General features: G+C 44.2%; 3 protein-coding genes and 1 long non-coding RNA gene across 4 annotated transcripts; 1 reads left to right on the top strand and 3 right to left on the bottom strand.

The window, feature by feature from the left end:
- Positions 1 to 17,256: 17,256 nt before the first annotated feature.
- Positions 17,257 to 19,082, top strand: LOC306816795 (olfactory receptor 14I1-like; the record flags this gene model as incomplete). The annotated part of the gene is made up of 2 exons (XM_079333255.1): positions 17,257 to 17,317; positions 18,127 to 19,082. Exon 2 carries the CDS (start codon positions 18,150 to 18,152, stop codon positions 19,080 to 19,082), a length of 933 nt encoding a protein of 310 aa, XP_079189381.1. The 5' UTR covers positions 17,257 to 17,317; positions 18,127 to 18,149.
- Positions 19,083 to 45,754: 26,672 nt separating this feature from the next.
- LOC306816796 (synaptonemal complex protein 1-like) lies at positions 45,755 to 49,271 on the bottom strand (the record flags this gene model as incomplete). Its single annotated transcript, XM_079333256.1, has 6 exons — positions 49,206 to 49,271; positions 48,358 to 48,420; positions 47,591 to 47,653; positions 46,698 to 46,814; positions 46,028 to 46,138; positions 45,755 to 45,778 (listed from the first exon to the last, which is right to left on the bottom strand). The coding sequence occupies exons 1-6, from the start codon at positions 49,257 to 49,259 to the stop codon at positions 45,755 to 45,757; spliced, it is 432 nt and encodes a 143-aa protein (XP_079189382.1). The 5' UTR covers positions 49,260 to 49,271.
- A 1,192-nt stretch (positions 49,272 to 50,463) lies between these two features.
- Positions 50,464 to 56,349, bottom strand: LOC306816797 (synaptonemal complex protein 1-like; the record flags this gene model as incomplete). Its single annotated transcript, XM_079333257.1, has 12 exons — positions 56,181 to 56,349; positions 55,925 to 55,998; positions 54,979 to 55,037; positions 54,587 to 54,656; positions 53,897 to 53,970; positions 53,424 to 53,532; positions 52,867 to 52,961; positions 52,545 to 52,729; positions 52,063 to 52,130; positions 51,496 to 51,557; positions 50,549 to 50,652; positions 50,464 to 50,497 (listed from the first exon to the last, which is right to left on the bottom strand). The coding sequence occupies exons 4-12, from the start codon at positions 54,651 to 54,653 to the stop codon at positions 50,464 to 50,466; spliced, it is 798 nt and encodes a 265-aa protein (XP_079189383.1). The 5' UTR covers positions 54,654 to 54,656; positions 54,979 to 55,037; positions 55,925 to 55,998; positions 56,181 to 56,349.
- Positions 56,350 to 56,437: 88 nt separating this feature from the next.
- LOC306816775 lies at positions 56,438 to 58,767 on the bottom strand. The gene is made up of 4 exons (XR_013777780.1): positions 58,726 to 58,767; positions 57,968 to 58,043; positions 57,759 to 57,805; positions 56,438 to 56,842 (listed from the first exon to the last, which is right to left on the bottom strand). It is a non-coding gene; the product is annotated as an uncharacterized lncRNA (long non-coding RNA).
- Positions 58,768 to 60,948: the final 2,181 nt, after the last annotated feature.

Raw genomic sequence — 60,948 nt, forward strand, 5'->3', positions numbered from 1 at the left:
ACCAAAATTGAGATTCCACTTCCAAAAATTCCTATGTCAAAGGATAGTCCCAGATGAAAGTTGCCAGGAATAACAGGTCTAGCTGGGTTGGCCCAAGGGTGGCCACCTCTCATCTTCTTCCAAAACACTTGGACTTTGTACTTTTCTTTCCTATGGAACAAAACATCAATCTGACCAGGTCCCCATGGCCGAAATTGGGATTCCACCTCCAAAACTCCATACATCCAAGGATTGCTCCCAAGTGAAATCTTTCCCTTGTTTGTCCCCTCCTGTCGTCACTGTGTTCTGCTCTAACTGGAACCTGGGGACACTTTCAAAGTCATGTCCCTCAGTGGAATCCATTAAACTTCAAGAAATTTTTGAGTTTGAACCTGACTTTGAGTTTTGAGAAGTTTTTTTGAAAACACTCTCTTGTAGACTGATGTCTAGGGACTCAGCACTGTTGGAAAGTCCCAGCTCTCCAGAGACAGGGCAACTGAGAGGTGTTTTAAAAGATTGTATTCCATTATCAATCTTGATGAATGGCGAAACCTAAGAGATGGAAAACTCAATGCCATTTTATCAAAAGCCAAGTTTTTTTCCTGATTGCAATACCTTAGAAATGTTTTTCAGCCTATTAGCTATATTCCACACAATGGTGCTGATACCTCTAACACCAATCACCCCACATGGTCTTGTCACAATGCATCTTTCACAGTTCTAATTCTCAACAAAAACATCTGATCTTTTTGCAAAGCCATCATCTGAAACTTGTTTCTAATTCAATCTCTGTTTCAACAATGTCTTCTCTTTCCATTCTTTCTAAGGCAGCACACCTTATCTCAGAGTTTGCATACAGGTGTACAAGACTGTGTGAGCTTTCAGCCAGGCTTTGAGAATCCTTTACAAATCAATTTGTCATAACAATCAATCACAGAATGCTGCAGTCGCCTCTGTTCTAAAGAGAATAGGAATAAAATGCACACTTTAAAATAGGAATGGAAATTTCTAAGAATCCTTTTGACATAATTCTCCATAACTGGAGTTGAAAACCTTCTGAATGAACTGCACCACACCAGAGGGAAATCAAGGCAGAGCAATGGTTTGTTAGGAAACCTCTCAAGAATTCATTCATAATTGAACTCCAAAGTTTCTGATGATGTTCATGGGTCCCACTGAGGGACACAACTGAGAAAGTGTCCCCAGGTTCCAGTCAGAGTAGAAAATTGAAGTCAGAAATGACAGGTGGTGTGGGGGTTGCAGGCATGGAGAGCTTTCAGGACCTGGTGCATACAGGCTCAGAGATAGAGATGGATACAAAGTTTGACCTAAGACCTTTCAAAAAGCTTCGAGAATAACAGCATTAAAAGTAAAATAAACATAAAACAAGAATATAATTTTATAGTTTAAGTAACAATATGTTTTAAGCAAACAGAAATATGTATTATATAAGCAAAGCAATATGTTAAGTAAGATAGCAAAAGATTTTAAAGTTTAGCAATAGAGCCTATTACAAAGCTAGTTAGAACCTTAAGATATATCAATGTAGGTTTGTGAAGTGTTATATGATTGGCTGAAAAACTACGTATTGCCAGAAAGCCAAGAAAAGCAAAGCAATTAATGATTGGCGTAAAAAGACAGTAGCGACCTTTGTAGAAGTATGTGATTGGCTAAAAAACTAACATCAGGCATTGTAGCTGAGAATTAGACAGCTTCTGATGTTATGGTGTTGGATATAACACCTTTAATGTCTCACCCTTCCATAAGACTGATGCCATGTGGTAGTAAACCATCTTTTGCAGCATCTCTTAGTTGCCCCATCTCTTGTAATATAAATCTCCTGATAGGGATTTTTCAGACATCAGATATTTCTAATGAAATCAATGGCAATGTAGGAATACCAGGTCTACCTCATTAGAAATCTGTGGGGATGGAGGGACACCAGGTCTGCCCTATTAAAGTCAATAGGGATTTAGGGAAACCAGGTTTACCCATTAAAATAAATCAGGATTTAGTGGAAATTTGGGGCTAAAATGGGGAAATTTGGTAATTTTGGGGGAAGTGTTAGGCTGAATTTTGGGAATTTCCACTCCACGATTGTGCTGCTGAGACTTTGGAAGTCCTGGATGAATTCCTGGAAGCCAATCCCAAATCCCTGATCCCATACTTGTGGTTCATGCTGGAGCTGTGCCTCCACATAAGGCAAAAACTCCCCATTTTCAGCCCAAAATCTGGAAATTCTCAGCCCAACATCGAGATTCTTAAAATCAAAAATGTTGGGACATCAAGTCTATCTATTGAGGTGAATGGAGATCTAGGGAAACCAGGTCTATCCCACTGAAGTAATTTGGGAATTTTGAGGCACCAGATCTATCCATTTTTTGGGCTTGAGTGGGAAGGGTTACCAGTTAAACTGGGAGCACTGGGGGAGGATAAGAAAGGGCACTGCAGTTACTGCGAACACTGGGGCAAAAGTGGGATTACTGGAAGGGATTAGTAGAGATAAATGGGGACAATCAGGACCCCATTGAAGTCAAAGGGTATTTAGGCACCCTAGGTCTACCCTGCAAAAGCAATGAAGATTTTGGGACACCAGTGTTGGGGCGCCTCAGGGGTTTTGGGTGATCCAGATGTCCAGGGGGTACAGAGGTGTATCCAAGTGATTTTGGGTGTGATCAAGGATATTTTTGGGGGATCCAGGTGTATCCAGGTCATTTTTGGGGATGTCCAAGTCATGCTTGGGGCACTCATGTGTCCTGACTCACCTTGACAGGATGGGAGAAGACTATGGCCACCATTGCATCCTGCTGGTCGACATGAACACAGATGAGCTGCAGTGGCGGGGGGCTGTCAAGATGCATCCCAACATTCAGGGGGTGCACCAAAACTCAAGGTTAGGTCCCCAGGGGTGGGAGGATGCAGCACAGGTACACCCCAGCGCTTTGGTCTGTGGGGTCGGTGAAGACTGCACCAGCTCCAGCTCTGGGCAGGGCAAAGGGTGCACCCCAAAATCTCAGGGGGCAGTGGGGTCACCCAAACTGATGTGAGGAAAAACTTTGTAACCCACAAAGTAAGTTATAGTATGTATTTTATTCAGCACTGAGGTGCAGGGGGGATAGCTCCTCCAAAAACATGCACACCTTTGGCAACATGGACCTCTCTTTTTATTCTCTATAAACTAGAATTGCACAATGCACCTAATACATATTCATTTCCTAACCCTGCCTGTCCCTGCTTCATATTAAAATTAGCTCCAGGCCTCTTTGCTACTGCACACTGCTGCTTGTTGGTCACACTGGTGGCCGTCTGGAGGTCCCTGGGATGAAGTAAACACTCTTCTTCTCTGTTGAACTTTTTACCTTGCCTTCTTTGTGCACGCATATTAGTCTTTGGTCACTTTCCAGACCTTGATACAGATTTTCGCTGGCTCACGGGTCTAAAGAATCCCCCTTATCTGGAAGGGGCCTCGCTCTTCCATCCTGTTTGTGTATTCTTGGCTCTCTGTCTTATTTTCCTGTTCTTGTAAAGACAGCGAATGTTAAGCACTCACAGAATCTTGTCAGCCCCCTTCCAGCTAAAGCATCTTCCTGTATTTTTAACCTTAAGTCTTTAATTTTTATTTTAATTCCTCCTCCTTCAGTGTCACAATGGCTCATTGGTTCTATGGGCCCCACAGCCTCATTCTTGACCCTTGGTTCCATAGGGGTCCTGAGTTTCATAATGATCCTCCTGTTTCCATGAGGCACCAGTGTCAAAATGGTCTCTTTGGTACCATGAGGTTCCGTAGTGTCTCGATGGTGTCTTTGGGTCTGCTGCTGTCCTTGTCGCAACTGATCCATGGTTCCATGAGATTCCACAGTGTCACCATAGTCGCTGTCAGAGGCTGGATGAGATCGATGTCCCAGACACCTCAGGATGAGCTGTCAGTCAGTCACACAGTGGGCTGGTGCTGACCTAGACTCTGATTGCCCAAGCAATCACAAGTCCCACCTGGAGGGAGTCCCAAGGAATTAGACACGGAGCAGGAGCTCAGGCCATGGTCTGTACCCTGCCTTCTGCTGGAGTCTGTGTCTCACCCACCATGGTGCCCTAGGAGTTGGTAGCCATTTGTGTGTCTTTCTATAGAGCTTCTGTCTCTCTCTCTTTCCTCTCCCTTTAACACTCTTTATATCGGAGATTTTTGTGTACCTCAGGTATTTAAGGTTTCTAAGGTTAAATGGGCTAAGTTATTCCAGTTGCTATGACAAGTGTTTAATGTTAAATTGGATTCTGTATTAAATCAGTTTCCAGAGTTCCTTGATTTTTTTAATCTTTGTCAGTAAAATTTTTTGTCATTTTGACCTCTTGAGAATATCTGGCAGGGATTTCTCCTGTGTACCAAGCTCGAGTAAAGGAGCCTTTGTTCACCCCCAGCCTTTCAGTTTTCTGGGGTGTTACAGCCCTGCAGGCTCACAACGGCCTCTTGTTTCCATGACGCCCTGCTGTGTCACACTGGCCCTTGGTTCTATGAGCATCTGGTTGGTGACATTTGTCCTTACTGCCCCTCCCATCCCAGTGCCCCAGGAACAGCCCTGATCCACCTGTGAGGGACAGGCCCTACTGGGCCAGGCCTGGGCTCAGCCCTTGGCCTTTCTGCTGCCTCCAACCAGCCCAGGCCTTGCTCAGCATTGCAGTCCCTGCTCACAGCCTTGGGCTCCTGCAATCCTGCCCTTAAGGATCTGCTCTCACCAGTCCCTGGGGAGCCTTTGGCAGTCCCTAACCTCAGTGGGGCCAGTGATACTCCAAGGGACATGGAGTTTTGTTTTTGACTCCTTGAGCGGCTTTTTCAACCTTCTCTCAGTGCCTGAGGGTCCTGGACTCAGCGGCAAATCTCCACAAAGTCGAGCTCATTAAAATACAGAAAGCTATCAGGAGCTCTTTTGTCTTCCTTCAATTGCCATTGAGTTTCCAGGGCCTGAGCGGATCATTCGAGTCAGTTTAAATTTCTTTTAAGAAGGCAGATTTCAAAGTGTAACTCATTATTATTGGTTTTAGTCACGAGAATAATTTTTTTACATTTTAACTTAGAGAAGCAGTGACTGAAGCATTCCCCAGATGATCTTAAAGCTGAATGACTCTCTAGGAGGTCTGGCTACACAGAAGAATGAGCCCCTTGAGGGCTTTCCTGTTTGAGCAACCTACTCCTCACCTCCAGCCTCACCATGTATGACATTGCCCACTTGGGACTGACATCCCTGTGCCCTGCATCAGAACCTTGCCCCCTGAAATCAGAAGTCTTTAGTAACCAGGAAGAAGGATATAAAAAAGGAATGAGGAAGTTCACAGCTGTCATAAGTGAGAGGTAGAGAGGAAGACGCAGACAGGGACCACCTAGACAAGGTCTCTCCTGGTTAGGCAAAGACCAGCGTGTGATTTGTAAGAAATACAGACACTGGGACAATTAATGCCCAGAACCACTCATTCTGTTTTCCCGTGTGAAGCAGGGAATTGCACTGGGAATACTGGCCCAGGACCTGGATCTGGACCAGGAGAGTAGCTGCTTACTTCTCCAAGCAACTGGATGCAACAACCAAGGGATGGCCAGAATGACTCAGAGCCCTTGCAGCAGTGGTGCTGAATATTCAAGATCTACACAAATCCACCTTGGGCCAGAAAATGACTGTAGTGGTGTCTCACACAGTGTCTGTTGTCCTGGAAGTAAAGGGCAGGCACTGGCTCTCCCCACAACGGTTCCTGAAATACCAAGTGCTCTGGGTTGGTGCTGTGACTAGCTCCTTTCCCTGCCCCCCCCTTCATGGTGCTGCCGGCACCTCCCTCAGGCTGCTTTACCTAGGCTGTTGTTTCTGCTGGCCTGCTGCTGCCTGCCGCTGCTGCTGCTGCCCCCCAATGCTTTTGCTGCCCCCCCCCCCCCACCACTGCATTTGTGCCCCCCACTGCTTTTGCTTGCACTGGGCTTGCTTTTGCTTGCTCCCGGCTGCCCCTCTCCCTCTCTTTCCTCTCTCCCTTCCCCTCATCCCCAAGATTTGCACTGGCTCCAGAGGAGACAGATCTGAACTTCAGAGACCACCTCTGGAAGTCTGCCCAAGAAGCTCTGCTGCCCTTCCCAGAGAAGATCAGCCGAGTTTGCCTCACTCTCTCAGTGAAATTTTTTGGTCATCTGGGTCTGTGCTGGGAAGTGTTTCTTTTGTATTTTTGTTAATAAATAAGTTTTTTCCACTTTCCCATGAAGAAAATTCTTTCCCAGCTCGGTGAAGGAAGGAATTGTAAGGTGGGGGGGGGGGGCACTCCTTTGGAGGTCTTTTCCCCAAATTTATCCTAAATTTGGACAAATTAATTTTGTTGGCCCGTACGAGGAAACCAGAAAAATGTGGAAAAAACTTTATTCTAGTAATATTTTGTTTTCAACAGTTGGTATTGGTATGTCCATTGAATCCATAATGTCTTTTGTTGTGGGAGCCTGCTTGTATGTGTGGTCATTAGGTTTTTTTTAAAGTGTTAATACCGTTGAGGTTCCTTGGGTTTGTTTACTTATCCAGAGATAGCTCCGGTGTTGTCTTTAATACCTAGTTTTTGTATTAAAGGGGTATTAACAAAAATACTCATTGGGCTAGGGTTGGTGGTAATGGCATACAGGAGATTTATAAGAATGTTGGAATCTGCTTCAGGAATGTATAAATCATGGTTTGTGTTATTTATTACAGGAGAAGCAGGCAAAGAGGATTTCCTGCCTTTATTTCCTTTCCTCTCCTCTGAATCAGTTACATCTTTATTAGAAAACACTCAGATCTCCCTGAATATTAAGGAAACCATCTTTCTGGCAATTAATTTAGTAAGTCTGTTACACCATCTGCTGTTTATATAGAATAAAGACCAAGATTTCTAAAGAGGCTGGGAAGACTCCTGATTTAGGAGTCAAGCTAAGCAGGAGGAATCTTGAGTGGGATGGCAAATGGGAAAAAATGGGCCAGATTTTAAAGGAATTTTCTGGCCCCATAATCTGGGAATTCCCACCTGAACAGATTCAGGATCCAACTGAGGTTGCAAGATACTTAAAGGGGAAGTACCAGGATGGTTCTAAAGAGAAAAGGATTATTGCAGTGAGCTGGGCCCTGGCACATGCATATTGCACCCTGCTAGGCACTATAGAGCAGAAGACAGAGGAAAGGGAACAGGGAGATAAATTATCTTCTATCCCAGTTACTCAGGTTGCTGCCAACCCCCTAGGCCGAAACCCAGCAGCTAAACTGGAGAATAAGTCCCAACCAATGGCTGTGGCTACCAGTACGAGAAGTGGGAAGTGCACCAAGAAGACTGATCGGCCGGTGGATGATGATGATGATGATGATGGAGAGGGACCCTCAACACCTCCTGATGTAAAATCAGGAGTCAAAACAACTAGTGGGAGAGCAGAGACCAATAATGAGCCCCTTTCCCTAAAGGATCTTCGTGGTTTAAGTAAAGATTACACCCGGCGACCTGATGAATCTATAATCAGCTGGCTAGGTCGTCTCTGGGATGTGGCAGGTGAGGTTTTGGATGGCACTGAAGCAAGGCATTTGGGGTCTCTGTCCCACGATCCTGTTATCGACCAAGGCATAATGAGTGGGGCTAACCCTCAAAGCCTCTGGGCACAGGTCCTGGATAGCATGGCACAAAGATATCTGTGTGTGAATGACCTGTATATGCAGCAGACTCGATGGAAAACCATAGAGCAGGGGGTCCAATGCCTCAGGGAAATGGCAGTAGCAGAAATTATTTTTTCGGATGACATAACAACTAGAAATCCAGACCTGGCACCATGCACACCGGTGATGTGGAGCAAACTCGTGCAGCTTGGGCCACCTGAATATGCATCTGCCCTAGCGATAATGAAGAGAGATGAGGTGTATGAGACAGTACTCGATATGGCAAAGGAGCTTCATTCATATGCGGGTGCAGTACATGGCATGACTCATGCTAGAATTGCAGCTGTGGAAACACGCTTGCAAGACTTAGAAGATAAAATAGAGAAAAATCATCAGAGACTCAGAGAGGAGATTAAGGAGGACCTCCTCCAAATTTCAGCTGTACAGATTAGAAACTCTGGTACCCAAAACAGATGTTCCCCCAGCTGGGAGAGGAAGTACACTCCCTGAGCTGAGTTGTGGTTTTTCTTGCGAGATTCTGGAGAGAACATGAGAAGATGGGATGGGAAGCCTACAGCTGCTCTGGCACAACAAGTGCGGGATTTGAAGGAAGGAAAGATTGAAAGAGGAAGTTCCACCAAAAGGAGAGCTGCTCCTGTTTCTTGCAGCCAAAGTGCCGAACGTGATACTGATAATGACATGTCTGATCCTCTTGAGGGAACCTCTAAGATGTATGCCCCAGAGAAGAAGGAAAAACAGGCTTAGAGTGGCCCTGCCTCTAGCCATGGTGAATCATGTTTTTTGGACCGTGTGGATTCGATGGCCTAGCACTTCGAAACCACGGAAATATAAAGCTTTAGTGGACACAGGTGCACAGTGTACGATACTTCCATCAAGACACGTGGGAGCAGAATCTGTTTCAATTGCTGGTGTGACAGGTGGATCGCAGGACTTCACCCTGGTGGAAGCGGAAGTGACTTTAACTGGAAAGGATTGGAAGAAACATTTTATTGTGACTGGTCCAGAGGCCCCATGTATTTTGGGCATAGATTATGTTTGGAGCGGATATTTTAAGGACCCAAAAGGACTAAGATGGGCATTTGGAATTGCAACTGTGATGGCAGAGCGCATCCGGCAATTGAACACCTTGCCTGGACTATCTGAAAATCCAATTACAGTAGGAATTCTGCAAGGAGAAGAACAACGAGTACCAATTGCCACTTCAATAGTACACCGCCGGCAGTATAGAACAAATGCTATGATTCCTATTCATAAGATGATCCGAGAGCTGGAGAGTCAAGGGGTGGTCAGCAAAACCCACTCACCCTTTAACAGCCCCATTTGGCCTGTGCGTAAATCTGATGGAGAATGGAGACTGACTGTGGAGTATCAGGCATTGAATGAAGTGACTCCACCGCTGAACGCTGCCGTGCCGGACATGCTGGAACTCCAGTATGAGCTGGAGTCCAAGGCAGCAAGGTGGTATGCCACCACTGACATCGCAAATGCATTCTTCTCCATTCCTTTGGCACCAGAGTGCAGGCCTCAGTTTGCTTTCACCTGGAAGGGCGTGCAGTACACCTGGAACCTACTACCCCAGGGGTGGAAGCACAGTCCTACCATGTGTCACGGACTGATCCAGGCTGCACTGGAAAAGGGTGAGGCTCCAGAACATCTACAATATATTGATGATATCATTGTATGGGGAAGCACATTGTATGGGGAAAGCAGTGGGAGTGTTTTAGAAAGGAGAAAAAATTATCCAAATTCTCCTGGAAGCTGGCTTGGCCATCAAGAAGAGTAAAGTTAAGTGACCTGCTTGGGAGATTCAGTTCCTGGAAATGAAGTGGCAAGATGGACGGCGCCAGATTTCTACTGATGTTATTAACAAGATTACAGCTATGTCCCCACCTACTAACAAGAAGGAGACACAAGCTTTCCTAGGTGCTATCGGCTTTTGGAGAATTCACATCCCTGAGTACAGCCAGATTGTGAGCCCTCTCTATCAGGTCACTCACAAGAAGAACCATTTCCACTGGGGCCCTCAACAGTAGCAAGCCTTTGCTCAGATTAAACAGGAGATTGCCCATGCAGTAGCCCTTGGCCCAGTCAGGACAAGACCAGATGTGAAGAACGTACTTTACTCAGCAGCCGGGAGCCATGGTTTGTCTTGGAGCCTGTGGCAGAAGGTGCCTGGCAAGATCCAAGACCGACCCCTGGGATTTTGGAGCAGAAGTTACAGAGGGTCCGAAGATAATTACACTCCCCCAGAGAAGGAAATCCTGGCTGCCTATGAGGGAGTCCAAGCTGCTTCAGAAGTCATTGGTAGGGAAGCACAGCTTCTCCTGGCACCCTGACTGCCAGTGCTGGGGTGGATGTTCAGCGGAAAGGTTCCCTCCACCCACCATGCCACCAGTGCCACATGGAGCAAGTGAATTGCCCTTATCACTCAGCGCGCCCGGACTGGAAAACTAAATCGCCCTGGGATTTTGGAAATAATTACAAACTGGCCAGAAGGTGAAAGTTTTGGTGTCATAGATGAGGAACAAGAACCACTGATACAGGCTGAAGAAGCTCCACCCTACAACCAGTTGCCAGCGGAGGAAACATGCTATGCTTTATTCACTGATGGCTCCTGTAACGTCGTGGGGACAAATTGGAGATGGAAAGCAGCTGTATGGAGCCCTACACGATGGGTTGCAGAGGCTACTGAAGGAGAAGGAGGATCTAGTCAATTTGCTGAACTTAAAGCTGTCCAACTGGCCTTAAATATCGCCGAAAGAGAAAGGTGGCCAAAGCTCTATTTGTACACTGATTCCTGGATGGTAGCCAACGCTCTGTGGGGGTGGCTGAAGAGACAGAAAGAGGCAAACTGGCAGTGTAGAGGAAGACCAATTTGGGCTGCTGACAAATGGAAAGACATTGACACTTGGGTAGAAAGCTATTTGTCAAGGTTCGCCATGTAGATGCCCATGTCCCCAGAAGCAGAGCTAATGAGGAGCAGTCAAACAACCAGCATGTAGATCAGGCTGCAAAGATAGGGGGGTTGGAAATAGATTTGGATTGGGAACATAAGGGAGAGTTGTTCCTGGCTCGATGGGCCCATTATGCCTCAGGCCATCAGGGTAGGGATACCACCTATAAGTGGGCACGAGCCCGAGGGGTGGATCTTACCATGGACAGCATCTCTCAGGTTATTCATGACTGTGACACTTGCACTGCCATTAAGTAGGCCAAGCGGGTGAAGCCCCTCTGGTATGGTGGACGGTGGTCCAAGTACAAGTATGGGGAGGCCTGGCAGATTGACTATATCACACTGCCTCAGACCCGCCAGGGCAAGCGCTATGTGCTGACCATGGTGGAAGCCACCACCGGCTGGTTGGAGACCTACCCTGTGTCCCATGCTGCTGCGTGCAACACCATCGTGGGCCTGGAAAAGCAGGTCCTTTGGAGGCATGGTACCCCTGAGAGGATCGAGTCAGACAATGGGACTCATTTTAAGAATAACCTTGTCACACCTGGGCTAGGGAACATGGTATTGAGTGGGTGTACCATATCCCTTACCATACACCAGCTGCAGGTAAAGTGGAGAGGTACAATGGATTGTTGAAGACCACCCTAAAGGCATTGGGTGGGGGATCTCTCAAGAACTGGGAGCAGCACCTGGCAAAAGCCACTTGGTTAGTTAACACTTGAGGTTCCACCAACCGAGCAGATCCCACCCAGTCTGAGGGCCTTAATGTAGTAGACGGAGACAAAGTCCCAGTGGCCCATGTCAGAGGGTTGCTAGGGAAGACAGTATGGATTCATCCTGCCTCGAGTACAGGCAAACCCACTCATGGGATTGCCTTTGCTCAAGGTCCAGGATGTACTTGGTGGATAATGTAGAAGGATGGAACAACGTGCTGTGTACCTCAGGGAGATCTGATTATAGGATGAATTATACACAAATATTATTGTTGAGTCTTACCAACATTGTATGCCAGATTTTATGAATAGAAGGAAATGCGTAAGGGACAAAGGCCTGAGCAAGTGAGAAGGAGGAGATGTGTAAGTGTTGAAGGTTTGAGCAAGTCAGAGGAAGTTTTCATATTGTATTTAGTGAGTGTGTATCCCAATCGTGTGTCAATGATCATGATATGGGATAAGGGGTGGAATGCTCTGGGCTGGTGTTGTGACTAGCTCCTTTCCCTGCCCCCTCCTTCATGGTGCTGCCGGCACCTCCCTCGGGCTGCTTTACCTAGGCTGTTGTTTCTGCTGGCCTGCTGCTGCCTGCCGCTGCTGCTGCTGCCCCCTGCTGCTTTTGCTGCTGCCCTCTGCTTCTTTTGCTGCCCCTCCTCTCCCCCCCCCCACTGCTGCTGCTGCCCCCTGCTGCTTTTGCTTTCACTGGGCTTGCTTTTGCTTGACCTCGGCTTGCTTCTGCTTGCTCCCGGCTGCACCTCTCCCTCTCTTCCCTCTCTCCCTTCCCCTCATCCCCAAGATTTGCACCGGCTCCAGAGGAGACGGATCTGAACTTCAGAGACCACCTCTGGAAGTCTGCCCAAGAAGCTCTGCTGCCCTTCCCAGAGAAGATCAGCCGGGTTCGTCTCACTTTCTCAGTGAAATTTTTTGGTTATCTGGGTCTGTGCTGGGAAGTGTTTCTTTTGTATTTTTGTTAATAAATAAGTTTTTTCCACTTTCCCATGAAGAAAATTCTTTCCCAGCTCGGTGAAGGAAGGAATTGTAAGGTGGGGGGGGGGGGGGGAGGGGGCACTCCTTTGGAGGTCTTTTCCCCAAATTTGTCCTAAATTTGGACACCAAGCCATCATGGTGGAACAAGCCAATTTAGAGGTAGTTGTAACTAACACTATCAGCCCAGCTTCTTTCCTTAGTGAAAATCAAGAGGAGCCAGTATACCACGCCTGTCTGGAGACTATCAAAGCCTCCTGCTCCAGATGCCCAGATCTGAAGGGCACCCCTTTGGATGACACAGAATCTGGTTCACTGATGGAAGCAGCGATGTCGTCAGTGGAAAGTAACATGTTGGGTATGCAGTTAGCACCTGCAAAGAGGTAATGGAGTCTGGACCCTTGTCAATAGATACCTCTGAACAAAAAGCTGAGATAATCTCTCTAACCCACATCTAAGAAATCACAAAGGAAAGAAAATAAATATTTATACAGACTCAAGGTATGCATTTGAGTTGTACATGTGGATGGAGCCATCTGGATAGAAAGCAGACTGTTAAACTCACAAGGGAAAAAACCAAATGTGCAGGAAATATTGCATCTACTGGAAGCAGTTCAGCTACCTGAGCAGGTACCAATTATGCACATTAAGGCACATCAGAAGGTGAGCTTGCAATTGCAGGAAGGAAATGAGTGGGCAGGCAGAGAGGCAAAAGAAGCAGCAAAAGGTGAGATGACAATCGAGGGAGCTTTATTTCCAGATGGACAGAAGGTAAGTCAGTATGTTTGTTAAGCTTTAAAACAGTGCAACTGATAATGGTCTCATTGCTTTAAAAGGCCCGGTTTTGCAATCAAGTATTCACCTTTGCACCTGCCTGAGGACTTTGCATCACTATGGACCCTCATCCACATCAGCCCAAGGATCCACTTTGACCAAATGGGGCCTCATGGCACACAGGTGTCACTGGGACATTGCAAGGCCCAGTGGAAACAAGGCTGCATTATTGCACAGCAGGGCCTCATGGCACCCAGGAGAGCACTGTGACACAAGGCAGTCTTGGGAAACCAAGCGTCAGCTGCAAACACAGTGGGGCCTCATGGAAGCCAGGTGCCACTTGGACATTGCATGTGGAACTCAGTGTCCATTGTGACACAGCACAGCCGCATGAAACTCAGCAGACCATTGAGACAACCTAGAATCTCTCAGATCCAAGGCTCTGCTTTAACCAAGTGGGGCCTCATGGGACACAGGTGCCACTGGGACATTGCCAGGTTTTGTGAAATCCATTGTGACACAGCACAGCCTCATGGAAACATGAGGACCATTGTGACACAATGGAATCTCATGGAAGCAAGTGTCAATTGTGAACATGGCACAGACTCATGTAGCCCAGGGACAAGTGGGACTGTGCCATGGCTTGTGGAAGCAAGGGGCCATTGAGGCACAGCTTGGAACCCAGGAGAACATTGTGGGGAAATGGATTCTCACAGAAGGAAGGCTCCATTGTGACAGTGTGGAATCACCATGACCTCCTGGGCTCCATGACTCTCCTCTGTGTTTACAGCTGACTCTTGGTTCCCCAAGATTCCACGGCGTCACTGTGCTCTGCTGTGATTCACAAGGCTGTGCTGTGTCACACTGGACACTCGCTTCCTCCAAGGCTGGAGATGTCCCAGTGGCACCAGGTTTCCATCAGGCCACATTTTCTCACAATGGGGCTTCAGTTCCATGAGAATCCATTGTGTCACAATGTTCTCTTTAGTTTTATGAGAGCCTGATGTGTTGACAATTGACTCTTGATTCCTTGAGGTTTCATTGCATCACAATGGTCTCCTTGGTTGCATCAGACCCAGCTTTGTCACAATGCATCCCATGCATTTCTAGTGCATCACAATGGTCTCTTGGATTCCATGAGGACCTGCTGTAAAACAGTAGATACTTGGTTCCATGAGTTTCCATTCCATCAGATGACCTCTTGCATTCCATGAGGCCCTGCAGTGTCACTATGGAGCCTTTGTTCCATGTGTTCCCATTGTGACACAATGGTCTCCAGCGCTCTCTGAGGTTGCACCATGGAACTGTGGACATTTGGTTCCATGAGATTCCATGTTGCCACTGTCAAGAAAATCTAGAAATGCCAGAAGTTTATGTCCAAAAATGAGACAGAGGAGTCCTTCAACTTCTTTTGAATAAACAGAGAGAGTTCATTGGGGCACATGCCCACGGGTTTTTTCTCTCTTGAGGTTTCCTTTTATCCTAAACTCCTGGCTGCATGTTGCCCTCCTCCTTTCCCCATTGGCTGTGGTAATAGGAAGGTACAGCATCCCCAAACCTGCTGTTCCATATCCCCCCTTGAACCTGGCATTTCCCCCCAAAATTCAGAAGTTCAGCCTTGTGCAGACCCTTGTCTGTTTCAGGAGCCAAGCTGTCTGGGCCCAGTAACAAACCTGCTGACCAAAGTCAATAGAAACCTTATGATCTATTTCAACATCTTAACACCCATTCCTTCACCCATCAAATGATTTGTAAAGACATTAGCACACATCTTTCCTCTCAGACTGAGGTTTCCTGTGCTGCTGACAGTCTTTTAAACCCAGCCCTTAGCCTGATCTCTCTGCTGTTGTAGTTCCATGGACAGAGGTTGTTGTCTCTTCCCCCTTCCATGGGCAGGCTGGTGTTCAGCCATCTCCAGGACAGCAGAGCCCCACCCCTCTGCACTGCGCCCTGGGAAGCCAAAAACCACCACTCCAAACCTCCCCCTCCCCCCTTCCTCCTTCTTCCCAGGCACTTGGCCCTGGCAGTGGGGTTTGTTGCTGGTTGTCACAGGAAAAAGGTGACACTGTGGGGTCACATGGAACCAAGGGTTCATTGTGACACAGCAGGGCCTTGTGAAGCCAAAAACCATTGAGATACTGCAGATACAAGGAGAATATTGTGACACTAAAGAAACTCATGGAACCAAGGGTCCATTGTGACATTGTGGGGCCTCATGAAACCTACAGGGCATTGTGACACTGCACGGCCTTGTGGAACCAAGGAGACACTGTGGTGACACTGTGGGACCATATGGAACCAAGGATTCCTTTTTGATAATGAGGAACTTCATGGAACCAAGGGTCCATTGTGAGACTTTGAAACTACAGAGATTATTTTTAGAGTACTGAATGTCAAGGAACCAAAAGTACACCTGACAGATTAAAGTCTCATGGGACCAAAAGAGCATTGTGACACTGTAAGGCCCCAAAGAACCAAATATCCATTGCAAATGTATGGAACCTCATGGAACCAAGAGTCCGTGGTGACACAGCAATGCCTTGTGGAACCAAGGAGTGCAAAGGTCTCAAACATTCCTTGCAGGGTTCTGCCTTGGAGAAGGGGAACCTCCTTGGTGGCACCTTGGGCTTGGCACACACCTGAGAAGTGTGTCTCTTTTCAATGGGGAAACTTAAAAGTTTTGGATTACTTAAAAAACCCAAGAAAACATCTTTTGGCTTGACTGCACTTAGTTATCCAGCAAAGCAGGTCCCAGGGGAATGAGGACAGACAACATGGGGTTGGGGAATGTGAAGCAACACTGTCCCCAGTGGGTCAGACCTCAAGACACAGCTTCTCTGAGCAGGACAGACCTCCTGAGGAGAGACCATGGACTCAATACCAATCACAGAATGCTGCATCACCTCTGCTCTAAAGAGAACAGTAATAAAATATACTCCTTAAAACAGGAATGTGAATTTCTTAGAAGCTCTTTGAAATATTTCTTCATAACAGTATCAGGAAATCTCCCTAATGAAATGCACCAGATCAGAGGGAAATCAAGGCAGGATTTGCTTTGTCAGGACTTGATGGATCCCAGTGAGCCTCGTGGTGCCTTTGGTGCTGAGACATTGAACTTCACACCTGAGAGGAGATTGCACAAACCTTTCCAGGAATCAAAGTCAGAAGAAAAACCCAAAGCATCTCAGAGCATTAATGGGTCCCTCTGAGGTCTGTCCCTAACACAGGCTCCTCATGAAATCCTTTAAGAAGAGAATTAAAGGCCATAATTGCACAAAATTTTTTCAGAGACTCAAAGAAAGGAAAAAGGAAATTACCTTAAAAAGCTGAAGTACCTTGAAGCATTAATGAGCCCCACTGAGTGTTGTGCCTGACAATGGCTCTCAAGAGACTAATTAAAGCAGATAATTGGAGGCCATGATTGCACAAAGCTTTCAGAGAATCCAAGGCAAAAGCAAAACCCAAGTCTTTTGAAAAACCTGCAGTTCCTGGGAGCATGAAGGAGCCCCCCATGGCCATTCTTGGCCAAGTCTCCCCAGGGACTTGTCCCAACAGATCCCTGAGGCCACTGGGGTGTGGAGGGGATGCTGAGGGAAGGATAAGGGGTGACAGTGCCCAGTCTTGCTGGGGCTGTGCCAGTAGGCCCCACGGCTCAGGACAAGGTGTGTCCTCCCAGCCCTTGGTGGCACAGACCCTGCTGTGCCCCAGGGCACCAAGACTTGGCTTCTCTTTGTCCCCACCTGTCATCTCTGCCTTCAGTTCTCTGCTCTGATTGAGGCTTGAGGACATTTTCTCAGTTGTGTCCCTCTGTGGGACCCATTAAACTTGAAGAAACTTTGGAGTTTGATTCTGACTTGGAGTTCTTGAGAGGTTTATCCAGCTCCCTCTCAGGGACTGATGTTTTGGGCTTCAGCACAAACTCCAAGAGAGTCATTAAAAGTCCTCGTGCTGTGTCTGTGCTGCTCAGCTGGGCTGGGCTCCTGGCACAGAGGGCCAGCCTAGCTATTAAGAAAAGCTTCAAAAGCACATTTCTCTTGATGAGCAGCTCTTCTCAGAGCCCAGCAGGGCTGGGGCACTGCCGGCAGCCACCCCAGGCACAGCACAGAGGCACTGAGAGCTTCAATCCGTCAGGGCTGGGAAGATGCTCACAAGTGACTGGGACAGAATCACTCCCAGCCCTGGACACAGGAAGCCTCTGGCTGCAGGACAAGGCAGCTGCAGCTCCTGCAGTGATCTCCTAAAGCTGGAACATCCCAATGCCTACAGACTTTGTGAGTATATTCTCTGATCGTCTCTTGTGTAGGGCAGCCAGGGGTGCCCAGGGCTGTGCTGCAGAGCAGGGTCCTGCAGCCCAGGGTGCTGTTCTGTAGCAGAGACTCTGCTGCCTGCCAGGAACAGCTCTCAGCCAGCCCTGGGAACTGCTCACAGCACTGGGGGACAGGGTCTGGGTGGAAGGAGACAGCTGGTAAGGCTTGGAAGTGTTCTTGTGTGGTGAGAATGCTGCAATGTACAGGACTGCTGCTCCGTGCATGATATTTAATTACAGAACATTTCCAATTAGATTATACAGAAAGCAAAGGAAGTCAGAGGCTGCAAAAATGGAAAAGTCTGCTTTTTTAATCTAGTGTTCTCAGTTGCCTGGATGGGAAATTGCGCTTTGATACTCCTTGCTCACTTCAGGTTGAGAAAATTAAAAAAAACCCCAACAAATTATCTCAAGTCCAAATAGACATGGAAAAGAACAAAATCAGCACAGGGCCCCTTACAGGCAGCATCAGTGTCTCTTTTCCAGCCTCCTCAAAGTTACTGTGGCATTGACATCTAAGCCTGCAGTCGCAAGCCCTGAGCAGTGCCCTGTGCTGGGAGGGGTTTGCAGGGTAGATCTGAGCCCCCAGGGCTGGGCTGGGCTCTGGCAGCACCAGCAGGGCCCAGCCCTGGGCACAGGGAAGCAGCTGCTAGCAGGGACAGCTCCAGGCAGCAGAACCCTTGGCAGGCAGTGGGGGGAAAGGGCCACCAAGCTGGGCTGGGATATTTAAAGTCCTCTCCAAACTGAACAATTCCATGATTGCTTTTCTTACAGATCCCCATTCCAAGACACAGCAAATGTCCAACAGCAGCTCCATCAGCAACTTCCTCCTGCTGCCATTGGCAGACACGCGGCAGCTGCAGCTCCTGCACTTCTGCCTCTTCCTGGGCATCTCCCTGGCTGCCCTACTGGCCAACGGCCTCATCATCAGCGCCGTAGCCTGCGGCCACCACCTGCACACCCCCATGTTCTTCTTCCTGCTCAACCTGGCCCTCAGTGACCTGGGCTGCATCTGCACCACTGTGCCCAAAGCCATGCACAATTCCCTCTGGGACACCAGGAATATCTCCTACTCAGGATGTGTGGCACAGGTGTTTTTCTTTGCCTTTTTCATTGGAGCAGAGTTTTCCCTCCTGACCATCATGTGCTACGACCGCTACGTGTCCATCTGCAAACCCCTGCACTACGGGACCCTCCTGGGCAGCAGAGCTTGTGCCCACATGGCAGCAGCTGCCTGGGCCAGTGGCTTTCTCAATGCTCTGCTGCACACGGCCAATACATTTTCCCTGCCCCTGTGCAAGGGCAATGCATTGGGCCAGTTCTTCTGTGAAATCCCACACATCCTCAAGCTCTCCTGCGCACACTCCCACTTCAGGGAACTTGGGCTTCTTGCTGTTACTGCCTGTCTATCATTTGGTTGTTTTATGTTCATTGTTTTCTCCTATGTGCAGATCTTCAGGGCTGTGCTGAGGATCCCCTCTGAGCAGGGACGGCACAAAGCCTTTTCCACCTGCCTCCCTCACCTGGCTGTGGTCTCACTGTTCCTCAGCACTGGCACATTTTCCTGCCTTAAGCCCCTCTCCATCTCCTCCCCAACTCTAGATCTGGCACTGTCATTTCTGTACTCAGTGGTGCCTTCAGCCCTGAACCCCCTCATCTACAGCCTGAGGAACCAGGAACTAAAGGCTGCAGTGTGGGGACTGATAACTGGATGGGTTCCCCAACAGTAAATTACTTGAAATTTTCTGCAAATTACTTGTAATAAAAGTCATATTGTTCTTGGTATGGTTCTCTGTTTTTTCTTTGTTTTAGTTTCAGTGATGTTCATGAAGCAAGGCCATTGTTTCTGCTCTTTTTCTTTCTTTCCACTGTGTGAATGAGGGCCTGTGCTCTATGTGGCTTTAAATAAAATAAAGAACCTCTGTCAAAGCAAATTGTTTTCCTGACATACACATTTCTTCCCTTGCTGGAGCTGCAGCAGCAATGTCTGTGTGCAGAACTGGGGCAGATCAGTGCTGGCACAGCAGCTGTGCCCAGCAGCAGCAGCACTTTATGTTGCCAGTGCTGCTCCCGTGCCACTGCCCCACTGTCCTCCTGCTCCTCGTGTTGCTGCAGGGCCTGAGTGCTCTCAGAGCCGGGCACAGCCCTGGGGGTGGCAGTGCTGGGGCTGCAGCAGGGACAGGCCATGAGCACTGCTGGGGCAGCGCTGACACCTCAGGGCAGGGCCTGGGGCCTCCAGGCTCCTTGGCCAGGCTCTCTCCAGAACACTTGGCCAGGCCAATGCTGAGCAGAGAAAACCCCCTTGAGCAGCCCCAGGCTGGCGTGGGCAGGCTGGGGGCAAACATCATGGCTGCTGCTCTGCAAGGTCCCTGCAAGGGGGAGACCCTGGCAAGGAGCAGCAGAGCAGGGGCTGATCCATTCCCACTGCTCTGCACACCCAAGGGCAGCGTCCCAGAGTGTCCTCATGCACGTGCCAACAACATCCCCCCTCTGCAGCCCTGGCCTCTTTCCCAGCTCACAGAGGTGCTGCATCCTTGCAGGCACAGACACGGCAGCACTGGCTCAGAAGCCCCTGTTTGCACTGCACAGAGCAGGCGTCAGCACCCCCATGGTGTTGCTGTGGGGAGATGGAGCTGAATGAGCACAAATGCCATCAGCCCCTGTGGCCAGCAAGGGCTGGGGGACACAAGGGAAACCACTCAGGTTTGTCGTGGCCTCTGCAGTCAGCCAGAAAATTTGTTCCCAGGAGCTGTGCATTTCCTGTCCCATTGCAGACATTGCTCATAGCCAGGGCTGCCTGGCAGCCACCCTCAAACTGCCCTGAGTATTTCCTTTCCTTCTTCACCTTTGCTTTCTTTCCTCATTCCTGATCCATATTTCTCTTTCCCAATCCTGTCCCCTCCCCTGAAAACAGCCCATCCCTGTTGGTCCTTTCCTCTCTGGACTCACTCCCCATTTCAGTTCCTAAATTGGCACCATGGGAACATCCCTTGGAGAGCAGGATCATCCTACAAGTGCTTCAGGAATTGTCTGCAGGCTCCTGCAGTGACTCGTGATGCTTGCTGGCCAGAGGCACCATAGGCCAGGGGGGCACATCTGGGCTGGTGTGTCTGGGTGTGGGGCTCCCTGTTCTGGGCAGTGAGGAGGGGCTGGAGAGGCTCTGCAGGACTGACAGGATGGGTTTTGGGGTTGTGTGGAGAAGCTGAGGGACCTGGGCTGCTGGACCTTGTGAGAAGAAGTCTCAAGTCTCATCCTGCAACTGCTCCAGGGGTGCTTTCAAAGAATCACAGAACCATCCAGGCTGGAAAAGTCCTTATAGATCATCAAGTCCAACCTGTGTCCTGACAACACCTTGTCTCCCTGAGCCTCCTCTTCTCCAGGATAAACAACCCCAGCTCCCTCAGCGATTCCTCCAAGACTTGTTTTCCAGACCCCTCACCAGCCTTTCTGCCCTTCTCTGGACATGCTCCAGCCCCTCCATGTTATTCTGAAATTGGGGGGCCCAGAACTGTTCACAGCACTCGTGGTGCTGCCCAAACAGCACAGGGGAAGAATCACTGCCCTGCTCCTGCTGGCCACACCATTCCTGATCCAGGCCAGGAGCCGTTGGCTTTCTTGGCCACCTGGGCACATTGCTGGCTCATGTCCAGCCTGCTGTCCATCAGTGCCCCCAGGTCCCTTTCTGCCTGGCTGCTCTCCAGCCACTCTGTCCCCAGCTTGTAGCACTGCAGGATTTGTAATCGAAGTGCAGGACCTGGAACTTGTTCTTGTTAAACCTCACCTTGTTGGATTTGGGCCCTGGATCCAGCCTGTCCAGGTCCCTCTGCAGAGCCCTCCTACCATGTGCAGATGAAATATCCCAGCCAACCTGGTGTCTCCATGCTTCCATGAGGCCCTGCACTGTCACAATGGTCTCCATGACTCCATGAAGCCTTCCAGTGTCACAATGTCTCTTGGGTTACATGGGACCCCTTTGGTGTCACAAAGTCCCTTGGATTCTTAGGTCCCACAGTGTCCCAATGGCCTCTTGGTCCCAAGATGCACCACAGTGTCAAACATGTTTCCTTAATTCCAGGAGTCCCTGAGGAACAACCCTGGCCCCATGCTTCCATGGGGCCCTGCAGTGTCACAATGGTCCCATCATTACATGAGGTCCTGCTCTGTCACAATGCTCTGCATGGACCCACAAGGCCCTGCAGTGTCCCAGTGGCCTCTTGGTTCCAGGAGACCTCTGAGTGTCACCATGAATTCCTTGGTGCTGCAGTGTCACAATGGAGCCCTGGTTACACAAGATCCTGCAGTGTTACAGGGACCCTTGGTTCCATGGGGCACCACAGTGTCACAATTGTTCCCTCAGTTCCAAGAGTTCTTGCAGTGGAGCAATGGCCCCTTGATTCCATTGGGCCCCAGGCTCTCACAAGACTCTCCTTGGTTCTGCAGTGTCACAGTGGCCTCTGTGATTCCATGAGGACCCAGACTCCCACCATGGACTCCTTGCTTCCATGTAGCCCCACAGTGTCACTGTGGCCCCTTGGCTCTCTGTTGTGATGATGTACACAGTGTCACTCTGGTCCTCTCAGTTCCATGAGGCCCTGCAGTACCACAATGGCCCCTTGCTTCCCCAGGGCCCTGCAGTGTCACAATCATCCCAGAATCACCCAGGCTGGAAAAGACCTTGGAGAGCATCTAGTCCAACCTGTGACCCAACACCAGCTTGTCACCCAGACCATGGCACTCAGTGCTACATCCAGTCTTTCCTGAAACACTTCCAGGGACAGTGACTCATCCACATCCCTGGGCAGCCCATTCCAATGCCCAGTCACCCTTTTATTCATGAATATTTCCTAAAGTCCAGCCGAAAACTACCCTGGTTCATCTTATGACAGTGTTGTTTTGTCCTTTCATTGTTCCCTGACAGAAGAGACTCACCTTTACCTGTCTGCACCCTCCTGCCAGGGAGTTGTAGAGTGATGAGTGATGAGGTCTCACCTGAGCCTCGTCTTCTCCAGGATAAACATCCTCAGCTCCCTCAGCTACTTCTCACAGGACTTGTGTTCCACACACCTCACCAGCCTTGTTGCTCTTCTCTGGACATGTTTTAGCCCCTCCTAAATTGGGGGGCCCAGAACTGGACACAGCACTCGAACTGGAGCTTCACAAGTACTGAGCACAAGGGAAGAATGACTGTCCTGGTCCTGCTGGTCACACCATTCCTGATCCATAGCGGTTCCATGGATTGGATGAGGGAAATGGTGAGGAAGGAGTAGGGACAAAGTGTTATTTATGGTCATTCTTCAAGGATCTTGATTTTCATATCTATTCAGACTGCACTGGAAAGTGCTGGGGGTCAATATGAATTGGACTTTGTTGATATCAACATAGAAAGAGGAAAAGACAAGACAAAACAGTTCTCTCTCCATTATTTCAACATATTTTATTAACTTTGAATACACTTCTGAAATCTGACTAATTAACCACAAAATAATTGAAAACTAAAATTATTCCCAGGGGCTTTTCTTGTTTGCCTTCTTTGAAAAAATGTTTATCAGCGTTTGTTGCTGAATTCCTGAACTGAAGAGGTCAAGAAAGAAGAGGCCTCTGGAGTTGTAAAATTCATCATCATCCTCCAAGTGACTGAGGATCCATCCTCATCAGAGCAGCAATGAACAGAAATGGGCACAGCCTTTTGGCTGCAGGTCACGGTCCGCCCAACCTGAGCGGGAGTTGTGACTGGTTCCTCTAAGGATCTCAGAGAACAAAAGACACAGCAGGGGACAAAACCAGTTTACTTTTACAGAAATGCATTTTATTTAGTGCCAACCAAAATGTGATAGTGGGACAGAGAGAGAAAGAGAGAGAGAGAGAGAAAGGGGGGGTCAGGATTATAGCTACCAAGATGGGCAGACGAATCCTCGTGGAGCCAGCTAATAGATGTCTGTTGCCATCTGGGGAAATCTCGGGGGTCTCCTCTGAGAGTCACTTTTATAGTCCTTTCCCAAAGCAAGTGGCTTCTGGCCAAAAGGTGGAAGATTTATGGACTATTGTATGTGGAGATCGTTATGCTGGGGAACAGGTAGAAACAGGACTTTTCTAGGCACACCAAACCATCTTCTTTGTCATGAACACACGCAGGGCAGCCCATACTGGACCAGTCCATTGTTCTTCCATCTGTGGGAGCTTTGTTGAGTAAGCGCCCCGTGACTAGTTGTCATGAGAAACCAGTCCTGGTAGGCATCACCTGTGGAACAGTCACTTGGCGTTCCTCCCATCCTTGGCCAGCGCAGGCCTCAGGCGAGGGTCGTTGGGCAGAAACAGACGAGAGGCTCACATGGACTCTCACAGGGTGGAAAGTAAAATCCGCTGTCCCAAATGAATTCCTGATGTCAGTCTGCATCCCAATGGGTTTTTGGCCTGCTGAGTCCAGGTGCTTACAGAAAGCCAGGAAGATGTGGAGACCACCAGCCAGGTGAGTTCCCAACATGGATCACGAGGACCATGGATCACCAAGGCTCTGCCCAACGAGGGTCACTGGGGAGCATCCAACAGGGTCCAACAGAGGGGATGGAGCTGGAGCAGTGCAGGAACCTCTTCCCACGGGGCACTTACAGAGCTTCCCTTGCCAGTGCCCGCATTGGTGCTGGGTCATGGCAGAGTTCTGGGAGAAGCTCTTCCCACACTCAGGACACTGTTAGGGCCTTTCCCTGGTGTGGATCCACTGGTGGGTGACGAGGGTGGAGTTTTTCTTAAAGCCCTTCCTGCACTAGGGGAAGTGGAAGGGCCTCTCCTCTCCTCTACATGAATCTGCTGATGCTTTAGCAGACTGCATCTCCTCTGAAACCTCTTGCCACACTCAGGACATTCATAGGGCTTCTCCCTGGTGCGGATACTCTGGTGGACACTCAGGTGGGATCTGTGCCTGAAGCTCTCCCGACATTTCCCACAGTTGTAGGGCTGTTCCCTGGTGTGCACTGTCAGGTGTTGCCTAAGTTCAGAGGTGTCATGGCAGCCCTTCCCACATTCCCCACACTTGTAGGGCCGTTCCCCAGTGTGGATCCTCTGGTGGCGGATCAAACTGGACCTCACGCTGAAGCTCTTCCCACATTCCCCACACTCGTAGGGCCGTTCCCCAGTGTGGATCCTCTGGTGGCGGATCAAACTGGACCTCACGCTGAAGCTCTTCCCACATTCCCCACACTCGTAGGGCCGTTCCCCGGTGTGCACTGTCAGGTGTTTGATTAGATCAGAGGTGTCTCGGAATCCCTTCCCACATTCCCCACACACATAGGACTGTTCCCCAGTGTGGGTCCTCTGGGGGCGGATCAGGCTGGAGCTCTGGCTGAATCCCTTCCCACATTCCCCACACTTGTAGGGCCGTTCCCCGGTGTGCACCGTCTGGTGGCGGATCAGCTCAGAGGTGTTTCTGAATCCCTTCCCACATTCCCCACACTCGTTGGGCCATGCCCCAGTGTGCACTGTCTGGTGGCGGATCAGCTCAGTGGTGGTTCTGCAGCCCTTCCCACATTCCCCACACGCATATGGTCGTACCCTCGTGTGGATCATCTGGTGGACAATCAGTTTGTGATTCTGGCTGAAGCTCTTCCCACATTCCCCACACACATAGGGTCGTTCGCCAGTGTGGATCATCTGGTGGACAATCAGGTTGGAGTTCTGGCTAAAGCTCCTCCCACATTCCCCACACACATACGGTCGTACCCCACTGTGGATCCTCTGGTGGTGGGTGAGGTCGCTGCGCATCCTGAAACTCATGCCACATTCCCCACACTCGTAGGGCCATTCCCCAGTGTGGATCCTCTGGTGGCGGGTCAAACCGGACCTCACACTGAATCCCTTCCCACATTCCTCACACTCGTAGGGCTGTTGCCCAGTGTGGGTCCTCTGGTGGCGGATCAGGCTGGAGCTGCACTTGAATCCCTTCCCACATTCCCCACATACGTAGGGCCGTTCCCCAGTGTGCACTGTCTGGTGCCTGATCAGATCTGAGGTGTTTCTGAATCCCTTCCCACATTTCCCACACTCATAGGGCCGTTCCCCAGTGTGGATCTTCTGGTGGCGGACAAGGCCAGAGCTCGTGCGGAAACTCTTCCCACATTCCAAACACTGAAGGGGCTTTTTGCCATCATGAAGCTGCTCATGGACCCTCAGCTCAGAGCTCTGGCCACATCTCTGGCTGCCTGCCCGGCCCAGGCTGGGTCTTTCCTCCTCGGATCCCCATGATCTGCGTTTGCAGCCCCTCCTTGTGCGGGACCTCCGCGGCTTTTCCTCCCTGTTGGATTCCTGCACTGTGGAGCCACTGCAAACAGCCTCTTCCACGAGGTTCTGCTGTGGGGATTTGTCCTCCCTGGTCTCCGTCCTCAGCTCCTGGTCTGGGGGGGAAGGACAAGGAGAGGATGGGATTTGCCTCTGTGCCAGAGGAAAGGAGAAGGAGATGCCCCCAATCCTCCCTGGCAGGACAGAGGGGGAAAGGGGCAGTGACATCCTCCTCACCTGCCTGGCTGTCCGGGGGCATCTTCCTGTTCCTCACAGCCTTTTCCTCCATCTGGATAAGACTTGGCATTGGAAAATCTTGGTTTGGGGGAAAAAACAAAGTGATTGATACAGCTTTGAAGGTCCTGCTGTCTGAGTGCATCTCAAGAAATGCCCGGGCTGTCTGCTGTCCATAAAAACCTCCAAAAATCACAAAGGAGCCCAAAAACACTCTCCCAGATGATCCCTGTTCACACTGTGTTCACTTTGTGGTTTTAGGGGTTCCTGATCTCAGAGCTGATGGGGACCCGTGGCTCCTGGAGATTCCCCCTCTCCTGGCTCCTGCTCAGGCACGCTGAGGGAGTTTTCTGAGTCCCAGGGCTCATCCTGCCCTGATCCTGACTCAGGTCCCAGGGTCCCCCTCTCCAGCATCCCCCCACTCCAGGCACTCAGGGCTTCTCCCGTTCCCTGCCAAACCCTTCCAGGCTCGGGGGGCCCGCACCCCACTCATCTCCCGGCTCCACCTCCCCTCCAGGCTGCCGGGGGTCCCCCAGCTCTGCTGTCGCCCCTCTCCCCACGCCGGGGCTCCCGCCTTTCATCCCCCGCCTCTCCCGGGAATCCCCAAAACCGATGTCCCGCCCCGCCGGGACCGGGCCATCGCCACGTGGGCCCCTCCAAATCGCCCCAAGGAGCATTTACGGCTCAGCTTTGGATTCCTGCAAGAGCCAGAAACATCCCCTCCTCACATCAATAAAACAATACCTCTCCCAGGGACACCCAAATATATTTGGGACTCGATTCCCGAATCTGCGAGGCACAAACCCCACCCCCCATCCCCCAAGAATCCAAAACCCAACCAGCCGTGCCGGAGCTGCCGCGATAGCCCCGGGCCGAGCTTCCCCTCCGCGCTCACCCGCGGGATGCAGGAATGCGATGCTGCCGGGGCCAGCGGAGCTGCGGGCTCAGCGGGCTCGCCCTGCAGCACCGCGATTCTCCGCCTGCGCCTGCTGCACCTCTCCTGCTTCTCCTGCTCCTGCTCCTCCCATTCCTCTCTCCTCCCATTCCCCTCTCTCCTCTTCCTCCCGCTGCTCCCCCGCTCGCATCCCGGACCCCCCTTTGCCACCCCCTGTGCCCCACAGCCGCCGCAGCAGCGGCTGTTGGGGAGGGGGCAGCACCCCCTGAGCCTGCAGGGGAGACAGAGCAACTGAGAGTTAGGAATCGAGCATCGAGAAATGCTTGGACGAGAAAGGGGCTGACAAAACCCTATGTTTGCTGGAATTTACGGTGCTTACAAGAACAGGGGAGAGCAAGGCTGCAGGATAAGCTAAAGAGCTGGGGTGGGCGAACAGGATGCAAGGACAAAGGCACCACAGGATAAGGGGGATTCTCCAGATCCCTGAACCCAGGAAAACTGGTATCAAAGTCCAGAAGATGGGCAGAGGAGTAAAAAGAATATGTGCTAGGAGACAAGATGAAAAGTTCAACTGAGAGGAAGACTGTTTACTCTTTCCCAAGGAGCAGTGTGGAGCAGAAAGAGGCGTGTAGCTAATTTTAATATGAATCGGGGACAGGCAATGAATATGTATTAGGTGTATTGTACATCCTAGTTCGTAGAGAATAAGAAGAGAGGTGCATGTCGCCAAAGGAGTGCGTGGTTTTGGAGGAGCTATCCCCTTCAGCGCTGACTAAATACATTCCTACTCTTATACCTTATTTTGTGTGGTATAGAGAGTTTTTCCGCGCTTCACAGGGCTGGGCAGGGGGCTCGGGGCCCCCCAGTGCAGATCCGTCCGTGCCGTCCCCTCCCCCCGAGCCCCAGTTCCGCTCCCGGGGGTCGCTGGATGCGAGGGGGGGGCGCAGGTGGGTTGGGAGTGGGGAGCGCTGGGAGCTGCGGCTCTGCCGCTGCTACAAATACATGTTATGGCATTGGCTTCTCCTGAATATTCGGAGAAATACTGTATGTGTAGTGTTGAAGTAATTTTTTAAATATAGTTTTCTTTAAAAGTAACATAGGTTAATAAAGAGTATTTGTAATAAAGAAACTACTTACTTAATTAAATAACACTCAATAGAAACACCTATTGCTAATATACCAATTACCAACACCTACTGTCTCTAAAAACTAAAAGCCACAAATCAAAACTTATTAAAAAAAACTTAAATTAAAAAGCACAACAAAAACCCACAAATGCTCTTAAAAACCAAACTCATAAAATAATCTTTAAAACAAATCCTAAATTATAAAATGTAATTTATAAAACAGTTTGAAAATATAAGTAAGTCTATAAATATACAAGAAGCAAATAAATTCAAAAAATATACCTCAAAAAAAAAGTGTATTCTTAACCAAATACCAAACTCCCAACCATTATAACCTTTTACTTTACTATTTGTCTCTTATTTTCTTGTATTACGCCTTTTTAAATCAACACAAAGAGGAACACATTTTTCATGCCACTCTCTGGGGAGTCACCACTGAGCAAATTGTTCAGTTTGGGCTCTGGCCGTGCTGGTGAAAGGCTCTGTGCTCTGTGGCTCTTCTCAGCAGCTGCCCAGTCCCATCCTCAACTCTTCCCTCTTTCTTTTTCTCTCTTTCCTATTTCTGTACCTCACATTTCCAGTTCAATCAAATCCATGTTCAATCAAATTGGCAGGTTGAGCTCCTATGGTCTCATTTGCACCTTCATTGGGTTTGAGGTGTCTCACCCTGCTGGGCCCCTTCTCATCACCATCGTTCTGGGATTCTGTCAGGGCTGCTCTTTCCTTTTCTTCTTCCCTCTGCTTTGAGCTGGGAATGGGCTGGAAAATGTCCAGCATGATATAAATCCATATTAAAATATTGGTTTTTTGCAAATATTAAAATGCATGCTGTATGTATACTGTTATAGCAATTTTGCTATAAAAAATATAATTTTTATTTCTGCTATTAACTAAACTTAAACATAGTAGTGAAATAGCTGATATAGTCATGCTTGTGAGAATTGAACTGCCTGCTTGGTTGGGATTCCAATGGAGAGGTGATGAAGTCCCCTGCTACTATCAGCACCAAGTATGGACCGAAATCCAGGCTGGAGGTGACAATAAGAACAGACTAAAACCACAGCCAAGAAATGTGCAGGCCCTAAAAAGGCAAACCCGAGGAGGAGCCGTGCTAAACAGTTCTTGGATCATGTAAACTACTTTGGTGGAAACTGGAAGGAATTGGCCAAGTATTCCAAAGCATATGATGTATATCATATCATATCATATCATATCATATCATATCATATCATATCATATCATATCAATCATAAAATTCCTCTTATCCCAAGGCCATGGTATTGAGAAGTTTAAAAATGATAATATCAGTAATTGGAGGATAACCAGGTACAGAAGCACATCTCATAGAAAATTGGTAACTGCACTACAATTGAGAGGCAATGTCTGCCCCACGAGAGAGATCCTGGCCAGGGGTACTTGTGGAAACTTGATAATATTGTGGTGCTGATAATGAATCATCAGCCCATATCATAGGGAACTGTCCAATTACTCAAAACACCAGGAATAAAGGCACAAAGAGACACATCTGTGAGCTGCTAAAAAGAAGAACTGGACTGTATTTCAAGAGATGATCACAACAAGTTACACAAGCCAGATTTGATATTTGTTAAAGGAGGAAAGGCATTCATGGTGAACATGACAATCAGATACAAACACTCCAACTCCTCCATGAAAGTTGCTGCCAATGAGAAGGTCAGGAAATATCAGTGCCTTCACAGACTAACTCAAGATCTTACAAATCCAGCAGACATTGAATTTCTGGGATTTCCTATAGGAGCACAAGGAAAGTGGTGTGACAAAAACTCTTCTGCTGTTGGCCCTAGGTCTCTCTAAGATGAGGCAAGAGAAGACAGACTGGGCCCAGAGCATCCAGAGCACTGCTCTTCTCCATTGTTATGGTACATACTTTTGTGGACAAAGCTCAATGGATTGTTTCTGTTCATGAAAATAAAAAACAAGACTGAATGGCATCACTGGACAGTGGGTAGGACATGTGGGAGCAATACAATTCTTTCAATCATACTTTGTTGGCCACTGCCCATATTTGAGATAAATTTACCAATTTGGCCCAGGTGAATGGGCCACCTATACTTAACCTGGAAAAGAAATCTATTATCATATCTATTTATAAGAAGCCATGAATGATCACGATTGGTTCCATCTTGTTAAGACTGTTCTCCAGAATAAGATCAGCAAGGTTAACTGAGGCATGCTCCCTCAAGCCAGGGCAAAGAGGCTTTATGAAGCAGCGGGATGCTCTGAAAAATTGATACTCCTGCAAACAATAATTTGATCTGCCAGAAGAGATGCAAACAATAATTTGATCTGCCAGAAGAGAACACAGGCTGCTGGCTGTTGTATTCATGGATATTGGCTAAGGCTTTTGACCACCAGCACTTTCTATGTGCTCTGCAGCAAAGGGAAGTGGACTGCCATGTCACCAGCTTGGTGAGTAACATGTGTCAGAGCATACATCTTCAAATGAAAACCTCTTCAGGAGACTGACATAACCCAAAACATATACACCATCCCTAGACTAACAAACTTGGCAGACCAAACGGATACAAAAGCAGGGGTCCTTGAATCCCCTGACCTCCAGATTTGATCAACTGCCAAGGAACGGCAATGCCTAACACCGTGTACATGTGATGTCATCCTGCACTCCAGCATGAAGGATGGAGTCTGGGTATCCCAACATTGATGGGACTCAATCCAATATCTAGGCCCGAAGATTGCAAAGACTTGCCCAATGTTTGGATGATGAATTAATGCTGTGGGGGGATTTTTTGTTAGGGTTGGGATTAAATGTGTGAGATTTTATTTTTTGTTTGGATTTAGATGTTTATTACTTTTTATTTTTATGATGCTTTTAACAAAGGTGAGTTTTACAGTACTTTAAGTTAAACAATTTAAAATGAAGACTTTTTTTTTACAGGGATTTTAAGGATAAATTACTTAATTAAGAAATGATGCCTAAATTATTTTTACTTTTAACTTAATAACTAACAATTTTTGGCTTGTAATGCAGACTTTTTATTTAATTATAAAATATTAGTTAGACTTATGAAGAAGAAGGCAAAAAAGGACAAACTTTTTTTCTAAAACTTCTAGTTGTTTTCTATATATATTATTCTATTCTAAAATGGAGGATTGGTGTCATAACAAAGCCAGCAAGAGTATCTTTTTGTTGGGCTCTGCCCTCTCTTTTTCCTGTTGGTGGGTTTCTCCCACCCTCGGTCTCCCCGCCTCCTGGCTGGGGAAGTTCTTTCCCTAAATGGAAATATTTGGGGGCGCGCTCCCTGATTGGACCTCTTGTCTCTGGGCATGCCCTCCTTCCCCTCTTTGTCCATTTTTGTGATTTTCTCCTCTCAACTTCCCTCTTTTTCCTGCCGCGCGAATTTGTAGCAGGCAAAGACTTTACACCCCGCCCTTCTTTATGCTGACCAGCGTCATTTTGTGGAGCACAGGGTAGGGGTCTGTCCCAAGCCTCCTCAGGGTCTTGCTTGTCAGCAGAGTTCCCAACCTCACTGACAGTCTCATTACTCGGCCGCTGTCCCAGTTCCGCGGGTGAATTGCAGGCAGGACTGGGGGGTCACAAAGATAAAGGGAAATGTTCTTTATTTTCGTGTGGTGAGTCAGCAGACTCAGCGGAACAACCATCAGACGTGGTTTGTGTGGTCACTCTAAATCCCAATCTCAATCACTCCAAATCCCAATCTTGGAGTGACACACAGGCAGTTCTGAGCCTCTGTGAGAGTCCGTGTGAGCCTCTCGCCTGTTTCTGCCCAACGACCCTCGCCTGAGGCCTGCGCTGGCCAGGGATGGGAGGAACACCAAGTGACTGTGAAAAGCAGGTGATGCCTACCAGGACTGGTTTCTCATGACAACTAGTCATGGGGCGCTGACTCAACAAGCTCCCACAGATGGAAGAACAATGGACTGGTTTGGTATGGGCTGCCCTGCGTGTGTTCATAACAACAAAGATGGTTTGGTGTGCCTTGAAGCGTCCTGTTTCCACCTGTTCCTCAGGGTAACGAGCTCCACATACAATAGTCCATAAATCTTCCCACCTTTTGGACAGAAGCCACTCGCTTTGGTAAAGGACTGTAAAAGTGACTTTCTCAGAGGAGACCCTCGAGATCTCCCCAGACAGCAACAGACATCTATTGGCTGGCTCCACGAGGATTCGTCTGCCCGTCTTGGTAGCTATAATCCCAATCCCCCTTTCCCTCTCTCTCTCTCTTTCGCTCTCTCTCTGTCCCCCTATTGCATTTTGGCTGGAACTAAATAAAGTGCATTTCTGCAAAAGTAAACTGGTTTTGTCCCCTGCTGTGTCTTTTGCGCTCTGAGATCCCTAAAAGAACCCATCACGACTCCTGCTCGGGTTGGGCGACAGCTGCTTTCCAGGTTTCTTGTTCTTGCAGTACCTTTTGCAGCACCTGCATCACCCTCCCTCATGATTTGAGCCTTTTGCCAGAGCCTGTGCACAAAACATCATCCACGTGTGCCTTGGTGCATCCTTCCCAGCACTCCAGACTGAGAATCTCCACCAGGCTGTCAATGGCCCCTAATTGCAACAATTGCACATTCGAAATATTTAGCCTTGCACAAGCCACTGCTTATGCAGTTGCAACACTACCTTGACAAGGGCTTCCATCTCGGTATGGGAACGTCCTCCCCGCCAAAGTCGGTCCCTGAGGCGAGATTCCCGATCTCCCGGCCGCACCTGCCCCTGTGCCGGGGGCGGCTCCCGGGTTTCGGCACCACCTGTTGCCTCTTTCGAGGCAGAGTGACCCTGTTGGAGAAAGACACGATGACTTGCAGGTGATTTGGGCCAATCGCTCACAGACACCAATATGGTGGATGGCAAAATGGTGTTTATTTCCTCTTTGCATGGCCTTATATAACTATGGTCTGCTTACATTATCACTAATTTCTTATTGGTTAATTAAGGCTCTACCTTCCCATACATCGTGGCAATCTTCTGACCGAACTTTCCTGTCTAACCACACTGGATATGGGACTTAGAGTCATGGAACTTGGGGCCATGGTCCAGCTCAGGTGTTAGGACTTGATCTTGAAGGTCTCTTCCAACCTAGTTACTCTGTGATTCTATGATTCAGGGACTGATGAGTGGCAGCCACCAGAGGCCAAGGACAGCCTGACCTTCCTGTCCTGACAGGTTTGTCTGGGAGCAATCCTTGGATACACGGAATTTGGAATGTGGATTCCTAATTTTGGCCATGGGCACATGGAGAGAAGGATGGTTCTTTTCCATAGGAAGGCAAGCATGGAGTCCCAGTGCTTCAGGGGCAGATGAGCTGTAGCCACTGGAGGCCAAGGCCAACCAGATCCATCTGTCCTGGCAAGATTTCATCTGTGAGCAACCCTTGGATACACAGAATTTTGGGGACAGAATCCCAATTTCAGCCATGAGTGTCTGTATGAGAAAGCCAATTCTTTCCCATAGGAAGGAAATCACAGAGCCCCAGTATTTCAGGGCAAATTAGAGGTGACTACCAGAGGCCAAGGCCAGCCAGACCTTTGTATCCTGGCAGCTTTTTCCATCTGGGAGAAACTCTGGCATATAAGGAATTTTGGAGGAAAAGTATCAGTTTTGGCCTGGGATGCTGGGCAGGAAGGACGGTTCTTTTCCGTAGCAAGGACAGCCCAGGGCCCCAGGGTTTGAAGACAGCTGAGAGCTGACTCTCGGGAAGCCACAGGCGGCCAGACCTGTTTGTAATGGCAGCCTTTGTCTAGGATTAATCTCTAAATACAGGGAATTTTGGAGGCAGAATCCCACTTTGGCCATGGGCACCTAGAGGAGAAGGACAGTTCTTTTGCATTTGAAGGAAAGCCCAGGGCCCCAGTGTTTCAAGGCCACATGAGAAGAGATCCTTGACACGCCAGAGGCAGTTGGACCAGTCAGCCCAAGCCAACCAGACCTGTTACCTTTTCCCTTGGATTCATGGGGCCTGTAGTGTCACAGTGGTTGTGTCATGTTGGATCCTTGGTCCCATGAGGCCCTGCTGCATCACAGTGGACCTTTGGCTCTGCATTGTAAGCATTGTCCCCTTGGTCCCTTGGAGCCTCACAGTGTTACTCTTGTGCCCTTGGTTCCATGAGGCCCTGCAGTGCCACAATGGCACTTTGGTTCCTTGTGACCCCAAAGTGTCACCATGCTCTCCATGGTTCCATTAGGCCCTGCTTTGTCACAATGGCCTCCTGGGTTCCATGATTTCCTGCAGTGTAACAAAACTCTCCTTGGTTCCACAGTGTCACAATGGCCCTTTTGTCCCATGCAGCCCCACACTGTCACTGTAGTCCCATTGATTCCATGAGTTCCTGCCGTGCTGCAATGGCCCCAATGGCTCCAATGGTCTCCAGTGAGATTCTACAACCACCTGAACATAGACTTTAGCCAGGTAGGGGTTGATCTCTTCTCCCAGGCAACCTCTGACAGAACGAGAGGACACAGTTTTAAGATGCCCCAGCAAAATTTTAGGTTTCACATCAAGAAAAACATCTCAGCTGAAAGAGTGATTGGACACTGGAATCTTCTGCCTAGGCAGGTGGTGGCCCCTAACAGTGTCCCCAGTGTGGGAAGAGCTTCTCAGACAGATCCCACTTGACCTGACACCAACAGAGCCACCACTAAGGGAAGCCCTGCCAGTGCCCTGACTGTGGGAAGAGCTTTGTGCTCCAGCTCTATCCCCATCAGAGAACCCATCTCAGGAAGAGTCCTGGAGACCCACAATCCCTGTGATCCACAATGGGAAGTGGCTTGTCATCCCTTTAATTTGCCTCTAATTCTATTTTGATTCATCTTCATCCCTTTAAAACACACAAAATTGGGGTAAAAATCAACAAATTCATCAAAGGCATTTAAAGCCTCACTTTTTACTAGTGTTTCAGGGTAATCTGGGGTTTGGGGAGATACTCGGGGGGATATGGGGTGTTTGGAGGGGTATTTTGTGTAGTTGTCTCCATTTCTTGGCACTCCAAAAGACAAGAAGGAATGATTTGTCACCTCAAAGACACTCAATGCTACTAAAAACTACTGGATCCCACCCCAAAATAACTCAATTCCACTGTCCCTCAGGGTGGAATGGGGTTGGAAGGCATTTGGGGGAAATGTGCTGCAAATCAGGAGGGGTGATTGGGATGGGGATTGGGAGAGGTGGGATGAGGGAAACAGGGCTTGGGAAGAGGGTCTTGATGTCCAGGAGGGGTGGGATGGGTTTGGGTGGGGATTGGGAGGGTGTGGAACGAGAGAGCTGAAGGTTGGGAATGATGAAGGGAGGGGGACCCATTCCTGAGTGAGTTTTTGGGTATTGTTTGGGGAGTCAGGCTCTCTGTAGGTGGGATGGCCCCAAAGTGGCTGCCAAATCCCTGGCACCCCAAAACCCACCTGTGAGAGGGGCCAGGGCAGGTAAAGGCTGTGACAGGGTGTGAAAATGACATGGAGCTCACTGAGCTGAGATTGCTCTTCATCCACAGCCATGACTGGATCTCTCTCTCTTTTCCTGAATTCCTCTTCTCAAAATCTGGATAACTTGAAGTTGTACAGTTTAGAGATTTCTGAGTCAATGCTTAGTGAAGTGCCCTACCATAATTCCAGGTTTTTTATAAGTTATGAGCTAAGTTAAATACTATTCCTCTGTAAATTGTTAAGTCAGATTATAAATTAGGATAAATACTGTTAAGTGCTTTTCTTTTGCTAAATTTTTACATTTAACAAGTAGGTTAAAGAATTAAGCACTGTTAACTTTGAGCTATGTTAAGCTTTTGGGCGGTGTTCCTTTCACCCTTGCCCTCCCTGTCCTTTTGTCACACACACAGGGACAGTTCTCAGTTTGTTTCTGGTTTGGTTGCCTGGATTTTGTTTGGTTTTGTTGTTGTTTTGCTTCTTTGATGTGCCTGAACTACCCCTGTCCTGTCAGGATTAGAGTGACTCTTGTCAAGGAACTTTTCCTGCCTCACCACCCGTGCTCCTAATTTGTGTTTTTTTGTCAAATATGCTGCTGCTAAACTCATAAATTTATATTCAGCCTATAGGGGGGGATGGGCATTTTGTGGATATTTTCTGCCCCTTGGACACCTCCAATAAAGATCAGCCTTTATATTTCCTTCTATATAATATTATCTCCAAAGGCTGTTACTTTATTTCTGTGTTATTTAAGCCAGGAGGGCATTGTGAGAATATGGAACAATATGGCACCATCTGCTTTTGGTAGATAAGGAAATGGCAGAAATCTGGAAGTCTGATCTTTAGTGGATAGTGTTCCATATGTGATTTGTGCTAATTAAATTGCAAGGATATTGGCAAAATGGTTACCTTAAAATTAATCAAAAATTGTGTTTAATTGCTACGAAGTTAAAAGAGATAAAGGAAATGATTAAACAAAGCAGAAAAACATCATCCTCCGATTGTTAGGTGGGAGGCAGGATGGGAAGGTCTAGAAATAGATTTTTGACCTTGAACTGGGCCAAATTGGGATGGTTCCAAAGAGTTGCTCACTGGGAATATATATATATATTTATATATATTTATTTATTTATTTATTTATTTTTATATATATATATATATATTCCCTCTTGTGGGAATCTATATTTATTATATAAACCTAAGCTCAGTGAACACTGGGAAAGACCCAGAGCCTTCATCAGAAACAAGAGCCCAAAAGGGGGAGAGACCCTGACCACTGGTGACACATGAGCAACATGAGTGACAAAGATTCTGGGAATAGAAACGAGGAGGAGCTTACTAGAAGATTCTGTATTAATATATAAGTACATAAGTGAGATTTTAGCTTGGCTGGTTTGGTACAGTGTGAGAGGAAGGATCCCCTGGTTGGTTTTGCTTATGTTTTATTCAAGCAAACCATTGGACCTCTATTATACTTGAAATTGCTGCCAAATTTTGTATTTACTCAAATTTATAGAACTCTTATATTTTGATTGTATTAATTTATATACAATTTATATTATTAGTGAATTACTGCTAAATTTAACTTTTTTGTTTGATTAATTGGACAAAATCGAACACATCCAATATCCATTTATAACAATAGGCTGCAATTGATTACACAAAGGTAGGAAACCTGATTTTGCAGGAGTAGTCAGTAGATACAACTTATTTAGAAACATAATTTTCATAAAAGGAAGATTTAAAACAAAATAATTTAAATATATTTTCCTTTTTTTAGTGTCATGCTTCATTTCAGACCGAAGTATTCTGGTTTATACAAACCCCAATACTTTTATAATTTATCACGCTGCCGAGACCCCAAATGCTGCTTTGGTGGAGCACAAGGGACCTGCCATTGTCACTGAGTCCCCTGATGTCCCCAGGCCCTGCCATCTGCTGTCCCTGCTGTCCCAGTGCCTGGTGTGGCTGCTGTGCTGTGTCAGCAGCTCTGGGAGGAGGCAGAGACAGAAATCTCCCAAATCCTCAGCAGGGCTGGGACCTGAGGGACTGTGAGGGGTCCCTGGGCAGGGCACGGGGTCAGCCTGGCCCTCTGAGCAGTGTCCACCTGCAGAGGTCATGGAGGATGACCTGGGGGAGTCATTTGTTGTGTTTTACTGCTAATCATGTTTCACTTCTTTTGGTTTTGATGCTGGCTTTGGTTTGTGGGGTTTTTTTACTTGACTTTTTGTTGTTATTAATTTTGGTTTGGTTTTGGTTTTTTGGGGGGGTGGGAGGCGGTGTTTTTGTTGTTATTACTTTTAATTATTAAGAAACTCTTCCATGCCTGTTTGCAGACAGATCCAGAGTGAAAGGAAGTTGAAGTTCATGCAAAGGAGCTGCAATGTCATTACAGAATTCAGTGAAGTCTCATGTCACAGAAAGTGAGGCAGGGCCCAGGTGGCCACTGAGAGAAAGGGGGTGGAGGTGATGGGCAGAGTTATCCATCACATGTGTGACCTCCAGGAACAGTTTTCCATTGTTTGTGGTCTTCTTAGGACACCCTGGGTCAGTATCAGCTGCACAATGTTGTTATCACCTTTCAAAGTGGTTATTGGAGTCTTTATCTCCACTCCTGGAATCTCTCTAATTAGCTGTACAGGTTTTGAAGACTTTACACAGGGGTGGGAATGACTCATTAGGCCTTTCCTCATTTTAATGAACCCTGTAGTGCATTTGGTGTTCTGAGCCCAGGGGCCTCAGATCCTGAGAGGAGACAGCAACAGTCCCTCGTGAGAAGAAAAACCCAAAGTGTCTTGCAGCATTTAGAGTTGCCACTGAAACCTTTTCTGATGGAGCTTCTCAGGGCCTCATTAGAGCCAATAATTGGAGGCTGTGATTGCAGGCACTGGGCAGGTGGCTCTGGAGCAGAGCAAACCCTTTGTTTGATGGAGCACAAGGGTCCAGGTCTGAATCCTGGTCCCTGGCACGTGAGATCCTGCCCTTGCACAGCCCAGGGCTTCACCACTGGCCCAGGTGTGGCTTTCCTTGCTCCACCTGTGGCTTTTCTGGGCCATGGTAATTCTGCCCAGGCCAGCAGTGCCATGAAATGAGTCTCTTCATTTTGTGAGCTCCACTCTGCTGCTCTTCCACGAGGAGGAGATTTTTAAGCAGAGAGAAGTGAAAGCAAGGAGCAGGCTGTGCAGGGAGGTGTTGGATGCCTGACCCTTGCAAACACCCAGAGCCACCTTGGACAGGGCTTTGAGCAGCTTGCTCTGGTTGAAGATGTCCCTGCCCCTGAGATGCCTCAGATGATTTCTACCCTCTTCCACAAAACTGCATCTCTGGATTCACTGAGATTCCTCCCAGGATTCTCCTGGTCAGTTGGGTGGTCAGTGGGTGTGGCCAGAGGAGGTGGTAAGTGGAGTGGTCAGTTGGGTGGTCAGTGGGTTTGGTCAGAGGGATTTGTCAGTCAGGATTGGTCAGTGGTTGGGATCAATGTGGGTGTGATCATTTGGGTGGTCAGCTGGTATGGTCAGTGTAGGTATGGCCAGTTGGTGTGGTCAATGGGTGTGGTCAATGGGTGTGGTCAATGGGGTGTGGTCAATGGGGTGTGGTCAGTGGGTGTGATCAGTTGTGTGGCCATAGGGCTGTGGTCAGTGGTTGTGGTCAGTGAACATGATCAGTTGGGTAATCACTGGGTGTGGTCAGTAGGTTAGGACAGTTGGGTGTGGTCAGTTGGGTGTGGTCAGTGCATGTGAGCAGTGCAGAATGGTCAATGGGTGTGAGCAGTGCAGAATGGCCAGTTGGTGTGGTCAGTGGGTGTGGTCAGTTGGGTGTGGTCAGTTGGGTGTGGTCAGTGCATGTGAGCAGTGCAGAATGGCCAGTTGGTGTGGTCAGTGGGTATGATCAGTTGTGTGGCCATAGGGCTGTCGACAGTGGGTGTGGACAGTGAACATGATCAGTTGGGTAATCAGTGGGTGTGGTCAGTTGGGTGTGGTCAGCAGGTGTGGTCAGCGGGTGTGAGCAGTGAAGAATGGTCAGTGGGTGTGGTCAGTAGGGTGTGGTCAGTGGGTGCAGCCATTGCAATGTGCTCAGAGGTGGTCAGTGAGTCTGGTCAGTGGGTGTGGCCAGTGAATGTGGTTATTTGGGTAGCAGGTGGAGGGTGGTCAGTGTAGTGGTCAGTTGGCTTTCCAGTTGAGTGTGGTGCATGGGTGTGGTCAATGGGGGGGTCACTGGAGTGATTAATGGGGTGTGGTCAGTGGGGGCTGCCACTGGGGCTGTCATTGGGGTGTGGTCAGTGGGGTGGTCAGTGGAGTGTGGTCAGTGGGGGCTGTCACTGGGGTGTGGTCAGTGGGGTGGTCAGTGGAGTGTGGTCAGTGGGGGCTGTCACTGGGGTGGTCATTGGGCTGTGCTCAGTGGTTGTGCTCAGTGGCTGTGCTCAGCTGGTGTGGGCAGCTCCTGCCTTTCCTAGCAATCCCCTGTTTTTCCAGGCAGGACAGTGGCCATGGGACTGTCCAGCCTGTGCCAGGGCTGGGTGCACAGTGCTGGCAGTGCTGCACTGGGCACTGGGGCTGCTCTGTGCTGGGAGGAGTTAACCCCTTCCCAGGGGCTTGGATTTGGGCTAGGAATGTTCCAGGAGGTTTTTCCTGCTCCTCATCCTGCCCTGACAGTGAGGGGGAAACCAGGGAGAGAGACAGAGCTGGGACAGGAGACCCTGACTGGACTCCAGGGCACTCCCCAGACTGTGCAGGAGGATCAGTCTGGAAAGGAAGGGGAGAAGCAAAGGAGGGGATGCTGGAATGGAGCCTGCTTACCTGGGCAGAGATGAACACCCACTGCCTGTGGGAGGCAGGGAGTCAATTCCTGGGTTTGCTTCCTTGCACAGCTTTGTATTCCCAAATGAGGGCAGAGAAAGAGACAGGGAGAGATGCAGCTGTGGATTTTGTCATGGCACCCTCAGGCACACAAACAGGCAGATGAGATTTTACACCCTTCCCTGCTGTTTGCATTTCCTGAGAGCTTGCTGGAGAGTTGCTGGAAATATTTTTGTAATTTTTCACCTCACAGGACACACGTGTGGTGTCAGGAGGATTATGTGATATACCATGGATTCATGTCCCTAGAAAATGCTAAAGGGTTCCAATTGGTCACTCACTGTTTGAGTCTAGAAATGGGCAGTACAGACTTCAGTTTTTTGCTTTCAAGTGCTCATTCTTCCAGATCTTTGCACAATATTTGTTAGTTACATACAATAAATTATCTCATTTACATCACTACTCAACAGGTCAACATAAGGAACCACTGGCCTATCCCTAAGACTACACAAAACAAAGGCAACAAATGTTTTGCTTCTCACATCAGACAAATCTGAGATTTCTGATTTTTCATTATATTGGAAGAAGTAGTTGTAGTTTTCTTGATATCTTTAGGCTCTGAAGTGGGGATTGTCATTGTTGTAAACCAAGATTAATCAAGGATTAATGCAGGAATAGATGTTCTAATCTATCATTACAGACCAGAAGATGGCTGGTGATTCAATTTGATCATTTGATTCTGTCTTCAAATACTTAAAGCAATAGCACTCAGTCTCACACTTTATATTTCAGATAAACAATTTAATAGCATCTTAACATTGTTTTCATTATCTCATCATGTGCATATCTTACTCTTTATGAAACTGAAATATTTTAAAATACAAGTAATTTTATTGAAACTTCAATATTAGAAATTTCAAAATCGTTTGAACATACTGAAAACAAAACAGTTTAAAAAACAGGTTTAACAGCCATTAAAATGGAAAAAACAAGAGGACTTCAGGTAAAAGTGCATACACTTAACAGCTCCACTTCTTTCACTAAGTGTTATGTATTAAGAAAAACAGCAAATTTAAAAGAACATAATTGCTTTCAAAACAGAATTTCTAATGACACAAACAGCTTTGAAACAACTTCCTATGTAGTTACATTTCTTTTTCTAAATTTAAAAGTGGCTAATTTGTGTCCCAGCAAGGGAGGAAAGGTGAAATTATGTCCCAACATTTTGAAGCACAAGGGAGGAAAGGTGGAAAATGCCCTGCAGGGAGACGCAGTTAGAGATCTATAAAGTTTATATGTGTAAAAGAAAATAGTATTAAACACAGTATGACAGAAAAATGCAACAACTGAGATAACAACAATTCTGTGGAGCCAGCAGTAAGAAATGGCAGGCACTGGGTGTTGGTGCATTTCAAGCAAAGAGCTTTGCCACCTCCCTCATTGTGCATTTCAAGCAAAGAGCTTTGCCACCTCCCTCATCGTGCATTTCAAACAAAGAGCTTTGCCACCTCCCTCATTCTGCATTTCAAGCAAAGAGCTTTGCCACCTCCCTCATTTTCCTCCTCCTGTCGGGTTTGGAGATCGCAGTCCAGCCCGCCTCGCGCATCCTCCTCATGGTCCTGAGCTTCAGAGCAGAGCCTGGGGATTTCTCACTGTCTGCAGATGGAGTCTGGAAAGGGAAACAAAGCCATCCATTGGTTTCTCTAAACAATCTGGTTATTTGGTTTGATCTTATGGAAGGGTGACATACCTTTTTTGGTGCTGTGGGATGTAATTGTGAAGCTTGTGGATAATCTTTGTGCAAGGTTTTAAACATTTCTTCTTCTGATACTATGCTCTAATAAATTTAAAAAGATATTTGGTCACATTGTATTAAAAAATACTTTTTCTTTTCCCCTAAGGATATTAAATTATGAAGAAAAAAAAAAAAAAAAAAAGCTAAGATATCACTATGAGGCATAACAGTTTAAAAAATATTATGTACATATAACCACAATTCCAGAAAGAGTAAATTAATAAAAATACATAAATATTGTATTGAATCTTTCTCTTCACTCTAAGGCACAGCAGTGAGCACCAAGAACTGTTCAGCACAGGGTTTGCTCTCTGACTTACCAGCAGGTCAGTGTGCTCAGAGCTGTCTGACTGAGTATCCAGCTGGATAAGCACTTTTTGTTTTTCCCTTGTGCTCTGCTCTGAAGGAGGGTTTGTGCTTCTTCCCCTTGGCAGTTTATCTGTTGCAGGAGTCTTTATAATATATGTCTGGGAAAGAAAAGTTTTATATTTTTTAATTCTATTTTATGGGGTTAAGCATAGAATGTAAACCCAAACTCATGACCCAGTTTATAGGCTGAGTCCAAGAGAGACTGGTGGAACTCTTGTCTTTCCATCCAGACACAAAAACAAAGACCCAAAAAAAGTGGGGTGGGGTGGAAATATCCATTTTTTGGTTGCCAGACTAGGAGAATGAACAGGAAGCTGTGGAAGAATTGAGTTTCATAGCACCTTGTGTCTAAGTTCATGTTTATCTGCAGAAATTCTGGTTATTCTGAACTGTAGCCACTACATGTATATATCAAATACAAAATATAAAATATAGAATGTAAAATATAAAATATAAAATACATATAAAATATAAAGACTATATAAAATATTTAAGAAAATGGAGCTAACAAAAGGAAAAGGCTTTCAGAGGAAGATTGATAGCAATATCAAGACTGCTGTTACTTAGAATAGTCCTTTCACTAGAAGTTAAACTGAGAAACATTGCAATAGTCCAGTCCTTTTTCAGAAAGATAACATCAAAAGGGTGGTGGATTCTATTTTTCCAATATGAAAACCACTCCTGACAGGGAAGAAGGGTCAGGAATACTTTGATACTTCAACAATTTTTACAGCTGTATAAGCTTTTTTCCCTTCCATAGAGAAAAAATTGCTTTTACAAATGGACATGTTTGAAGAATAAATAAAACAATTCTGGTGACAAAAAGCAAAGGCTGATCAAGAAAAACGACACATTGGGAGCCCTTCCATAAACTGCTGTCTCATATCTCCATGGAATGGTATCACCCTTTAAAATCCCTGCTTATCCAAGGGAAAAGTAAGAAATACAGACAGAAAAATACAAGGAGAAAAATTCACTATTAGGAGTTACAAAACTTCAATGTTGGACTGCCCAAAGGGCAAGTACTGAAGGAGATATATTTTTCTTTTCCACCATGTTGACTTCCACAGGAATATAATTTGAAGACTTTCTATTTTTTTACATGAATATATTCACTAGATCTAAACAAGGTTTAGGAGTCTCAGGAACATAAGTCTGTATTTTCTATAACTTAAAAAGTTTTAAGTGAAAAGCACTCCAGTGTCTTTTGCTGAATGCAAATCAATTATCATGGCACTTCAATTGATTCTACACATATAAATAATACCAAATTCTAAAACCAATTAAAAAGTTGCAGTTGCCTTGTTTTTCTTTTCACTTTCAGGAATCACATTTCCAGAGTGATGTTTTAAAAGATTCTCCTAAAAAAGAGTTATGTGACAGGAGGTAAATACTCACTTGAGTTCAGTTGTTAAAAATCTTCTTGGTGTAATTACAGAACACAGTTTGTGATCACAGACAAAGTTGACACAAATATATGACCAGACATTGTTTCTCTATTTATTTTCATTCCTTTTCAATTTCTCTAGAGCACAAGCCCAGGCCACACCTATCACCCACACTCCCCAATCAGGGAAAAAATCCACCTTCCATTTCTGGGATGACAGTTCACTTTTCAAACATGACAGCTCATTTTCCTAAAAATTAAATAAAGGGTAGGGTTAACTATGCCCATCCTGAAAAAAAGGAAAACAGTCCAAAGTGAGACAGTAATCATTAGATACAAAATATTATTTTATTCGTTTTTCAACCTTATACTTGAAGCTTTGCTTTAGCTTGTTTAAAAAAGACTGAAGTGCTATAAGAAAGAGATAATTGATCATAAGTGTTAGAGGCAAAACCTTAAAACACTTGGGAGAACAGGGTAGAATCTAATTATTTAAACCAAAAGTTTCTTATTCAAACTGTGAAGTCAGAACATGACACACTATCTGGAAGAGAAGACACAAACACACTGCTACTCTTAATTTATTTTGAGAAACATTTGGAGCTTTTAGTTCCCAGAATAAGGAAATAAAAGCAAATAAATTAATGGCTGATTTTTACTGTTCAGTCCCACTAAAGCAGATAGTTAACCCCTCCCCACCTCGTTGTCCATCTTGCTCTAAACCAGCCCCTTCATCCAGAATGTTCCTTGTTCCTCCTCCCATTAAGTTGTCATTCCCATTTTTACCTACCTTTTTGTCTGGAAACTTCCAATTCTTCACAGCCCCACTGAGCTGTTTCAATTGTTCCCTCCCCCTGTGTTTTCTCATTGGGTTATGGATTGTAAACTCTGCCTTGTGCTCCCCTCTATTGGTTAAAAATTTAACCTTCCCCTCTATAAAAGTGCCTGCACATCCAATTTCTTGGTCTTTCATCCCTGGAAATCTAAGATTCACCTTTCAGTGCTGCAAAACCCTGGAAGAACTTTTCAACTGATAGAACTTGAGAAAAAAACAGACTTACAAACAACAATTTTCTCCCAAATCAGAGAAAAGGAAAAAGTGAAGACATGTGAAAAAGAACAACTGAAGTCAGTGAGGGAAAGGAAGGAAAAGAAATGCTGTGAACATGAGAGCTGAGATTCTTCTGCAAGCCACAGTGAAGTCAGGTGGAACTGCTACTTGTAAAAATTAAAACCACACTGGCAAAGTTCACAGAGAATTGTCTTTGTTGGGAAAGATCCCAGAGCATAGCAAGAAAAAGAAACTCCCTAAACAAACTGAAAAAAAATTTTAGAAGTGACAAACTAACTAAAGATCATGTTTTGTCGCCCTGTGCTGTCAGTGGACAGGAGGGAGGGATTGGGGAAAGAGTGTTCTAAATTATTTTATTTCTCATTACTCACTTTTCAATCTATTAATACTCAATTTTCTTGATGCTATTTAAGTTTGAACCTGTTTTACCCTTAAAGTGTTTTTCTCCTAATTCTTATCACAACTCACGAGTCCTTCAATTTTTCTTTCCCCTCCTCTACTCACCCATAGCAGAAAAAAAGGAGTGAATGGTTTTTTTGTGCCTGCCTGGTGCTCAGCCAGTATCAAATCACACTGCACAAGGACATCACTGAATTATTGAACATTGGAAAGTAATCCTTACCATTGCTCTTTCTGATGAAAACTGCTTTTGCTGTTTAAATTTATATACTCTCAACTCTGCATCTTTTTCTTCAACCATTTTGTCATATTCATTCTGTGTTAAAAAAAAAAAACCACAACAAACCAACAAACTCAAAACATGTGACACATAAAAGTTACAATTATGGATCTATCCAGTCTTAAAACACAATTTTTTTAAACCAGAAAATTCAGAAAGTACCATGAACAAACACTGATGCTTCTGCAGAAATTGTAAAACAGAAAATGCTTAATGCAGTGTTATTTTGTGGACTGGCAGGGAGTGTTTTATTCCTGTGTATTCAGCACCTAAAAGCCAGCCATGCTATTTTTGTTAATATCTGCTAAAAATATTGCAAAAGAGAGGAATAGAAAGGTAAATTAAAAGGTGTCAAGGTAAACTGCTGACAGTCACCTCAGAGAAAGAGGCCAAACTAAAACTGAAAAATCCTGCATTCAGATGGTATCAAAGGAAACCTGAATTAAAAAAAAAAATTAAAATCCTAGAAATTTAGAGAAATGGAATTATCTGTTTTCAAAATCTTCAAATGAATTCTATTTTAGGTGATGAAAAGTCACTTTTTTTTCCCAGATTCAGGCCTTTTTTTTGTTCTGAAAGGTTCTGAAGACATGACAAATCAGAGCAATCAGGAAAATCTCTTGCCTTGTGCTTCTCCATGAGTGCCACCATCTCAGTTATCCTGTGCTGACATCGGGTTTCAGTTTCTCTCTGTATCATTGTTGCTTCCTCATAAAGCAACTTCACCTTTTCTACCTGTTAGCAGCAAATTGCATTTTATTCACAAATATAACAACATATTTTTTTTTAAATCTTAAGTTTAATTTCTTCTTCCCCCTGTGGGTGCAATGTAGTCCCACTTGAACTTCATTTGCTTTTAAGATCCTTTTCAAAACTGAGATTGTTTTATGAAGATTGTTAAAATGAGCAAGATTAAAGACACATCCATGGAAGGCAAGTTCAATTTGAACCAAAGTTTCAAGCACTCTGCCCTAACATTTCTCAGTATTACCATCAAAAAATACTAATATGGGAGAAGTTATAATCTAATTTAGCTATGCTGACTTAATACCAAAGGTAGAATTTCCTTGAGCTGTATCTTGAAATAATGAAATTTTAACTGGGTTCTTCTTTTTGAAGATATATTCACATCCTTCAACTTCATCACCTAAAGCTTTGCTCACAGGCATACACAAGAATTTCAATTTATGTTGATAAGGCTGAAATCTAACAGCAAGGAATCTGGTCAATAAAACTTCATAAAAACATTTTAAATAAAAAATATTCAATTGCAGTAAAAATTAACACCTCTCACCTGTTCATTAAGTTTATTTTCATTCATTTTTCTTGTTTCTATGTCTTTTTGATAGATGTCAACTGCTTCCTTATGTTGCTTGTTCATATTTTCCATCTCTAACTGCAATTTATTCACCTTTTGAGAATGCAGAATTGCTGCTGTTATTTGCTTAGGAATTAATATGTTAATGATTTTTTTAACCTCTTATTTTTGAGCAGAAACACAGTGTTAGTTTTCAGGTATATGATTAAAATTCCTATTTAAAAGTTCAGCTTTTTTTCAAGTGAGTTAGAAAATATTCAGAGAAACAATGGTAACAGCACAATGGGAAGGTTTGCCCTACATGCTGTGAATTCCTTGAAAAAAAAACCAAATACAAATGGAGATTTTATTCTCCCTCTTGTAAATCTAGATGAGATTTTCATAGGTTTTATGGTACATTTTTCTCCCAGCTGTGCATTTTGATTACAATTTTTCCTTTTAAGTTCCTCAAATGAATATCCTCAAAAAAAATCCACTTCCTTCTTCAAGTGCAGTAGCTAAAGCTGGACACAATATTCCCATTAGAGAGATTCCCACTGCAGAAAACATTTAAAGAACAGCCTGAAGTGAGTCTTTTAAATTCTTTTCTGTCACATTGGAGTTACTGTTCAGTCCACTATCAATAAAAGGAAAATAAGGAAAGGAACTGATTAGAAACATAATTAATTGTGATGTGAAGTCCATCTCTTTTAAATGTCCAATAGTCAGTGCCCAAGATTAAAAATCTTCTAAAAAGAAGACTTCATTCCTGCCAAATCTGTATCCCAGATCCATAAACCAGTTCAGAATGTATTTAACAATTTATCATTAATTACACTGAGACTTAAAAACACTCACCTCATCTTCTATGTGATCTTATTTAAACCTACCTTCTCTTCATAAATACTGATTTTCTTGCTGTCTGCAGTAATTTTCTTTTTCAGCACCTTATTCTGTTGAAATAAAGCAAAACAACTGTACCTTAGTAACTTCACAGAATTATGTAATGGTGTAAGTGTGCCAAGAATGGCAAAACATTCCAGTTTTCATTAAGTTCATGTTATTGAATTGAGTTCATTCTATAACTCTGCTGTGCAGTTCAGGTTCCAGAACAATTCTCCAAACAAAAGAATGTTCAAATAATTACTGTGATATTTCTGTTTCTTCATGACCTTAAAAAAGGCTCCTCCTGAGCAACCACGGGGAATAACAAATGAGAATTAAATGGGAATTAAAACTAAGATGCTGCTGACAGAAGGTGTGAAGATGTCATGACAAAAAATACAAGTTATATATATAAATATATAAATATTTACAGTGAAGTTACTACAATTTATGCTAGTGCAGAATTATTTTCTACTAGTGGTAATTGTAATAGGTCTTTATTACAAATACATAAATAACACTACGTAGTAAATGAAAACATAGAAGTTTATTAAAGGTATTATTTTTGTAATTGCTTTTTTTCAAATTAAGGCTAATTTAACAGATCAAGTGATTCCAAAGATGAGTCTTTAATTTGCTCAGTTAGGATAAGAAAGGAAAATTTTTAAATTACATAGGTGTATCTAAGGATATCACAGCAGACAAAAAATGCTGAAGTCACCCAAAAATACCATGTGCTGATGTATTTGTAACTTTCAAAATCTCTACATACCTCCTGCTGCAACTCTTCAAAGCATTTGGTTTTATTTTCCACCTGTTTCTTTAAATTATTCACCTGAAAGAGATATTTCAAACATTAATTAAGTCCTAAAAATTACTCAGTGTGTTAGCAATTCCTGCCAACATTCTCAAACATGCACTTGCACCAGTCTGGTTTATTCTGATGGGACTGAAATACAAACTGATGTGTTAGAATTATTGAAATTTTAGACATAAAGTCCTACAAGATGTTAATTAATAGCAGTGAAGCAGTTCCTTAGTGGTTATAGAGTTAAGACAGAAGAAGGAAAAAACCCAATATCTTCACAATTTAAAAAATACATTTGTATGAAGTTCCCTACAATCCATGAAAAAATGAATTTTCCCAATTATTTTCTAGAATCTTCAACTGCTTTTCCTTTCTTGAAATTTCATTTTCAGTGCTCTTAACCTGAAATTAAAATTTGGCATCTTTTGACTTTCACAATGAAATTCTGAAATCCATTTTAATGGATTGCTTTGAAACACTAAAACTCACATTGCATATAAAAAACTAATCCAGAGCTCATCCATCACCCAGTGGGTAGATGACAAAAAAAAAAAAAAAAAAAAAAAAAAAAGCAGGTTTTCTGTTTGCCTGAAATCAAATAAATCTTTAATATTCAATTTCCAATCAAAGAGTAAAAATCCCAGTGATTGTGCTTGTTTTGAAAATAACAGGGCTCAGCAGCTGTGAAAGAAGAAAACCTCTGGCACAGACCACATCCCCCAGGCAGAGCTGTGCAGAAAAAACCCAACAAATATTTTACATTTAAATTCTGCCCTGCAGGTTGTGTAACATTTTCTCATGACATGACTTACATTTTCTTCTTTTTCATCCAGTTTACTTTGCATCTCTTGAGCTGTCATTGCCATTTTCTCTTTCAAAGACTCCAATTCAATTCTAAGAGCCAAATTAACAAACATTAGTAAGCATTGACTAAAAATTACTCAAAAATTAACTTCTTTTCAGTACTGCTAATAAACTCCTATTTTATTTTCGAAAAAGAGCTGTTAATGGGAACTTCAGAAGGTGCTCAGTGAAAATGTTCTTTTAGTTACAGAAACAGAAAAAAAAAAGTCTTAGAAACAATAAGTGTTTCTAATCTGAGAGAATTTCTGCTTGGCCAACAGTAATATTGAATAGTTTCTGTTTAGCTGTTTTATTTAATCAAAAAAATCCCAGAAAGCAGCATATAAACACAACTATCAGAATTCATTTCCTTTAACAATATCAGACATGAACATTTGTTTTTACTTGCCTTAGCTGGGCATTTGCCTCTTCTAGGTTTACAACTAACTGCTTTGTATTTTCTTCTTTTTTCTTACTATCCTAAATAAAGACCCATGTCAGCAAAGAAATAAAATTCAAAGTGATCTCTTAAAAATTCAAAGACATCCAAAGCACACTGACCTACCTTATTCACAATACACTTTCTTTCCAATTCAAACACAAAATTAGTTTGGGTACTCTACACAAACACGTCATGTTGCAATTTATCATCTGATTTGTAAAATTGATCATTGTCCTTTAAATAAAAGCTGGAAGTTTACAACTTGCCTCTTGTTTTTCTTGCAGTTTCTTGAGTTCTGCCACCACGTCATTTTTCTCTTGTGCTATTTGTTCTTTCTCTAGTGAAACCTTATTGAGAAACACTGTTAGTTGTTCATTCTTTAACCTAATTTAAAACAAATGGCCAAGAGGAATAAGAACATGCATTTTGAAATATCCTTTTAAGTTAAATATACCCATTATTAAGTGTTACTCCATGATGAAAAAAGTCCAGGCCTTTATATACAAAGATAAGCTTTGCAGCAAAGTCACAGTGATATAAAAAGGTGACAGAAGAAGTAAAGAAAACCAGAGGCAATTCTATATAAATACAATGGTTAGTGAAGATGATGTAGCTCAAAGCAGGACCAACAATGAATTCAGAAACTTTCTCTTCTTGTTAACAAAGTCCAAGAGATATAGAACAACTGCATATTCCATAGAATAATATAAATAAAATGTAATTTACAAAGGTAAGTATATCATTAATGTCATACTGTGTGGTTCCAAATTTCCATTAGAAAACAATCACAGCTCATTTCTCTGTGTACCAAAGTAACTCCTACATAACACCAAAAAAAAATCAAATATTATATTTTCAAAATGGTCATACCCCTCTTGTTCAAGATCTGCTTTCAGACTCAAAAGCTGCTTTAAATAATCTTGTTCCTTTTCAGCTGTGCTAGTCAGCTGTACTTTCAAATCATGCATTTGTTTCTGCAAAAGGAAAAGGAAGAGTTTTGAGCATACATTATAAACTCCAGGCTTTCAGAAGAACCAATCCCAGCCATGGATTATCCAGACTGTATTTTTACACATCTCTGGTGGAATATGAAGTGGTGGGAGGGAGTGAACTCTGACACCAGTGCTGTGAGTTTAATTACCCAGTCAGCAAAATACTAAATTAGGTTCCTTGGACATAATTTTAAATAAAGACATTTGCTTCAAACTTCATAAGCCTTTGCATTCATCTGAATAAATTATGATGTGTAATTGACTATTTACAAAAACAAGTTACTGTCCTATTTCAGACCTCTCTGATTTGGAGAGCATTACAAGCAGTTGTGTAAAATGCACACCTGATTTCAGACTACCTTCAGTTGATGCAGTTTCTTGTTAGACTTGTAAATATAAAATCAAAATGAAAATAAACCTCCATTAAGAGTGTACTTCATATAGCTTAGACTTCTGTGACAGAAAATGGGCCTTTGTCACAGAACACATAAGGTTCACAGAGGACAGAGTAATTAACTTCTGTAAATTAAGAAAAAAATGGGAAAACTTTCTAGCCAGAGGGATATAAAGGCATTTGAATGGGCATGAACAAAGAAGGAAATAACCAAAAATCTTGGCAAGGAAAAGCAAAACACAGGAGACAAGAAAAACAGTTACAATAAACAAGTTCTTCAAAGAAAACACTGAAACTGTGTGTGAGAAAGTTCAGTAGAAATGTTAAGGTAGATTGGACTGTGTTTATTTATGACATTTAAGGTACTTACAAAGCAAGAGGAATTTCATATGAAAAGCAAATGCCATGAGATTAATACAATGAACATTTACCACAGTTTCTGATAGCTCTTCAAGCTGCACTTTTTTCTCACATTTTACTTTAGTCATCTTTTCTATAGCACATGCAATGTAAAATTAATGGAACATAAGTAATTTTTCATATTTAGCAGGCAGTATAAAACATTTACTTTTTTACAATACCCAGTTCTCAAAATTTATTGGATTAAGTTCAGCTAATTTATGACTTAATCTAAATGTAGACTTGAAAAAATGATTTAGAAAGACATTAGCAAATCTATGTCTGAAGAGAAACTAATTATTTATCTTAAAATTCAGAACCTATTATGTTTTCCACAATTAAGGCTTCAAATAAAACATGGACTGCAAGACCAAAGTATTCTCCAAGTATTGAGGCATCTGCATTGTTCCAGGAAAAAAAAAAAAAAATGAGGATGGATGGTCTTAAACCAAAATTGTTTCCATTGTAAAAATAAATTTAGGAATTCCTGACAGGTACTGGTACTGTAAAATCGTTTCTCCAAATACTAGATACAGTCCATTTCCAGAAAATATTTTCATTACTAGCTAGCTCATGTTCTGCATTTCTAGAAGCCTTACCCAGTTCAGCAGACTTATTTTGGAGCTCCAAGGTACTCAGCTTTAATTCAACTTCATAATTTGTTGATCTGAGAAAATGATAATTTAAAAAACCCAAATGTATAGTACAAAGCACTGAAACTCAAAGGACAACAGGACAGAGTCTCACCACAAGCACTTTAAGAACATTTATTATTCAACAGGCACATGATATATCAGCCTGCAGCACATATCAAATTTCACTTTTACAACTTAAAATAAGCAAATGTATACTTACAGAAATTTGCATTTCTTAAAGACAGAATTATAGAAGTTGGAGGGGGCAAAAATTTACTTTTTATCGACCAGTATCAACCAGCACAAATTTAAAAAAATTACATTAAATTCTTTGCATTAAACCACTGTATCAAAAACCTTCCAAATTTCAACCTCATTTGCAATTGTTCTTGATTTTGTCATAGACTGCAACCTGTGAGTCTCTGAATTGAAACTCTTGAATTTACCTATTTTGTTCCTTTTGCAGCAAGCTTTTCAAATTGGCAGTAGAAATCTCAAACTCCTCTGTCATGGCTGCAAGCAAAGCCTTCACTTTTTTACATTCTTCCTCCTGTGCTTCCTTTTCTCTGGTGACCTCAATTAATGTTTTCACTGTAGTCTGGAATTCAGTTTCTAAGTTCTTCTGATTAGCCTTCAAAACATGATATAATTTCCAAACATTGTTTTGCAACAAACAGCTACAGCTGTTTCATATCTAAAGTATCCATAATTATTTATTCAAATACTCATCTAGTCTATTTATACTGTAAAATTATAAGCAAGGTGTACCTCTGCCTTTTGCAATGAAATTTTAGCCTCTTCCAGCTCTGCTCTCAAATGTTCTTTACTGACCTCAGATTCCTTCAACATTTCTTCTTTATGAGCTAAGCAAAAAAATGTATGTTTATATTTTTAAAACTAGGATATTTACTAAAAAATGCTGCTATAAATGGAAGATTACATACATTGATAGAATTTAACAAAGACCAATGGTACTGACATAATATACTATAAATACTTTGAATATAGATGGCTTAAAAATATTGAAAATCAAACTTTTAAAAGTGTCCTCAGTGGCACCTGCCTGATGGTAAATTTGCAAAACTGAAGCAATGAATTTCCCCCTTGCAATTTTCAAAAGTTCTCACTGCTTGACTTCCCCTAAAAACCATCCTGCCAGTTCCAATCCCACATAAGCAGCTTCTGTTTCAAACAAAGACAAGGCCCTCAAGGCCCCAAAATTCTGATGCTGAACAAACAGAACAAAACAGAACAAAACTCTCATGAGCCTGTTTCCTGTGCTTCTAGAAACAATTACATTCAAACACAGCAGACAGAACTCTTACATTTGGCTTCCATTAAGTCAGCTATTTTATATTGTGATGTCTGCAGCTGAGCCTGGATGTCTTTTATTATTCCATCTTGTTCATCTCTCTCTATGGTAAGAGCTGAAATCTAGAAAAATTAAATAAATATCATCATGAAGTCTGGGAAAGGGACAGACTCATTTCCATTTGTACCCCAGGGATGAGAAGCAGACATTGCTGTCATTCAGGTTAGACAAGGTTGTTAATCTCAGCCAAATATTGATCAAGTCACATTACTCTAATTAAAAAGGTTCTCCAGTTCAAAATCAAACTATCAATTCCAGTAGACTAAAGGTCTGAAACATCACCAAACTTAGCAGAATCTGACTTATTTTCTCCTAATACCCAGAATTTTCTACTTTTCTACTAATACCCAGAAACACTTCTTGGCTCTTGCATTGCCCCTTTAGTCACAAATAAAGTTGTATCACAGATGGTAAAACTGAGCAAACCTGCTTTTCCTTCTGACTGACTTCCAGTTTGTATTCTTTTTCAAGCTTGTCCACTTTTTCTGCTTCTTCTTTTACTTTTGAGATACAGTGATATCCAAAGTTAACATTCTAGCTGAAATATACTCCAAGTTCAATACAACTTCCAGTTTAAGATTGCTTGCAATTGTACAGCTATACATTTTGTTTCCCAAGAGTAATTGTTGAGGCAATGTTTGATTTTATAATTAAATATAATTGTTTTGCCAGCTTTCCACAGAATTAGTCCAATACTCCGTGTTTGTTGTAAGAAACTGACAGAAAAGAGCATGTGAAAATGAAACAGGAACATACAGAGAGGCATTTAGCTGAAGTTTATGTAGCATTATGCATTATCATGTAATTAATTAAATACATGAAATAAATAGTGATCTCTAGACTGTACTTCACAGACAAAACTTGGACTTTGAGTGACTATTTGAAAAATAAAGTTGCAAATTTGGCCCAGAGGAATAAGAATAGAAGGGGGCAGGCAGTGAATGCAGCCAGCATGAACAGAAGAGGGTCCCAGTGTCCCAGTGTGAGCTGCTCACCCTCCCAGCAGTTCCCATTTGTCTGACACTGCCTGTGCTGTGTGCTAATAGAAGCTGTGAAGTGCAAAAGTGTTGAGCCTTATGAGCAGCATAAAAACACAACAACAAACAGAATTCTCACATTTGAAACTCATTTCCAATCTGTCCTCCTCTGCCTGCACACGAAGGCCTTCAAATGCCAGTGTCATTCTCTAAAAACAAAATTTGATATTTGAAGCTCAGTATTGGACACTGGGGCTGCTGCCAACCTCAGCCATTGTGAGAAATCACCAGGTAAGTGAAACAGAGTCCAAAAAGAAGACAGGAGTTCACCCAGCACCAAGCACATATCACATGGATCTACATCCCCACACTGCTGCATATAAAACAAAAATAATTCTTGAAAAGGGACTGAAAACCTGATTCTCTGCATCACACATGACATGGATATAAAATTATCTCAACATAAACATGTCCCTCAGCTCAGTATGTCCACTCAACTCACATTCCTTTTAGCAAGATTATGTCACTCACTTCTATGTTGCCATGAAGTTCCTCATACAATTCTCTTGTTTCTTCTCTTTCCTGTTCATCTATCAAAGCAAGAATTTTTTGATTTTTTTTTTTTAAAGAATGCCAGCTGTCCAAGTCATTATGCTTAATTAGCATAATGAATTTAAAAAGGAGTTATCAGCTCACTTCTTATTAAATAAGTCATTATGAAATATGGTGCCAAAAATCTAGGGAAAATATGCATTTCATTGAAATATAAAGCAATCTCAGCTTTGAAATTTCCTTCCCAATATAATTTTTTCTGTAAAAAGTGTCATTTTGAGGATAAATTTATGTAACCATATTAATTTTTATAGCATTAATGTTGTTGAACAATAACTGTCAAAACTATTAGCATTTGATAAAGTGTAATGTAGGGTTTAGCACTGCATTTCTTCCTATCAACAGATACCTGTAGCCACAGAACTGTCATTATAAAATTATAAACTGTCATTATAAAAAACAACACTCCATGCCCTTATTTTCCTTCTTTCCTTTCACTTTTGTAATTGATACTATTTTTCCTTAAGAAAACAATTATGGAAGAGAACAGTATGGAAATACAGCTATTAAAAATGAACAGTACATCTATATACAAGTGTTTCCAGAAATAAGGCTAAAAATAAATAAGACACTTCTTAAATATCCAGGATCAAGTTAGTAAAATTTTAATGATTACAATAACAATTCTACATTGCATATAAAGTAAAATTCCCAATCAAGAACATGTTTTAAAAACCTCAAAAATTTAAACTTTATTGACTTGCTCTAGTTTTGTGAGCCACTTAAAATTCACTTCTCATTTTAAGAGTCACATGCAGCCAATCTCAACAGGAGAACACAGCATGAGAACTTCTTTCTGTTTGTGAATTTAGAGCAAGCTAGAAGAACATTTGCTCTCATAAATCAAAAAAAAAAAAAAATTTACATTTGCTGGTTTTCTCTGTGAAGTGAGTGCAGGTTTCCTTGAGCAGATTACACAGATGCCTGGAAGCAGTGGTTCTAAAGGAGGGAAAAATATCATGTTTCCACAGGAGTGCACAGTATTTTATACTAAATATAAATATATACTTAAATATATAATACAGAAATATTTGATACTAAGTACCTTAAGAGGAACAATGACCTTCACAATATGAAACATGAAAACTGCACAAAACCATCTCTGTGGTTTCATTACTTACTCTTTCAAGAGATCTTCACATTCACATAATGCATCTTCCAGTTGCAAATAGAGTTTATCATTTTTTAACTAATGTCATAGGGAACAAATGCAAAAAGACACTGTTATTGAAATATACATTAGAAATACACTTTGACTTCTCAAATCAACATGAAAAAGTAATTTTGGCTATCAGTAGACAGAAGTCCATTTAACTGGCATTACATGCTACTCAGCATGTAATCTTTTTTTCCATCTTTTTTCATTTCATTTCATCATCTTTTGCATGAAAGACAGAGTAATTAATGAACAATAATTAACCAGCAACTGAGACCCAGGTAAATGCTTCATGCACACACTCAGACAGGACAGGTGCACACACCTTCTCAAAATAATCATTTTCTCAAGGCACAAACCAAACTGCAACATTCTTTAATATTTAATTGTACTAATAATATTATCATACTAAATCAGGAAGCACTCCACTTCATCTTTTCAATGTATATATAAAACACTGGCCTGCAGATCTTGAATGGTTTTATTCTGTGCTTCAATAATCTTTTTATCTTCTTGGTGTTCTCTTTCTTTCTGCTTTAGTTCTGATTCCACAGTCACTTTCCACTCCTTGATCTTCTCAGCCTCTTTGTAGAGTTTTGAGAACGAGTCAATCCTTGTTTCTGTATTCTATTAAAATGGGTTCCACAATTTAATCTCAAATGCTATCTAATTAATACTGTTGTAATTAATATATTTATCCCTTAGAAGCATCACAGGAGTAATATTTTCCACAGATGGTGATATGAGCTTATACATGATCAGGAACCAAAGTTTAAATCTTTGTGCATCCACTCTGTGGATACAGACCACACACAGTGAAATTCTCCAACCTGCCTTCAGGTATCAGCCAAAAGATGGTTTTAAAGAAATTAAAACTGCAGCACCTTGGTGCAGTCCTGATGGTACTTTAACAGCTGCTAGGATTAAAAGAAGTCTGATCATCAGGGATATGAAAATCAGCAGGGGGAACACAGGAAATATGTTTTATTTTGTGGTTGTAAACAGTGTTTTGTAGCTGCAAAGTACAGAAGCTTTTACAAAATAATCAGTTGTGCTAAAGCAGAAATATCCAGTGCCTGATGAAACCACTAAATTCACTGTTTTACAGATAACACAAAGCCAGGCAGGGTAAATGGGATAATCTACTTCAATTTTCCAAAGACTATTCTGACTTCAACACTGCTGCCCCTCAATAGAATATTCAGAGCCAGTTCCACATGGACACTTAAGTGTTTAAATCTTACTCTAATTAAAACTCAAGCTTCACAGGCACTTCAAAGAAAGAAAAAACAGCAATAACAACAAACAACATTACAATATTTTAATTATTAAAGATTTGTCTCCAGGCATAATCACTAAATCACAAATATCTCTTCTAAGTGATTCAGCTTTAAGCAGGAGATAGAAAACATTATTCCCTTTTGACTACTTCCTCTAGCTTGAAATATCTACTGAATAATGCTTTAGGCACTGTTTGACAACTTGAATTAACAAATTCAAAGACCCCAAGAAATAAGATATGCATAGTTGATACTTAGCTGACCTCTTCATGTACTTCAGAGCAAGGCTTCACTTGCTGTGAAAATATATCTGAAATATCAAGAGATTTTTGATCAATGTATTTCTAAAAAAAAAAGTAACAGTGAAACTATTTAACATCGTTATAAAACTGTAAGACTACTCCAAAAAAATTAAAACTCGACAATGTAAAAAAAATGTAAAGAATGTGCACAGCTGATATTTTAGTCTTACCTAAATCAGTGATTTCGCCACGGTTGGACACATCGAATGGCAATTTAAAATCATCATCTGAGCACTTGTTAAAACCCTGCACAAATTTAAAAATCAGTTTCTTATGGGTAGATTTGTAAAGAAGGATAAAATTCAGGGGAAAAAAAGAAAAAAACAAACCCTACAGATTATGTGAAAATAATTTTTTTCATTAAGATATCAGCTGCCTACAATTTCAAAGCCCAAGGTTTTGGTGGTGGCTTTGGAACTTGCTTGCTTTTACTTCACCGTGGTTTATGGAACTGTTGGTTTTTCGCAGTTTGCTTTATTATTATTATTTTTTACTGTGGCCAAAGGGGAAGCTTTCAATGCAGGGAACTCTGCAGCTCCTGCCTGTCTGTGCACTGGTGCATGGTAAAAAACACAAGAAGTTCAATTACTTTTTTGAAGACCAGTAGTTGACATTTCTTTTTTGCTTTACTTCCAAGGGCAGTTCAAAACCATATCTGATTATGTTTCAGCATGAAAATACCCTTTTACAAGGTTTTTAAGTCACTGAAGTTTGTCCTCTAAACAGAGTAACTCATCTGCTGTCAGAATATCCCGTTTGAGTCTCAACTTATTTCCTAGGGAGATTCGACATGCAAAAATAACTTGTTGAATTCCCATAACTCAGTGCGGGGACAGAATTTTCACAGCACACTTGATCTGATGAGAGCAAGATATCAACGCTAGTGAAGTATCTGAGGGGGGGTGGGGAAGCGTCCCCAGCGCCTCACCTGGGATCTGCCCACAGGCCATTGCCCAGCGCTCAGGCGCGGTGGAATGAACAATTTAAACCGGCTTTCCTTCTCCATGGCTGCAACAAAAGGATGGGCAGGCGGCTCCCAGCGCCGCAGCTCTGGGCGGGCGCTGAGGGCGGTTATGGCGCTGAGGGCGGTTATGGCGCTGAGGGCGGTTATGGCATTGAGGGCGCTGAGGGCGGTTATGGCGCTGAGGGCGGTTATGGCGGTTATGGCACTCAGGGCGGTTATGGCACTGAGGGCGGTTATGGCACTCAGGGCGGGCAGTCGGGCGGGAGCTGCCGCCCCTCAGCGCCAGGTGGAGGCGCCGCCTGGCGGGAGCTGCTGCCGCGCAGGCGCAGTCGGGCGGGAGCCGCGGCCCCTCAGATATGGCGCCGCCGGAGGGAGCGCAGGCCGCGGGGTGTTGGCGAGGTCTCGGGGCTTCCTTGTCGCCCGTAGAGCTCTCGAGGCTGCCCGAGGGGCCGGGATGTCGCCGCGGTCGCCAGCCAAAGGTCACAAAGGGACCTTGGCCGTCGCTGGGGAAGCCGGAGAGGTCTGAGGGGAAAGGGGGGTGTCCCATCTGTACAGGGAATAAGTGGGGGGAGCCCCGTCCTCCTGTGACCTCCCGTGTTGTAAATCGCTTCCCCATGTGAAAAACGAGGTTCACTTTCCTGGGAGATTTTAAGGAGTTCAATAAGAGGCAGTAAGAGACAAAGAATAAAGCAAAAGGTTATAATGGCCAGGTTTATTTTAACATTTGCAAAAAGCCAATAATATAATGCGTACTTGTAACATCTATATAATCTGATACCTATATAACCTTAATCACAGCTTTTTTATACCTATATAACCTGATATAAAATATAATGTAATGGCTACTATATAGTTAAGCAGTTTCTTAATGCTAAATAGGCAAAAAAGAAAAAACTCAGCAGGTGGATCCCCCACAGTTCTGGTCTTCCCTCTATGCTCATATTTAATTAAGGAACACTTCAGTCAGAAACTCTGGATATTGTATGTGCTGCAGGCAGAAAAACTAGAAAAATGCTTTCTTTGTTATTTAATTTCAATCTTTTCACTTTGACAGCACTCATGAAACTGCTCAGATTAACTGCCTGAGACCTGGGGAGCTGAGGAAATCAGATATATATTTTTCAGAATCTCTTCTGTGTCTAACTCTGAAATTTCATGTTAGGTGTTAATAAATTCTCTTCACAGGGGATTCAGAAAAAACAATTTCTTCCCAGCTGGAGAATCAAGGACAACCAGTGTCCAAAAAGCAGAAACAACAGTGAGGGAAAGGGGGCTGTGCTTGGATAACTGACCCCAAGATTTGGATGAACCAAAACTTACAAAAATGTGAAAACTCCTGACCAGGATCCATCTTGGATTTGATTTGGATGTAACCTTGGCCAGGCTCTTGCACTGCCCAAGGTGCAGCCTTGAAAATAGATTGAAATATAAATACAATAATCAAATACCTATTTTATTCCTTTTGCTCTGTCTGGTCTCTTTTCCAGGTCAACCTTTCCAGGCTGCAGGTCCTGCAGAGTGCAGAGAGGTGGAGCTGGAAGGTGAGAATGGAGGGATTAGGTGGGCATGGGGTGGAATTAATAGTGGGGATGCAGCAGGATTAGAGGTAGGATTGAAGTGGAATTAGGGTAGAGATTAGGGTGGGAGTTCAGCTGTTTTTAGGGTGGGATTAGGGTGGAGGAGAAGGGAAATGGGCTGGGATTAGGATCAAATTGGAGTGGAATTAGGGTTGGGGGTGGAAAGGATTTGGGGTGGGATTATGGTGAGATTGTGGTGTGGGTGGGCTGATTTTAGGGGTGGGATTAGGGTGAGATTGTGGTGTGGGTGGGCTGATTTTAGGGGTGGGATTAGATGAGAGCTGGAGTAGAGGGGACAAGATTAGAGTGAGATTAGAATGGTGATGGGGCTGGGGTTGCATGGGATGTGATTTAAAATGGACAAGGGTGGAATTGGGGCAGGATCAAGGGAGGGTTTGGGTGGGATTGGGGTAGGATTAGGATTAAGAGTCCTTTAGTCCTTACTTGGTGCTGATTGTAGCAGGGATTTCATCATCCATCCATTGGATGTTATCCCAACCAAGCAGGCAGTTCAATTCCCACAAACAGATTCACTACTCTGTGTATGCTTAGAAATAGAAATTATATTTTTATAGCAAAGTTACTTTGACATTATACACACAGCATCCAT

Source organism: Erithacus rubecula (assembly GCF_903797595.1).
Source record: "Erithacus rubecula genome assembly, contig: scaffold_88_arrow_ctg1, whole genome shotgun sequence".
Taxonomy (NCBI): Eukaryota; Metazoa; Chordata; class Aves; order Passeriformes; family Muscicapidae; genus Erithacus; species Erithacus rubecula.